Below are 72,089 nucleotides of genomic sequence, written 5' to 3' on the forward strand. Positions count from 1 at the left end.
AGCTGAAGTATTTCTTTTTGGTTTCTAAAATAACTTTTTTGTAGTGAGCCAATTGTTTTCTGTATTTTGTTAAATTATCAGTTGTTTTGTTTTTATTCCATTCTTTTTCTTTCTTAGGATCCGTTTCACTTCTTTGATACCATGGATTTTTCTGTTTTGGTTCTTTAATGCGGACCTTTTTTGGGGGGTTTATTTCGTTTGCCAAAGTCGTGGTTCTCTTTATCCAATCGGTTGTTGCAGTGTGGTTATTTGTGTAATTGACGTGTTTGGCTAAGTACCCACTACATCCAATGTAAGCTTCCTTTGCAGAGATTTGCGTCTAGATTTATTGGACCATTTACAGTTACCCGACGTATTGGGCCAGTCACGTACCAGCTCCGTCTGCCACCAATCTTGGGAATATACAACGCATTCCACATTTCCCTGCTTAAACCACTGGTACTCTCCTGGCCATCATGTAAGACCCCCAAACCTACCCAAGTTGCTACTGAGACCCATAAGGTCTATCGAGTCCATGATGTATTAGATGTCTGCAGAAGAGGCCGCTGCTGGGAATACCTTTTATCCTGGGAGGGCTATGGCCCTGAAGAAAACTCATAGGAGCCAGCAAATAATATTCTTGACAAGGGACTCCTCCTCTGGTTTCATTGTGCCCATCCGGGCAAACCCAGGCCTCCCAGAAGGGGGCATAAAGGGGCGGGGGGTACTGTTGCGTATCCCCATTGCGGCAGGCCCGTGACTGGGCCTACTCACCTCCGGTACCCGGCTCCCAGACCCGGCCCATCCTCCCTGGTGGAGGTGGCTAGCTGCTTGCTTTCCCACACCCCCGCTGCCTCCTCGGTCTCTCTCTGTCCCTCTGCTGGTCCCTGGCTACCTGCTACAACATTCATTGGGAGTCGTCTAACGGAGGCCCGCCTAAGACCAGCCAACTCCGGCACTCAAAGGTCCAACCTGCAGGGAACGTGGGCTGGTATTGGTGAAGCTCCAGTCGGCCTCCGTCTCCTAGTCTACTTCACCTCCCGACAGTGGTGACCCATGGGGCTTGCCCTACGGGTAGTGTCAATCCCACCTCAGGCCAAGGGTCCACCACCAGCGCAACAGGAATGAAAAGGAGAAAAAAGTTTGTTTCATTATTTGTTTCATTTTTTAAGTATTTTTACCCACAAATTTTGTTTTATTTAATGTTTATTTCATTTATTTTTAATAAAAACAAAATAAACAAAAAAAAAGAAAAACCAAAAAAAGAAAAAAAAAAGAAATGTGGTTTCCCATCCATTCCTGTCACCCCAAAAAATACTGGGGCCAGGATCCTCCCCAGCCCCCACTTACCCAATAAGGGGGGGTCCAGGCCAAAGCCTCAGCATTGCATAAACTTAGGCTGCAGTATGTCGCCATGATCTCGGCCTAGGCTCTATGCAAGTCCCAGGCTTGGTGGCCTGGTCCTGATATCAGGGCCTAGGCCTAGGCCAGGAGCCACTGATTTTGCTGCCCTCAAGACAAAGTAGATGGTCAGCTTACTCCATAGTGAGAAGACAGGGACAGGGTGGTGTCATTTAGTCCAGTGGTTCTCAACCTTTTTTCTATCAGTACAGACCTGAGAGATGATGCTCACATGCATGACACATTGAACACATCATCATCATGGAACTTAATATAGGCATATGCTCTGCATCCACAGGAGTTCCCCGCTTCCTAACAATCAGGCTGATTCAATAAAGTCCGCGGGAGAGCCGGACTAGCGCGTCCCTAGCACCTCCTTACTGGCGGAAGCAGCGGCTGTCAGCGGGTCTGACAGCCGACGCTTAATTTTACCGGCATTAGTTGGCGAACCCGCTGACAGCCACGGGTTCGGGAAACAGACACCAGCAAAGTTGAGGGTCCATTTTCCAACCCATGGGCTGCGGGTAGATTTTTTTTTTTTTAAATATGTTTTTTTTTGTGGGGGGGCCTCTGACTTAATATCACTATGATATTAAGTCGGAGGGTGTACAGAAAAGCAGTTTTTTCTGCTTTTCTGTACACTTGCCCGGCGTTAATTTCTGAGAGTAAAATGTGCGACTTGGCCGCACATTTTACTTTCTGTATTGCGGGTGACTAACTAATAGGCTCATCAACATGCATTTGCATGTGATGTGCGCTATTAGTTCCGGGGGGGGGGGGGGAGGGGGGGTTGACCGCACATTTTCCACTCGCTATTACCCCTTACAGTATAAGGGATAATAATAGCTCGTCAAAAACACGCGGCCAAACGGTGGCTAAACGATGTGCTCGGCCGAGGGCATCGTTCTGTATCGGCCTGTATGGGTGCAGAGCAGAACTAAGACATTTCCCCATACAACTCACCATACAAAAAAGATATTCTTATTCTGGTGTCATCTCAAAAACAGCATCGCAAGCTCCCTCTACTACCAGGTGCATTGTAAAATACTACAAAAAACCCCACTCTGTACATGTCTCTCAAACCTGCCACACCTCAGCAGCACTAACTCCAAGAAAAGAAACAGCAATAGCCCTACCCATGAAAAGGCAGCAGGTCACCACCAGTGCAATATCTATTTTTTCTAAAATTCTGCATAAAGTCAATATTGAGAAAATACAACAAATGAGGCTGATACAACCCTCCAGTAAAGTCACATACACACAGAACACAGACAGACCTGCCTTCACCAAATATAGAATAAAAGACCACAAATTACAAATGCGGAAACAAAACCTGGAATGGAAACCCCAAGACCACCTTCTGCTTGCAGTGCAAAAGACTAGAAACAAAAATATATTTCCTCCTACACTAAGCAAAGTTCAAAGAGAGAAGAAATGCACATTCCCCAAACTGACATAGTATGGCCCTTGTACCCCGTCACTCCCCTCCATGCCCCCATCACCCCTCACTTCTCCCAACTACTCAATCATCCCTTCACATGCTCATATCCCTGTCCAACATTCGACACCCCCCACCCCACATCCTCTTCCCCTCTCTCCCTCTCTCCCCTGTTCAACTCTTTCTGCCCTTCCCTACCCAGTATACCTCTGACCACCTTTTTCCTATCCCTTCCTGCTCAGCATCCCCCACTCCCGCTCCCCTATCCTCCAACCCAGCCTCCCCAGCCTCCCCACATCTCCATCTCTCCACTTCCATCTCTCTTCCCTGCCCAGCAGCTCCCAACCCCTCCTTCCTCCACCTCTCCTTACCCAGCAACCCCAATCTCCTTTCCTCCACCCCTTCCTGCCCAGCAGACTCTTGAACTCTTACCTTCCCATACCTTCCTGCCCAGTACATTTCCCCTCCTCCTGGCTCCCAGCCAGCAGAAAAGACTTCAGTCCATTCCAGAGTCTCCCTCCCTCTTTATCAGCAGCAGATGAGGGCCAGAAGCATTGGAGAGAGGAGGATGAGGAGGCAGCAAGCCATGATCCTTTCTCTCTTCACATCCAGGTCCCATGGGGTGAAGAGAGCATCAGCAGCCTCACTGCCAGGCCAGGCAGAGGAAGGGAAAGTTGGTGTCCTGCTGGGCCCATATGAACAGGAGTTGGTGATATCGCACTCTGATCTGGGTGAAGGAGGAAGGAACAACCTCCCACTGGGCCAGGAAGAGGAGAAAAAAGCAAGAGCAGCTTCCTGTCCTACCCAATAAAGGAGAAATCAGCCAACTCCTGTCCAGACTGATGAGGAAAGAGCAGCCTTCTGCTGGCTCTGCGACACACACCTCCCATGACCTCGCGACACACTAGTATGTCCCGACACACCTGTTGAGAAGCACTGGTATAGTGAATACCTACCTTATCATTAACATAAATAAATAAATATAAGCAGCCACACCCAAGTGTTAAAGCAGTGGGATACATTGTATTTTTATAGGAACCAGTGTTGTCCCACTGACCCAGAAACTCAATATATTTAGATGAAGTAAACAAAGAAAGCCATAAAATAAGCTCAGATAAATAAGTTACTTTAGACTATGAATACTAATAAATGTTTAAAGATGCTAATAGGTATACACATGTTAACGCTGTAGTCAAAAAAGCTGTACTGTGTTATTTGCTTCTTATGCCTGCATTAGATCTCCAGTTTGCTGCTTCTTTGCCTTCCTCTTGATAACGAATGTCACAACGGCTTTCTCGCTTTCCTCATATTTGGAAGAACCGCTTCCCAGATCTTGGAGAGGTTTTGGAGATCATCGCGGTGTCCTAAGCTGGTGCCTGTCGATTGCTTTTTTTAGGGTTTATTCTTTGCCGGTTATAGGTTTGATTTATTTTTATTGTGTGATTTGTGATTTTTATTGTCTGCTGTGGATCCTTTGTGACTGGGAGGGTGGTTCAGAAGAGCTTTTAAATAATTAAATGCTACACTTGAGAACTTTGAATGGGCATCAGGAGAAGCACCGGCTGGGCCAGAAGTCCCGGAGATAAGACACAAGTTCTTCTAAAGCCCAATACTCTGATGGCCCCCGAATACTAAAGGGCTCTTCCTATTTTCTGTCTATACGTCTGGCCCTTAATTTGAACTGACAAGAGCTTACGAGCAGAAAGGAGGCCTAAATGCAGCTTGCTGCTCCCGACTCCCAGTTTCACTGACCACCTCTTCTGCAATTTTTCTCCAGGGCCATCCTAACTCTGTTTCATTAACATCTCGGTTAGCCTAATGTAAACTCTGCAGACACAGTCCTGCTGGTGATGCCTCTCGGCGCTCGAGCAATATAAGCCTTCGTGCAACAGAACAGACGTATTCATGGTATCTCAAGGGAGCTTACGTTGTCAGCTGAGGGGGAAGGCAAGGACTTTATCGGAGGCTGCAGCAGATCTATGCGAACAAGATTTTGCCATGGAGCTGCTGCTTTCCAGTAAGAAGAGCAATTCTCTAAGGGGACAGGCAAATTTTCCATTTCAAGGGCACTCGCTATTCAGGCTAACGATTAGGAACGTTCTCCCTGCTGCATTACTTGAAAGAAGAAAACGAAGCCATGCAAGGGCAGGATCTTGTTTCATTCACCAGCAGAGAACATATTTCTGCACATTTATTGAGACCTCAGTCAGAAGAATTTAGCAGAAGTTGTTCTCGAATCTTTCAAGGTTATTTCCTTGAAAACTCCAGCCTTGCATCAGCCGCCACCATGCCCCCAGCATTTCATGGCCTCAAAGCAGTCAGATTTGTACATCCTCTATTTGTAACTCTTACACCAATCATTTGTTCCACACCCCCCCCCACCCCACCCCCACACACAGTTACCATAAAACTTTGAGTAATTAGCATTTCCACGGAAAGTGGATTTTCAGCAGCAGGGTGGGTCAGAACCAGCTTCTGCACCCTGGATGCCAGGCTGTGTGCAGATAAGAACAGATTTGGAGGACAATGGTCACAACCTACTCTTCACTCTCCCTAGAGCAAAGGCAGGGGGAGGGTGATAAGGAGAAAAGAAGGCCAGAGAAAGCATGACCTGGTGACACCGCAGGTAGCCAGATTGGTACCAGCAGGCTACACCTCCTCAGAAACCAACTGGGTTGGTTCTGGCAGGCTGATGGTGACCAGATACTGTCCAGTGAGGTGCAAAGGAGAAAACAAGGGGCATATAAAGAAAGCGCAACCTAGTGACACAGCAGAACCTGGAGTAGGTGGGTTGGTACCAGCAAGCTACAACTCCCTAGAAAGCACACGTGTCAGTACCGGCCTGTTGGCTTTATCTTTATCCTTTATTAAAATGTATTCCACGCTTATGCAATGCGCACCAAGCAATGTACAGGATGTAATATACAGAAAATAGACTTACGTACAGTAAATTACAAGACAAAATATCAAGGTGTAATTCCTTCAACTGACAAAGCTGTCTCAAAAGCCTCAATTTAAGGACAAATGCATGGATCCTAGTGAAAAATAGGCCTGTTTGAAGAGATACATCTTCAGTATTATTTTAAAGGGCTAGCAATGGAGAAGGCACACTCTCCTGTCTCCATAAGACATGCCTGACGAACAAAAGGTACGTCCAGTAATCCTCTCTGGGAGGATCTTAAAGAATTTGTGGGACACTAGATATATAATAACCCTAATGGGATATTTACTAACTCGGCAAACATCGCATTTCAGGTAATCAACCGCATTTAAATGTATGGACTTAGGGCCTGATGAAGCATCGAAATGCGTATTGCGTTGGGCTATCTTTTGAAGTGGTGGCAGTGCATTCTTTAATGGAATATATCAGATAAGTTCTGGTTCAACTCACAGGATTTTTATTTTATAATTATATATAAAAAAATCTTCATTAAAAAAAATTCAGTATAAAGAATATGATTTGGAGACCAGTGATTATAAAAAAAAACTGCAGCGTATTTCGGTGGTTCAGTGACTTGTCACAATGTTTTTCTGCCTACCTCTGATCATATGAAGGTCTCATATCCCATTTGCTATTTTTGGTGGTTCTTCTTTTTGTATTTACTATTTATCTCCATTTTTTGATTCATTTTGTTTGAGTGATAATGCATTGAAGCATGGAGAGTAATTTGAGCTTTATTAACTTAAAGACTGTCATGCCAATTTTATGTTGAACGTTGTGACTTATGGCAGGGCTTCCCAAACCTGTCCTGAAGACCCCACAGCCAGTCGGGTTTTCAGGATTTCCACAATGAATATGCATGAGATATATGCAAATTTATCTCATGCATATTCATTGTGGATATCCTGAAAACCCGACTGGCTGTGGGGGTCCCAGGACAGGTTTGGGAAGCCTTGACTTATGGGAAGCCAGTGTTGATGATGGCTGGCTACATCCAGCAAAACTCCATCGACATGGTTGTGTTTTACCAGTTTAGCCGATTTATCACCATTGCCCCTTCAGTGCATGCAGTCCATTAGTCAAATTTTCAAAATTTTTCAAATATGCAATTAAAAACTTACCTGTACTTATTCCAGCTGCAGCGCTTTTCTTGAGATACATCCTGCAAAGTCATGGAGAACCAGAAGGCTAGATGTTCAGGCACTAGTTTTGGTAGCTGTTTAGATTATTACAATGTTTGGTGGTAAGATATGGGGGACAAAATCAGGGGAGGGGAGGCAAACTTGGATGTTTGATTACATAGTAACATAGCAATGACGGCAGATAAAGACCAAATGGTCCATCCAGTCTGCTAGCAAGTGGCTTATGGTAGTAACTGCCGCTCCATGCGGTTACCCCCATGTGTTTTGTTAAGTATAGCAACTGCCACTTTGTGCAGGTTACCCCCATGAGCTCTGTTAAGGGTAGTAACTGCCGCTCCATGCAGGTTACCCCTATGTGCTCTATTAAGGGTAATAACTGCTGCTCCAGGCAGGAAACCCTCATGAATTCTGTTAAGGTTAGGAACTACCACGCCATGCAGGTTTTCCCCCAGGCCTTCTGTTAAGGGTAGTAATTGCCTCTCTATGCAGGATACCCCCATGCATTCTGGTTAGTAAGGTTAATAATTGCCGCTCCATGCAGGCTACCCCCATGCACTCTGTTAAGGGTAGTAACTGCCACTCCATGCAGGCTACCCCATGCTTTATGTTAAGAGCAGTAACTACTGCCCCATGTAGGTAACCCCCATGCCTTCTGTTAAGGGTAGTAACTGCCCCTCTCTGCAGGTTACCCCCATGCATTCTGTTAGGAGTAGTAGCTACCGTGCTGTGCAGGCTACTCCTCATGCAGAAATGTTACATCTAAAGTTAACATAGGTTGCCCCTTTTCTTCATTACCAACCTCAAGCCTTTAGGGATCCGCAGTGTTTGTCCCATACCCTTTTATATATGGGATCTTGTATGCTCATCTACCCAGGATGGAAAAGAACCAGTGGAAAATCAAAACAAAAACCGACTTGAATAAGGAGTGAAATCCTACAAGTGATTGAACTTCTAAGGCAGGCAGCTTAGTAGTGTGGATAGGATAACTGGGCAGACTGGATGGGCCAATGGGTCTTTTTCTGCCATCATCTACTGTGTTACTACTATCTAATCTATCCTCCATTCATCTCCATCCATTTATCTATCTGTTCATCATCCATCAATCAGCTATCGTCCATCTGTTCATTCATCCACCTGTCTCTCCAGTCATCTATATACCTTGCTTTCTCACGTTAGGAACAGAAGCCTCAGCAGTAGACCCCGGTTTTAGGAAGTTATCTGAACCCAGTCCGGCAGTTTAGCAGCATTGCTTTAACTGTTCCCGAGAAAGGAAGACACTGAACCGTTGTGTTGGCCAATGGCTGCAGGCAGCTTCTCTTCTGAAAAGGGGAACTGGCGACGTGCAGGGGCAGTTATTCTCACTTCCCTGTGTGAAAAGAGTTAGACCCTAGCACGGCAGGAAGTCGGATCGCTGGCCGGGCGAAGGAGTCTGCAATCATGGGCAACTGGTTCATCAACGAAGGGCCCTCCGTCTTCGTTATCGTGAGTACAAGTCTCTTCACCCTCAGGTCCCCGTTCGGAAATCTTTTCTTGCACCAATGCAGACAATCGGTTGTGTGTATTTCTAGCCCCAGTTATATTACTCGTGCCCACAGACTTTGCAGGGACATTTTGCTGTAATTAGAACAAACGTAGATAAGTGCTTTAAAAGCAGTCAATAAATGGGTTGGTTTTTTTTTAAAGCAAAGTGAGAATCATAATGTACAAAATACCTACAGGTCATTGGGCAAGTCCACTTTTCTTTGCAGAGCTGAGTGGTTTCTCCAGGGATCTTTTCGCTGGAAGCCTTTTATCTCCTCAGTGTCGATCACTAGCCCAGGGCACTTATATTCCCTTAATTCACCTTCCATGCAGGAATCAGTGCAAAGACAACAAAACAGCCCTGCCGATAGCCTTCCTCTTTATAGCCGAATATTCAGTCCTCTAAAGTGGTTAAATATGATTTAGCAGCATTAATTAACATTTTGCCAGCTATGTACTCTGCTCTGAAAGTTCACTCGCCATCACCCAGTTTGCCACAAGAAAGATTCAGGGAAGTTGATTTCAAACAAAATCTGCTTTTGTTACTTTACCATCGGATATGTATGTTGTACTGTGATTTAGCTCCCGCCTTTTCAGTGGTAGCTCACGGTGAATTACGTTCAGGTTCTGCAAGTATTTCCCTGTCCCCATTCTAAAATGTGTACCTGAGACAATGCAGGGTGAAATGACTTGTCCCAGGTCACTAGGAGTGGCACCAAGATTTGAACCCTGGCTGCATGGTTTTTTTGGGGGGGAGGGGGGGGGAGTGAGATTTGCCCATCAGTTGGTTTCCTCCTACTTCCTAGCCTTCCAGTTCAGTAGGAGCCTGCTCCCACTGGGGCCACAATGCAATGAGCATTCACCCGGAAATTCAAGGTCTCCTCCTTCCTCCCCCCCATGTCTAGTTTAGGCATGGCTAGGTTTGCTGCACTGTACCCTGCCTCTGGCCACTAGGTGTCACCGTAGAGTAATGGCTGAGACTCCCTCCCACCCGGAGCTGTGGGCTCTGCCTCCGCAGCCTCTCTAGTCCCGGCATGATCTGAAATACAATATCTCCTCTTCACATTGTATTTACAAATATAAATACAGTAAAAGTAGAATAACGAACAAAATATTTCAGCACTGAAAAAGTGCAAAAAAAAAAAAATACCAGAAGTAAAATTAAAACAACTTTTGCTTTATCTACTGTAATTGAATTCTTTTGCCTCCTAAAACAAATGCATTGTTCTTGAAAGTCCGTCTGCAGTGAAGACAAAGTTACCCATTGCTTTGTAACTACAGTGAGGAGGCACATGATATGCCATGTCTGATCCGTCTCCCCTCTCTTTCAGCTTGTGTGGCTGGGGATAAATGCGTTCCTTTTTGTGAACTTCTACAAGGTGTACAATGATGGAATTAATTATCACTATTCCAGGCAGATCTATGGGGTGAGTACCTAGATAGAAACATCAGAACTGCGCAGGCATTAACAATGTTTAGACATTTTGAAACCTAGTGACTCAGCAAAAGCACAGGCCCATTCCCCTGTAACTGCATCCACCCCTGTTTGCATCCTTCCCCCAGCAGAGATACCTGATGGTCCATGTTACCTGGGACAAGTGAGCCAGTCCTAGTTTTGCAATTTTGGAAATGGGGAGAGCAACCTTTAAGCTGTGCGTAAAAGTTGTAAAGTCTGCATATACTTTTAAACCCCCACACTTAATGGCGATTTTAAAGGGAAAAAGATCCAGCTGAAAATTGAATCAGAAAAAGCACCCACATGGACCTGCAGCCGCTGTTTGTGCCCCTCAGTGAAATTGCACATGTGCATCGTTTGCTGACTGTGCCACCAGGAAGACATATTTTCTCAGCGGATAAAAGTGCATGGATTGCGGCACTATGCATGCATTTTTACACATCGTTTTCCAACAGTCCATTCCCACCTGTATATTACTCTTTTACATGCAGACATACCTTTGAAAATTGATGTAGAGCTGAGTTCACTGAGAAAAGCAGGAACACGGCTCCCAGAATGCAATGAGGTAACACCAACCTGTCCTGGATGGCATGGATTCCTCTGGTAACTCTAGGCCTTGGCCTCTCTCACTACTCCCCACCCATTTAAAACAAGCAAACACATACAGTATAAAGACAGGCAGAGTTTACAAGCACACCCAGCCCTGGTCTACCTCTCCCCCCTCCATCTTTTCCCTATGTCTGTTTGCAGCATGAAGCAGAAGTCTAAGAAAGCTTGAAAGCTGTGTACTACAACATCTTTCCTGCTGGCCCTCTGAAAGGTATCACAGCCTACAAAGATTAATTTTTTTCCTAGGATCAATATCTCTACTGGAGCTGTGCAGTATTCAATCTATTTCTGACTTTTAAAACTTGTGCTAATTGACATGGGAACTCTCCAAGATCCTGTCCAGATCTAGAGACCTGACTCTGGGTTTCTAGGAGGTGCACCCAGGATCTCTGGGTCCTAAAAATTGTCTCTCTTTCCCAGTGTGGTTGCCTCTTTCCTCTGGAGTAGGCCGAGCAATGGGCGAGTACTAGGACAGTGGCCAAGGCAGAATCCAAGAAGATGCCTGCATTTCTCAGCCTCCTGCTGCTGCTGCTGCTATGCTACCTCCCGCGTCTCTGATGAACTTATTCTGTTGGCCAGAAGCAATCAGCAGTGAGGGCAGAAGAAGCAGCATCTGTGCTCATGCTGGGGAGCACTTTCTAAGATGGCAGTGCATGTACCAAGGGGATAAAGGAGGGGGAGGATGGTGAGAGGAGAGAGGAAACGTGTGAGTGAGTGTGCGTGTGGAGAGAGGGCAGAAAGAGGAGAGAGCAAGAGAGAGATTTTGTGTGTGTGTGTGCGTGTGTGTGTGCAGAGGGGGCCAGTGAGCGGATAGAGCATGAGAGTGTGTGTGTGTGTGTGTGTGTGTGTGTGTGTGTGTGTGTGTACACGTGTGAGAGAGTGAGATGGGAGATCAAGAGTGGGGAGGGCAAAGTGTGGGGAGCGAGAAAGGAGGGTAAGGATGGGAAGAAAGGAAAGAGTGAAAAGCAAGATGGGAAAGTGGAAGAGAATAGCAAGGGGAGGGGAGAACAGGAAGAGAAAGGGTTGAAAGGGGAGCAAGAGGACCAGAGATGGTAGGAGATGTAGATAAAGAGGACCCTGGACTGGGTGGGTGGGGGAGGAATCCAGGGTAATAATTTAGGAGGAAGAACAGGAAGAGGAGACAAAAAGGAAAAGAGCAGGAGAAGAAGGGAACGGAAAATGAAGAAAGAGAAAGCATTAATGCATCTGAAGGAAAGGGACAAAGAAAGAAGAGAGAGAAACAAAATAGAAAAGAAAAAGAATAGAGACAAGGGAAGAAAGTGAGAAGAGAGAGAAGCTACTATCAGAGACACCAAAGGATGGAGCCGAGAGAACATTAGCTAAGAAGAAATTAGTTACCAGTGCTGGGAGGGTTAGAATGAAGAAAGAGGCAAAGTCCACACAGACCCTCCTGCCCCCCGTGAATCTCAGGGTGAGCAGAACACAAACGCTCTCAGGTTTTCTGAAAAACCTCTGAATAAGGACCAATAATTTCCAAGGCAAACACTGATATTTTTAATGCAACCAACAATTTCCTTAGGTATTCAAGCAACTCTGTTCATTTTGCTTGCACTTGTTGAACTATAACTCTCAAGAACTCATCACAAATACTTGAAGTTACTCTTTGTTAGAACCTGCTGCTCTTCATTTCTGTATCCATAAACCACCTGTTGACCGTAGCGAGGCAGAGTGAGGTCTCCCAGCCTTTCTCCTGTGCGTTAAGTAAAGAGGAAGCAGACGCAGGGTTGCTGTGTGATGCAGGACAGGCGGGTCATGTCAATGAACAAGCTGTAGGCGATACTTTCTTACAATCCTAGAAGCGCAGTGCAGATGTATTCCACGCATTAAGAAAGGTGGAAGGAAGGTAAAATGATTACTGACATGGTTAAAAGGTGAGGTGAAAGAGGCTATTTTAGCCAAAAAAAATCCTTCAAAAATTGGAAGAAAGATCCATCTGAAGAAAATAGGAAAAAGCATAAGCATTGTCAAGTTAAGTGTAAAACATTGATAAGACAGGCAAAGAGAGAATTTGAAATGAAGTTGGTCGTAGAGGCAAAAACTCATTATAAAAACTTTTAAAAATATATCCAAAGCAAGAAATCTGTGAGGGAGTCGGTTGCACTGTTAGATGACCGAGGGATTAAAGGGGCACTTAGGGAAGATAAGGCCATTGCAGAAAGACTAAATGAATTCTTTGCTTCTGGGATTACTAATGAGGATGTTGGGGAGATTCCAGTTCTGGAGATGGTTTTCAAGAGTGATGAGTCAGATGAACTGAACCAAATCACTGTGAACCTGGAAGATGTAGTAGGCCAGATTGACAAATTAAAGAGTAGCAAATCACCTGGACCAAATGGTATGCATCCTAGGGTTCTGAAGGAATTAAAAAATGAAATTTCAGATCTATTAGTTAAAATTTGTAACCTATCATTAAAATCATCCATTGTACCTGAATGCTGGAGGGTGCCCAATCTATCACCAATATTTAAAAAGGGCTTTAGGGGCGATCCGGGAAACTATAGACCAGTAAGCCTGACTTCAGTGCCAGGAAATATAGTGGAAACTATTCTAAAGATCAAAATCATAGAGCATATAGAAAACATGATTTAATGGAACACAGTCAGTATGGATTTACCCAAGGCAAATCTTGCCTAAAAAATCTGATTCATTTTTTGAAGGGGTTAATAAATATATGGATAAAGGTGAACCGGTTGATGTAGTTTATTTGGATTTTCATTATGTGTTTGAAAAAGTCCCTCATGAGAGGCTTCTAAGAAAACTAAGAAGTCATGGGATAGGAGGCAATGACCTTTCATGGATTACAATCTAGTTAAAAGACAGTAAACAGAAAGTAGCATTAAATGGTCAATTTTCTAAGTGGAAAAAGGTAAATAGTGGAGTGCCTCAGGACCAGTACTTGGACCAGTGCTTTTCAATATATTTATAAATGATCTGGAAAGGAATACGACGAGTGAGGTTATCAAATTTTCAGATGATACAAAATTATTCAGAGTAGTTAAGTCACAAGCGGATTGTGATACATTGCAGAAAGACCTTGAGAGACTGGAAGATTGGGCATCCAAATGGCAAACAAAAGGTAATGTGGACAAGTGCAAGGTGTTGCATATAGGGAAAAATAACCCTTGCTGTAGTTACACGATGTTAGGTTCCATATTAGGAGCTACCACCCAGGAAAAAGATCTAGGCATCATAGTGGATGATACTTTGAAATTGTCGGCTCAGTGTGCTGCAGCAGTCAAAAAAGCAAACAGAATGCTGGGAATTATTAAGAAGTGAATGGTTAACAAAACAGAAAATGTCATAATGCCTTTGTATCGCTTCATAGTGAGACAGCACCTTGAATACTGTGTACATTTCTGGTCACTGCATCTCAAAAAAGATATAGTTGCAATGGAGAAGGTACAGAGAAGGGTGACCAAAATGATAAAGGGGATGGAACAGCTTCCCTATGAGGAAAGGCTGAAGAGGTTAGGGTTGTTCAGCTTGGAGAAGAGATGGTTGAGGGGGGATATGCTAGAGGTCTTTAAAATAATGAGAGGTCTTGAACGAGTAGATTTTGTCAAGATCAGGCCCATCCGCTCAGCATGCTGTGGGGCTTTGCTGGGCTTCAGGCCTCCGGCTTCGCTCCTACTACTTCCTGTCCACTTGCACAGCTCCTGCACAGCACTGCTATGGACTCCGCCCGGCCTCTAGTCAGAGTGCCAGGCCCAGTCCTGGCACTCCCAAACAGTACACAGAAAAAGGATCTTAATCAATAAGGAGTTTAATGTGGTGCTGTAGCTCACTGGCTGCAGCCTTATACTAATGCAGTGTTGTCCTTACAAGCCCCAGGGTAAACAGCATTTAAAACCACAATTCCCTTCCAGCCTTGCCCATACATCCATACAGCAATACAGGATTTACCATCCCCCAACCTCCTGGTTATTCCACCTCCATAGAGGAACAGCTGGAGCTTTCCTCTCCCCAGCTTACCTCCATCTCCTCCTCCAGAGACTCTGAGGAGCCGGGCTTTTGTGGCCAGGTCCACCACGGTGGCACGCCCTCTTCCTCAGCCTCCATAGACTCTGCTGAGTCATAGGGATCAGTCCCAATTTCCTCCACCTGTTCCTGCTCAGGCTCCAGCCAGGGGTCAGGTGTTGGTTCGGGGAACCTGGGAAGTGTAGTCTTTGCTACCTTCCTCAGCGCCCTCCGGTGGCTAAGTTTGGTACCACTAGCTTCTGCTTGGCTGTGTCTCAGCTGTTTCTGCCCCAGGCCAGGTCGTACCGCATCACAATATGAATTGATTATTTACACTTTCGGATAATAGAAGGACTAGAGGGCACTCCATGAAGTAAGCAAGTAGCACATTTAAGACTAATCGGAGAAAATTATTTTTCACTCAATGCACAATTAAGCTCTGGAATTTGTTGCCAGAGGATGTGGTTACTGGTTAGTGCAGTTAGTGTAGCTAGGTTTAAAAAAGGTTTAGATAAGTTCTTGAAGCAGAAGTCCATTAACTGCTATTAATCATGTTGACTTAGGGAATGGCCTCTGCTATTTCTGGCATCATAAGAACATGCCATACTGAGTCAGACCAAGGGTCCATCAAGCCCAAAATCCTGTTTCCAACAATGGCCAATCCAGGCCATAAGAACCTGTCAAGTACCCCAAAACTAAGTCTATTCCATGTTACTGTTGCTAGTAATTGCAGTGGCTATTATCTAAGTCAACTTAATTAATAGCAGGTTATGAACTTCTCCAGTGTAGCTGGGTTTAAAAAAGGTTTAGATAAGTTCTTGGAGGAGAAGTCCATTAACAGCTATTAATCAAGTTTACTTAGGGAATAGCCACTGCTATTAATTGCATCAGTAGCATGGGATCTTCTTAGTGTTTGGATAATTGCCAGGTTCTTGTGGCCTGGTTTGGCCTCTGTTGGAAACAGGATGCTGGGCTTGATGGACCCTTGGTCTGACCCAGCATGGCAATTTCTTATGTTTCTTATGTTTCTTAAGAACTATCCAATCCTTTTTTAAACCCAGCTAAACTAACTGCACTAACCACATCCCTTGGCAACAAATTCCAGAGTTTAATTGTGTATTAAGTGAAAAAGAACTTTCTCCGATTAGTTTTAAATGTGCCACATGCTAACTTCATGGAATGCCCCCTAGACTTTCTATTATCCCATTAGCTTGGTGTTTGGGTATTTGTCAGGTTCTTGTGGCCTGGTTTGGCCTCTGTTGGAAACAGGATGCTGGGCTTGATGGACCCTTGGTCTGACCCAGCATGGCATGTGCTTATGTTCTTATGTACTGGACTAACACACTTGAGACTTCTGCTCCCTTCCTCTTGCCCGTGCATTGCACTGCTAGAATTGAATCGTGGCTGGGACCCAAGCTCATGCAATAAACAAAGCAGCACCAATAGGTCTGCAGTCAACAGACTCTGCTCTGCAATGCAATGTGCTCAAGGCCATTTTGTAGGTAAGGCATAGTTTTCCTTAACAGCAAAGAAAAAGGGCAGTACCAAAACTATTAATGCAAGGTCAGCCTTTTTGTAAAGAAAAAGGTTCTGCTTTTCTAAAGCTGCCACAGTCCTGAATGAGTTTACCGTTTACCGGCAGGAGCGACGGGACATGCGGAACAAGGCCGGGGAGCCTGTGCAAATATTTTCCTCAACAGCTCCAGAAGATTGCACCTTAGTGCCTCAAGATTGCCTTTGTCCCATGTGGCACAGCCTATAGAAGGACGAGCGGAGATTTTTGGAAGCCCCCAAAAATTGTCTTGTAAAAATGCTTTAAAAAAAATCGGGGCCCCATTTTAGCATTCCTGGGCCCCTTGTCCAAGAGAGATGGGGCCTGCTCCAGCTCACCATTACGAATCCTATTGCCTTCTCCGTGTGAAGGACTGACACAGTTGGGAGCGACCCTATTGTTGGACCCCTGTTCTGGAACACTATTAGGGACTGCCCTTCTGTCCACCCTCGCCGCAATACACTATAGTCGGGCATATTCCTGAGTCCATTCCTTAGACTGGATTGTCTCTCTCAAGCTGAGGTTTTCCATTATTTTAGAGACTTTCCAGCATCTGGAAATTGGTAAAGCTGCCTTTATGCGAGCAGTGGAAGAGATCTGTAGAGACACTGTTGTATATGATCTTTCGAGTCTGCGTACGGTTCATATGGACCACTGGATCTTTAAAGTGCTAGAGGTGGCGCTGCTTGTGTTAAAGTGGCTCCATTAGACTAAAGAAGCCCTCATTAACTGTGTTGCAGGAGGCGCTGGCTTGGGCACGAGCACCTGCCGCTTGTCTGAACTTCAACTGCATGCTGATACTGCTGCCGGTCTGCCGCAATCTGCTGTCCTTCCTGCGGGGCTCCAGTGTGGTAAGATTTCATAGCGTGGGTGCCAGCCTGGGTCCGTGGCACAGAGCTGGACCTTCCTTATCATGTTTTTTTCCAGTGGCATGGGTGTAGGGTCAGCAGGTCCCGCATCTGTTCATCCGCCCTTCACCCTGCTAAAGTGAAAAGCACCTTGGAACCCGCACCCTGGAGTGTACGGTACAGTATGCAAACAGCACGGATAATCCTACAGGTGATTGTGTGTTTGTGATGTCATTTAACTCCAGAGCATGAGGTCACCCAGCCTTGGCCCTTTTTAAAAAAAAAAAATGTCTTTCCTGTAAGTATTCTGGGATTTCTCCTTTCCCTGGTAAGATTATGCGGGGGGGCTTAGCAGGCAGGATAGAAAAGCAGAGCTGGCTTTGCCTGCCTTTCACGGCTTGGAGTTCGTTGTTACCTCCATGTTTCCTGGTATTGCTACTGATAAACAGGACCCTAGAGAGCAGTGTTTCTAAAACCTTTTCGGTTTCCCCGCCTCTCCCCCCTCCCTCCCTCCATCACCGCCAGTGCTCCTTTTTCTTCTCCGTAATACTTTTAGAACGCTCCTCCCTCAATTGTCTCCGAAGAATTGGTAAAAGCAGCTTCCTTTAAATTGCAACCCAATGAACTGCAATTAAAGTTGCATCAAACTTGTGCCCCCCACCCCCACCCTCCATGATCCATCCCACGACCCCCATTTTGAGAAGCACTACTACAGGGCTAATGATCCCAAAGCTATCCTATTCTTAAAGAAGGTGGGAGAAATGCACCTCTCCGCGTCCGCAGATACTTCCCCAGCACTGGGACACTCCCCCTTCCTACCCACCGTACAGAGAATGCGTCACGCCTGCTGTCGTGTGAAATCACAGCAAGCTAAACTCATTCAAGCACCAGGCACTTCCAGAAGCAACACAAAGAAACACAGGCTCAGTACCTACAGAGGAGGGACACCCCCCCCCCCCCCGCCGCAGCGTTTCACTTCCTTTCTAAAACAAACAAAGCAAGATTTAATGTTGTTGGTCTTCCATCCTTTTATTTCTAAAAAATGATGACTGCCAGCCTGCCAAGCAAAAAAAAAACCCAAAGAAAGAACACTCCCAGGCCTCCCCTGGTCTTTCTCCCCCTCCCCAGATCATCTTCCTGAGGCAGAAGCAGACCCCGCTTGCTTTGGTCCCTGTGCTGGCAATCCCGAGGCTGAAACCTTTATTAAGGGCCTGAGCCTGGCTGGCATCGTCCCCACTATCGGCAACAGGTGGACAGAAGTAACCGGCGATGGCCTTCTGATTTTCAGTAACAGGGATCAGGGGTGGGGGACAGGTATGGAGAAAGGCTCGGGAGTGGAAGGGGGACTTTTAGATGGCAAACTCCCCCCCCCTTTTTTTTTTAATTTAATTTGTTGTTTTTTTATTTCATTTTAAAGAAATGAAACAAGAGAGTGAAAATAATTAAAAAAATAAAATTAAACAAAATAAGAAACAAAACAAAACAATACCATAACAGCACTGACTACTAGAGCACGAACAGCAACAACCCCTACCTATGAAAAGACAGGACTGCAGATGTTACCCCAGGCCCTACAACACCAATACCAAGAGACCAGACCCTGCATGTAGTGTGACGCTGGAGAAATAAACAGAAATAGAAATGCAAGTTCTCCTATGTGTTGCACAATACAGAGGTGCACAAAGAAAACCTGGGGGACACAGGAGAGCCAGCAGCTCTAGAGAAGAAGATATATTGCCTTCTGCAGCTAGGCCAGATGTGTAATAAAATCTGAATCAATCCTGAACATCACTGGCAATGGGAGTTGCACATTTTTATTCCTTTTTTTCTTTATTCCTTACTGCAGTACTTCAGCAATGGGTGAAGAAATTGTTGTGTCAATAAAGTATCTTTCAATTGAATTGACAGCAGCAGAGATGAAGAGCCACACCCTTAAGCAAAAGCTCTGGTCCAGCGGCCAGATCCTGTGCCTCCTCTCGCTCAGTCTCTCTACCCCTCCCCCCTTAAATTATTTTTATAGAGCTGCTGCACCATGGTGCACATAAGGTCCCCAAACAATAGGACCCTCCACATTTTAATTTTCCTATCATACCCAAATAGAAGGACGAGTTTGATTCCGAACAACCCGATTGGTTGAAACATCAGGTGTTAATCCCCTAGAGATGTTCCTCCTGCTTTCATTTGCAGCTAAATAGGAGCCCCTCTAAGAAAAAAATAATTTTAGCTTATGTTAGCAGTAACTACAACAGAACAGAGCATTTCATAGCAGCTAATGCCCCATCTAGGTTAAACGTCTTTTGCCTCCTCCAGACTTCAGCACTTGTAGGTGGGGCAACAGGGCATTAACTGGCAGTAAATATACCTCTGCTTATTGCATATTTATATATTTGTTATTTGTAAGGCAGCATCAGTAAGTCCATGCACAGCAGCTGATAGTCCAAAAAGAAGTTAAATGTAAATGTCTTTTCCTGTCTGGAAACTGGCAACAGTTATTTACACTTTCCAATAGTACTAGTACTAGGGGACACTCCATGAAGCTAACAAATCTAGAAAGTACTTTTTCACTCAGCGCACTACGAAGCTGTGGAATCTGTTGCCAGAGGATGAGGTCAAGGTGATGAGCATAGCAGGGTTTAAAAGAAGTTTGTACAAGTTCCTGGAGGAAAAGACCATAACACATTATTAGCCAGGTAGACTAAGGAAAGCTATTGATATCCCTGGGAGTGAGTAACAGGAATTAGATCTACTTTTGGGTATCTTCCGGGTACTTGTGAACCCAACTAGCCATTGTCAGAGACAGGATGCCGGGCACGATGGACCCTTGTTCTGGCCCAGCATGGTACTTATGTTCTTATGTTCTGAAAGAGACAATGACCTGTCCTTAAAAGCACAAGTAACGGAGACCTCTTCTTGAATTAACCTGCAGTGTTGCGGCCGGAACATCAGGAGACAGCTGGACAGAAACCTGACCTTCCACAAGATGGTAGCCTGGATGATCGCCCTCCACACTAGTAAGGGATTTAAAGTTTCCTCCAGTCTTGCAGCACACAGACACCGACACAGGTGCACTGGCCTTTCTCTGCTGGATTTCGAGGCCTCATCCTGCCTCATCCTGCTTTATCTGAGTGTCTGAATGCACTCAGGAGGCAGTGGCAGCTGCTGGTGCAACGAGCACTATGGCCATTGTCCTGTCCCTTCCCTTTGCCTTTCCCCCCTCCAACTACTAGATACCCTATTGCCTTCTCCCACTCTGGACCCCCTCCCCGCTATCCTCCTCCTCCGATACCTGTTTAGGTCTTTGGTTGCTTGATTTATTGTACATAAGTTGCCACTGCTAGAAAGACTGCATCCGCCGTCCAGTGTGTTAGTGCAAGACGTTCGCACAGTCCAAAAGTTTTAAAATATGAATTGCAGGCAGGAGATGAGGTGGTAAAAGTGGGGGGTACGCCCTGCACACTTTTCCTCCTTATCTCCCTTTCAGCTCCCACCCATATCTTTAGCCACCATCATTCTTTTGAGTTGCGATCACCCTGAGATGGCTGTTGATTAGTGGGGGTGGGGAATGTAAGAGGAAGGAATAATGCCTGTCATACAAGCACGACGCCCTGCCTAGTGTGCCCATCCACACCAACTATTCAGCTTGACAAGATTCAGGATTCAGATAACTTTATTGACATGACAATTATAATTAAGATAAAAGGGTAGGTTTACAAGTCCTGTCATTCCCTTAGAGATCCTCTGTGCTTGTCACATGGTTTCTGGAATTCAGATACTGTCCCTGTCTCCACCATCTCCACGGGGTGGTTGCCCCATGCATCCACCACCCTCTCTGTAAAGAAATATTTCCATAGATTACTCCTGATTCTCTCCCCTTTCCCCCTCATCCCATCGACTTTCTCTGTTCCACCCCCTCCCTGCTCATACGCACTATCTTCCTCCGCCAGTTCACCACATTTCTCTCCTCCAGGGATTCTTCCCTTTCTCCTTTCCTGACCCCAGCACTCTCCGTGTTCCCAACTCCCCCCATAAGACACAGCTTGCAAACATGTGCAGACTCACTCTACCCTCCGCTGAGTCCCAAGACCTGGAATCCCAGCGGCAGTTTCTCCCCTCGTGCTGCCTGCAGTGCGTGCTCCAGAGTTACAACCTCTCCCTTACCCGCAGGCTTTCGGAAATGGAATGGCTGGAGCAGTAAACAGAGAAGCCTGGAGCTTTTTAGTCTTTCCCCTGAGGCCTGGCCTGAAAGGGGGAATACAAATTGAATGAATAAATAACCAGTGATGCAAATTTCGAGTCTCCGGGGAACATCCGGAGAGTTCCCGGATATGGCCTCCATTCAGCCTCCTTTCTTTCACCACTCTCCATTTCTCTTCTAGGCTTCCCTCTTCCCTCAGTCATGTTCCCTCCTCTCCACTTTACCTCATCCCTCCCCCTTTGCAGATGTTGCCTGAGAGGGAAAGGCTTCAGCCCCAGGCTTTCTCTATAGCCACTGGCTACGTTCCTGCCCTCCCTTTTCATCCTGTCGCAGGGGGCAGAGGCAGGGCCGAGTGAAATCCAAGCACAGTACATCCAGTCTGTCTCTCTCTACATGCAGCTATGACTGATGGTCAATAAAATATTGCTACTTTCTGAGGTTTCTATTAAATCTTTATTTTATTTGTGTTTATAGTTTAATAATGTGTTGGTAATACTGTATTTATTCTGAAGAAACTCCTGGATAAGCTAGAGGTGAGGAAGAAAAGTGCTATTTTTGATGTCGAACAAGCCTTCCACCAATTATCAGAGTATGTGTGGACAGGCAGGATTTTCCTGACTGCGATGACATTGAAAATGGCTTGTTTTCTTTTGTCAAAAATATAGCCCGTCTACTAAACCCCATCTTACTGAAGTCAGAAACCATATCCAAGGCACTGGTGCTGTATCTGGGTAACTCCTTCATCTTTTCTGTCTCTCCTCAGCTATTCACACTGTGGCGCATTTGTTTAATGTGGAAAGGTGTGTGGATGCACGGGTAGAGGCGAATGGAACCATTCAGGCCGCGCTTTCCAACCTTGGAGATAACAAAGGCGAAAGCTACCTCAACTTTGTCCGATCCAAAGTCCCAGTAAGCACTTTCCAATCGGATCTAATCTATATTTGTTAACAGGTCCTAATCATGAAAATTGCCAGGCCAGTGCTTGGGTGAATTCTGTGCCTGGACTCTCCAAACGGGGGTCAACAAGAAACCTCAGAGATTTCCATGCACTGGGCAAGTTAAGCCATCTAAAGATGTGGGAACTTATGTGATAGAAGAGCAAATTTGGTTTTCAAGGGGCTCGTGAAACTTGCCGAGTTGACAAGGCCCAGACCTAGAGGGACATGCTGGAAAATTTAAATCTAACGAGAACATTGGAGTTGGGTCCAGGATCTGGTTTTCCAGAAAGACACATAAGTACATAGAGGGCTCGACCCCACCGCACTGATGGGAATGTCTGCTCATGGCCCTGACATATGATAGCACTAGAGAGGAGACACAAACTCATTGAGATGCAATTAATGTTTCAGTACTAAGGCACTGGGTCGAAATTGATTTTAGGATGAAATAAAGTCTAATTTTTCTGGTACTTTCTAGAAGTATGATACAGGGAACAATGGGAGTTCTAAGATCCAGAAAAATCAGACAGATAGCTTTGAAAGTGTGGGATATAGACCAGACCTACAAAGGAACATCTTGAAGTGACTACACCTACAGTTCTTTGAATACATTTTATACATTAATATAAATTTTACATGCTTGTACTTGTTGCTTCCTATTCATTTGGGCTTTCAGTACAATCAGAATCAGTCCCAACTTCAGTTATGGCACGCTACACTTCATTCACAGCTATCTGAGGATATCTTTCCCATTTTTTCCTGTCTTCTCCCATCTAATGTCTAACCCAGGGCTTTTCAAGCTTGTCCTGAGCACCCCACAGCTGGTCAGGTTTTCAGGATATCCACAGTGAATACACGTGAGATAAACTGGCATATACTGAGTCTCCATGATATGCAGATTGAGCTCATGCATATTCATTGTGGATATCCTGAAAACCTGATCGGCTGTAGGGTCCCCAGGACAGGTTTGGGAAGCTTGGGAAGCACTGTTTTGCCCAGCCACGGACAGTCCCCTGGCTGGGAGTTACAAACTACTAACGTGCCTTTGGCCTACCAGTAGATGTAACTCTTGAGCGATGGCTGAGGTTCCCTCCCTCCTGGGGTCTGTGCATCTTAACAGCACCTGAGGAGTGTCCCCAATGAATCAGACTCAAGTCTCTTGCACAGCACCATACACCCCGTCTCAGGGGTCACCCCTTTTTAATGCACTTCAAAGACAGAGGGAGTTCACCAGACCTGCAGTCATGTAGAGGACAACGGAGGAGATACTAAAGAGAAGAAGTGGGGAAGTGGGATAAAGAACACCCCAGAATGTTACTACCTCCTCCTCAGTGCCAGTGCCATGGTATTCACAGATGGTACGGTGCCAAGAACATCAAATCAAAACCCACGAGCCTGGTCCACTAAACTCTAATCCCATAGGCACTGAATGCAGGCCAATTTTCAGAGGACTTAGGTGCCTACTTTTCAGAGTTATAAGCCTAAATTTTGCCTCATTGAAACCTGACTATGGCTAAGTGTCTATTTATACCAAGTGCCTAAATTTAGATGCCTGTAAAGTGAGTGGGGCTGAAGACTGGGCCAGATGTTCAGTGCTGATTTCCAGCCCTAACTTGAGCGCCTACATTTAGAGGAGTACGGTAAATAGCAGGCCTAAAATTAGGGACCTCCTCAGTTTTAGGAGCCCAAGTAAGACAATTTTTCAGCCTAAAACTGAGGCGCCTAATTTTGGCTGAGAATTTGCTGAATATTGGATGCCTAGGTCAGGCACTTGGGCTTCCTTAGAAAAATGGCCTGCGAGTAGATTGGGCCCAAAATCTTTTGGACTAAAGCAAAGTCTTCTTTTATAAATCTGTAGCAATTCCACTTTCCACAGTGCAGTTTTGTTTACATTGCATATCCATATTCCTATCAGGGAAGAGCTCAGCGTTGTTCCATGACAGGTGAAAGACTGGCAGTAAAGCGCAAGGCTGGGATGAATCCACGCTGGAATGTGTATTTATGACTAATGCTGTTGTTGTTCTTTATGGAACAGAATCCTGAAGGTGGCTTAAATGTGGCTTTCACGTTTCTGGCGGGGCTCACCGGAGTTGTCATTACTTTGGCGCTTATATTAATAATCACGTCATCCACCGAGACCATCCGGAGGTCGTACTTTGAAGTCTTCTGGTTCACCCACCACCTGTTCATTGTCTTCTTCATTGGCCTTGTCATCCACGGAGTCGGGTAACCTTCCATTTTCTATTGCTTTTGCAGTGCCCTATCAGGTCAGCTAGAGAACAAGGCACGCAGAAGTATCAGTACTACATGTGGAGAGAGAGAGAGAGAGAGAGAGATCATCAAGTAGCAAGAGAGGCAATCAGAGACCAAGAAAATGTGGCAGAAAAATACAAAAGTAATCCCAGTTCTCTTGGGCACTGCTGACCTGATTAAAAGGGCTTCCAAGCACACCTTGAAATGTTGCCTATATGTCTTCCACCTTACCAAGTTCCAGAAGGAAGCAGATATTAAGAAGGGCATTATCAGTAAATGTCATTCCCAAACTAGCCTGGATTAAGAGAGAGATACATTCCTGTCACAGAATCTGTTGGGAGATTCTACTCTGAGAGAAACAATAATGTCCATACAGCCATTCAGTGCTGTGGGTCCCATCAGCAAGTTGGGTTTAGCAGACTGCAAGAGGCCTGGTGTATTTGTATACTCTGGGTGTCGCCATGGGCATCCAGAAAGCTGCAATAACTTTTTGGTGTAAGATTTCTGAATGCATCGGTGGAGCCTGTTGTACTCACCGTGCCGAAGCTGTAAAGCAAAGGTGTAGTCAGAATCATAGCGACAAACCTATTCATTCAGTTTTTCCCGATGAATGTTTGCTTTCCAGGATGATTGTTCGTGGTCAGACTGTCGACAGCCTGAGGGAGCACGATATAATTCTGTGTAAAGACTTCACTCTCTGGGGGCGCAACAGCACCTGCCCCAAGCCACAGTTTGCAGGAAACTCACCCATGGTATGCTTTCTCTCATTAGCGAGTTTAGCATTGATGAGCAGTTACTTACTTTTACAAGTTGAAGTCCAAACTAAGACTTGTTGCCTTTAGCTTCCTCTTTCTGTTGGTATAGCACTTGGCGTGGGTTTTTTAAATGCTTTGAAAAGTCATATTAATGTATGCGCCTCTCATGTTCTTTGACCCTCCTTCTCCCGAGTGAGTCAGGAAGCGCTCAGTGAGATGCAGCAGCACTACCACAGGACCGAGCCACACGTCAGTTCTCCTGCGATGAGGTTCGCAGCTGCAGTTATGGGTGCCTGCAGGACAACCCCCAGGCTGGTCAGGAACACCTGAGGAATTCCCAACCTGTTGATTTTATGTATGAAATGAGGCTTTGTCAGACTGCATAGAAACATAGAATATGACTGTGGAGGAGGGACATTTGGTCCATTCAGCTGCCCGGTTTAATTCCCGGTACAGTGCTACAGACCCCAACTGATCTCTGCCATTCCCCTCACATCTTCACCACTAGAGATCTTTGGGTTTCTGCTGGGCTTGAATTCTGTTACTGTTTTTGTCGCTTTCACATGAGAACTTAAGATATGCCATACTGGGTCAGACCAAGGGTCCATCAAGCCCAGCATCCTCTTTCCTACAGTGGCCAATCCAAGTCACATGTTCCTGGCAAGTACCCAAACATTAGATAAATCACAAGCTACTATTGCTTATTAATTACCATAATAGCAGTTTGTGGATTTTTCCTCTAGGAACTTATCCAAACCTTTTTTAAATCCAGTTACACTAATTGCTGTTACCACATCCTCTGGTAATGAATTCCAGAGCTTAACTATGTGCTGAGTGAAAATTTTTTTTTTTTGTTTTAAATGAGCTGTTTGCTTACTTCATGGAGTGCCCTCTGTTCCTTCTATTATCTGAGGGACCGATGCAATTATGTGCGCTGAAAGCGGGCGCTGACTTTTCAGCACCCGCTTTTTTAATGCATGCATGGCGCCCATAAGGGGAGCGCTGTGCAATATGCAAATTAGGGGGTCGCACTAGGAAGGAGGCGCTAGGGTCGCTTGCTCGACCTTAGCGCCTCCTTCCTAACGTGACCCGCCGCAGCTGCTGGTTATGAAGACCGATAAACTCGTCAGCTGTTTTCATTACTGGCAGACAGGCTGGCTATGAAAACCGATGCCGAGTTTACTGGCGTCGGTCTTCATAACTCGGTGGTCTGCCGAGTTATTATTTTTTTTTTTTTACTTTAAAAAAGAAGTACAGAAAAGCAGTTTTTTTCTGCTTTTCTGTACTTCTTTTCAATGCGCTCAGCTATTAACGCCTGCTCCAGGTAGGCGTTAATATCTGAGCGATAAATGTGTGTCTGAGACGCACATTTATCTTTTTGCATTTGGAGTGAATGAGTAATAGGCTCATTCACATGCATTTGCATGTGATCAGCGCTATCTTATTCACTCCGCGTGGGACACGCGTTAAATAGGCGCTAATCCCCCTATTGCATTAGGGGGTGGATTAGCGCCTATTTATCCCGCGTCCGACTGCAGGTTAACAGTGCGCTCAGCCGAGCGCACTGTATTGCATCGGTCCCTGAGAGAGTAAATAACTGATTTACATTAACTTGTTCAAGTCCTTTCATGATTTTGTAGACCTCTATCTTATCCCCCCTCGGTCCTCTAAGAGTAGGGGCACTTGTATACTGGTAAATAAATCTCTACCATTGGGAAGCTGTTACGAGCAGCCGCCATGACTTGCAGGATTATACAGCTTGTTGTTTTCAAAGGCCCCCAACATCTCCGAAGCATCCTGGGGCCTGCTATACAGGGAGGGAGCTTTCAGCGCGCTCACATTGGGACTCTGTAGCCACAGGCTTTGTACATGGACTTTCACCTTGCCCCACGCCCTGGGTGGAAAGCACCTGTGGACATTTGCAGTTCTTTTTTGTGTGGGAATTTTATCCAAGGGAAGACACATACATAGATTTGAAAACACAAAATCTACGCAGATTTTTTTTTCCTCTCCAGCCTGAACAGCCCCCGAGAACGTCTCTTTGAGATGTGGATAAAAGTGTGTGCGCTGTGGAAGACAGCATGGGCACCGTTAGCTGCACTGAGGGAGGGCAGTTTCAGTTGGCCCCTTCACACGGACAAATGGCTATTTACCTGCATGAATGGCTTTGAAATTTCTCCTCCCTCAACGCAGCTAAAAGTACGCAAAGGTTTTCATCAGTCGCAATGGAGCATCTAATGCACAGCTTATTGCTGGGGCTATTTTGTCAATTTTTTTTTTTTTTTTTTATAAAGCCATGGCCTGAAACTGATTCTGGGCAATCATGGGAGGATATGGAGTGGTAGGAAGAGGATGGGGGGGGGGGCTCAGTTAAAAGATGTGAAGAGAAGGAGCCTATATTAGGTTGCACGCAGGGAAGTCATAGGGTGCATCTACCCAAGTGCCCGAAGCTCAGCCGGGCAGACCAGACTGGCTGTGTGTTGGGGCTCTTCCTGCCGTCATTCCTACACTGTGCTGCTGTGTCAGTTGTCTACTGTGCCGTGCTAGCCATTTCTCACTTTTAGTGGTGCAAAATAGGGCTGGAGAATGGGGACGCAGGAGAGGAACTATTTTCAGCTGCAAACCGAAATGAGAATTCACCAGATTCTTTGCAGTTTCATAAAGCAAATGGAAAAAAGAGTAAGAAAGAGAAGTAATGGTATTATTTATAGTGAGGGTAGGAGCTCAGTGCCTGTCATATAAAACCTCTATGTAAGTGCATTAATCCCCTCCCCACCCATCTGCAGATCTTTAAAAGCAAGTTGTCCCTGCTGTAGCACTGTGCTGAATTTCAAAGACAGCCCGGCCAGGAGTAATAGTCACACTCTTAAGCCACTATGTGTGACAGTCTCTTAAGCTGCACTGCTCCCTTATAATTCCTCTGAATTCCTGGCACTGGTCATCTTGGCAACAGAGTCATAAAATTAGCTTGCACTTGCTGATTGATCCTTATGAGCAGTGATGTCACACATGGCACGCTGTGTGCATCAGTCCGACCCCCATCTTGTCACACTGCTTCAAACATGGCTGCACCTAGGGTTTCAGGGAAACTGCAGGGAAGCGGGTAAAGGATTTTTGCGAAGGACGCTTTAACAGTAAAATGTTTAGCTGATGCGGGGCAAAGCATTCCTGCGTGCAGCAGGTACCTTTGAAACACACAGCGGGCACAGCTTGCTGTAGAATTATTATACTGCAGGCCACCTCTGGCAGATCCAAGGCCCTGTGACTGATGGCCCAGCATCAGCAGCTTGCGCAGTGGTCAGTGACATCACAAGGTGCTCTTCTCCTCGCAGTCAAGCCAAAACAGCCCCGAATAGCCATATCAGAAGTGGCTGTTTCTTTTGCCTATTGGATTAATGTTTGATTCTCAGTGCTTTTCAGAGAGAGGTGATTTATCTTGGCCTCTTTGGGTGTAGCTGATCTTGCGGCATCCTCTGAGCTACAGCAGAGGGGTATAGAAATGCCAATAAAGATAAAGACATATGGGTGAGCACCCATGCTTTTAACAGCACATTGCAATAGTCTGAAAGGCAGAACTGTGTTGTTTTTTTTTTTAGAAACATGGAAATATGACAGCAGAAAAAGACTGTATGGCCCATCCATCCAAACGATCTAGCCCTTCCAATTCCCATCACTCCCTCAGAGGTCCCCTGTATTTATCCCATACTTTCTTGACTTCAAATACCATTTTTGTCTCCACCACCTTCACTGGGAGGGTGTTTTCTCTCTGTAGAGAAATATTTCCTTACATTACTCCTGAGTGTACCCCCTTTCACCCTCATCCCATGACCCCTCGTCCTAGAGCCTCCTTGCCATTGAAAGAGGCTCACCTCCTGTGCATAGAAGCCTTCGAGACATTATCCCGTGTGCACGTTTATATCTTAAAGTCTATCCCCAAATGCTTTTGACCCGAAGAATAATTGTCTGTTTTATCCAGAACAGAGGAACAAACAGCAGAGTTATGAAATATTTTATTTATTCTGAGGGGTTGGACCAACTTATTTTTTCTTTCGGCTTGTTTCCTCTTTTACTGTAATGAATGCAACGTTTCTTCTCTCCACAGACTTGGAAATGGGTAGTGGGACCTATGATTTTGTATGTTCTGGAGAGGTTTGTACGCTTTTGGCGATCCAATCAGAAGGTTGTTGTCACCAAGGTACAGTCATTCATTCATTCATTCATTCAATGCCCTGTTTCTTCAGTTTGGGTTTGCTTTTCGCTTTCATGTCCTCTTTCTTCCCATTCCTGGATGTGGAGGGTTAGATGATCACAGCTTTAGTGTGAAGCCTATGACCTTTCTCATTGGTAGGAGGTTTTGCCATTGCCTTCTACAACATCAGGTCTTTCCTTGGGGTCCCTCACCCAGGTATCCAGCTAGGCCCGACCCTACTTAGCTACCAAGATTTAAGGAGCTGAGACTGTCCCAGGGGTCAGTTTTGCTGGGGCCGCATTCCTCTGCTATGCAGTAATCATTCCCAGGCGAATTCTCATCACCTAAGAATGCTACGCCCATAGTGAGAATGAATGCAGTATTGCAGTCATTGTGTTAGCATCTTCACCTTTATTCCTCCTTAGTGATGACGATATGGGAAAGTCCTTAGGCCCATACCCAGCTGCCGTTTTACAACTAAAGGGCTGACAAGTGCTCTGCCTGAGCAGGGAGAACATCTAAGCTAAAGCTCCATGTGCCTCAATAGGTTTTAAATGCCAGAGTTTTCAATTTTCATATGTAAAGTAGTGTAGTTTGCCATGTTCGTCAACTTGGATACACAGATATAAAGGTGAACAAACAGGTTGCAGGTGATCCCTTTCTACTGGACGAATGTTGTGCATGCATGACTTTTAAGAGCTTTGCTCCCTTCACCAGGTTAATTCAGAATGAGCAGATATATGATTAACATCATTCTGAGCTCATTCTTTATTGACCTGATGAAGGGAGCAGTCACACTTGCATAAAATTAGTCCACATTGGTAGGGATCACCTAGTGTATTTGCTGACCTTTATTTCTGCATTTTTTTTGGAAGAATCTTTGAAGAATATTTCTCGAGATTTGTCTTTTAGTCCTTGGAATTTTTCTAGTGATCCATTGGTTGATGCTTTCCACACTTAGCAAGGGTTCACAAAATCAGTTTCTGGCTTGCTTGCTCTTTGACACATTGACAGGCCGATACAGTACAGTGTGCTCCAACGGCACCTAATAGCGCCCTCAACATGCAAATGCATGTTGAGGGCGCTATTAGTTATGCCCGCGCGATACAGAAAGTAAAATGTGCAGCTAAGCCACACATTTTACTTTAGGAAATTAGCACCTACCCAAAGGTAGGCGCTAGTTTCTGCTGGCACCGGGAAAGTGCACAGAAAAGCAGTTTTTACTGCTTTTCTGTGCACCCTCCAACTTAATATCATGGCGATATTAAGTCGGAGGTACCGAAGAGTAAAAAAAGTAAAAAAAAAAAGAAAAAAAAATGTTAAATGGGCTGGCGGCTGTCAGGCCGAAAACCGGATGCTCAATTTTGCCGGCGTCCAGTTTCCGAGCCTGTGGCTGTCAGTGGGCTCGAGAACCGACACCGGCAAAATTGAGCGTCGGTTGTCAAACCCGCTGACAGCCGCCGCTCCGGATCAAAAGGAGGCGCTAGGGACGCGCTAGTGTCCCTAGCGCCTCCTTTTGCCCGTTTCTACCGCACCACCTAATTTAAATACAGAATCGCGCGCACAGGCATGTGGCCTGTGCACACGCCAGGAGAGTGGGCGTTCGTCTGCTCTCCCGCGGACTTTACTGAATCGGCCTGTAAGGGCTTAAGATAGAAGCTTAGAAATACAAATATGGTACTGTCTTTGTAGAATCTGTCGATATGTACTGATTGGCAGTGCATTCCAAGGTGATGGGACTGCTGACAATGAGGCACGCCTAGGGCTATTTGCAGCTTTGGAATAGCCAGCTGCAGGGCTAAAGTCATGCATGCCAATCATCGGTGTTGCATCCCCACCCTACCCCTGAGACTTACCTTCTGGCAGCAGCTCCTGTGCTCTTCAGCCAACTAGCAGGATGGGCTCCACTGGTGACCCTGGGCCTCCTCCCGTGATTTTGACACCCCCCTTAAGGTGTGGCACTCTAGGGTACCACCTAGTTCATTTAATTTATTTTATTTATTTAAAATCTTTTCTGTACCGTTGTTTAGTCATACACCATCACAACGGTTTACAGATAGGCACATAATAGTAATGTTCAAATTGGGTAATATTTTCTATCAAAGTGCCAATAAGGTTCCGGTTACATAGTTTCAAAAATAAAAGCTACTTGATAAGTGACATGGATCTTGTCCATTTATATGAGTAATAGATTACCTATACATGTATAGTACTTTATACTATCTTTTATCTAATATTAGCAGTTAGATAGAAATAAAATAATAAAATACGCACATAGTTGAATACATGCTGTGTGTTGAAGTTCTGCCACCTGTTTTAGTCATTTTCCTATTCTCCGTTCTCATTGTAAAACGCTTGTTTGAAAAGCCAGGTTTTTAAACTTTTTTTTGAAAGGTTTTAAATTTCTCTGTAATCTGATCTCCAGGGGCATGGTGTTCCATAATATTGGTCCTGCTAAGGATAGTGCCCGCTCTCTAACTTGGGTCAGTCTTGCTGTCCTAACCAAAGGGACAGTTAGTAGGGCTTCATTGGCCGATGTAAGATTTCTCTGTGGGACATGTACATATAGGGGCAGATTTTATAAATCTGCGCACACGCGTACTTTTGTTCGCACACCAGGCGTGAACAAGAGTACGCAGGATTTTAATACATACGCGGCGCCGACACGCCCCCGACACGCCCTCCATGCAAGCCCCGGAACTTACACGCATCCCGGGGCTTGCGCGCACCGCCGAGCCTATGCAAGGGGGGGGTTTGGGGTAGGTTTTCAGGGGGTACGCACGTACCTTACGCGCGTACCCCTTTGAAAATCTACCCCATAGTGCTGTGTTCAGCCATTCAGCTTTTTCTTCATTAATTAATTTGTGTATTGTGCATTAGGGGTGTGAATCGTGTGATCGATCGTCTTAACAATCGATTTTGGCTGGGGGGGGGAGGGAAATCTTATCGTCGTGTTTTTATTTTTTTTAAAATTGTTAAAAATCGTAAATCGGGGGAGGGCGGGAAAACCGGCACACCAAAAAAACCCTAAAACCCACCCCGAACCTTTAAAACAAATCCCCCACCCTCCTGAACCCCCCCAAAATGTTTTAAATTACCTGGGGTCCAGTGGGGGGGGGGGGGTCCCGACGCGATCTCCCTCTCTCTGGCCACGACTGCGTTGAGAGAAATGGCGCCGGTGGCCCTTTGCCCATATCATGTGACAGGGCAAAGGTAGCGCCGGCGCCATTTTGGTTCCTGGTTCCCGACGTCACGCGTCCGGGAGATCGCCCCCGGACCCCCGCTGGACCCCCAGGGACTTTTGGCCAGCTTGGGGCGGCCTCCTGACCCCCACAAGACTTGCCAAAAGTCCAGCGGGGGTCCGGGAGCGACCTCCTGCACGCGGGCCGTATTGCCAATCTTCAAAATGGCGCCGGCGCTACCTTTGCCCTCACTGTGGGGTAGATTTTAAAAGAAGCGCGATCAGCCTACTTTTGCTTGCGCATCAGACTCAAGCAAAAGTACGCTGGATTTTAGTAGATACGCGCGGAGCCGCGCGTATCCACTAAAATCCTGGATCGGCGCGCGCAAGGCTATCGATTTTGTATAGCCTGCGCGCGCCGAGCCGCGCTGCCTCCCCCCGTTCCCTCCAAGGCTGCTCCGAAATCGGAGCGGCCTTGGAGGGAACTTTCCTTTGCCCTCCCCTCACCTTCCCCTCCCTTCCCCTACCTAACCCACCCGCCCGGCCCTGTCTACACCCCCCCCTTACCTTTGTCGGGGGATTTACGCCTCCCGGAGGGAGACGTAAATCCCCGCGCGCCAGCGGGCCTGCTGCGCGCCGGGCCGCGACCTGGGGGCGGGTACGGAGGGCGCGGCCACGCCCCCGGGCCGTAGCCACGCCCCGTACCCGCCCCCAAAACGCTGCCGACACGCCCCCGGAACGCCGCGACGACCGGGCCCGCCCCCCGACACGCCCCCCTCCGAGAACCCCGGGACTTACGCGAGTCCCGGGGCTCTGCGCGCGCCGGGAGGCCTATGTAAAATAGGCTTCCCGGCGCGCAGGGCCCTGCTCGCCTAAATCCGCCCGGTTTTGGGCGGATTTAGGCGAGCAGGGCTCTGAAAATCTACCCCTATGAGTATTTAGTCTCTGCCTTCACTATGAGTGAGGGCAAAGGTAGCGCCGGCGCCATTTTGAAGATTGGCAATACGGCCCGCGTGCAGGAGGTCGCTCCCGGACCCCCGCTGGACTTTTGGCAAGTCTTGTGGGGGTCAGGAGGCCGCCCCAAGCTGGCCAAAAGTCCCTGGGGGTCCAGCGGGGGTCCGGGGGCGATCTCCTGGACGCGTGACGTCGGGAACCAGGAACCAAAATGGCGCCGGCGCTACCTTTGCCCTGTCACATGATTTATTTATTTATTTATTTTTTGTTTTTATATACCGGAAGTTCCGGTATATAATGTATATGATAAGGGCAAAGGGCCACCGGCGCCATTTCTCTCAACGCAGTCGTGGCCAGAGAGAGGGAGATCGTGTCGGGACCCCCCCCCCCCACTGGACCCCAGGTAATTTAAAACATTTTGGGGGGGTTCGGGAGGGTGGGGGATTTTTTTAAAGGTTCGGGGTGGGTTTTAGGGTTTTTTTGGTGTGCCAGTTTTCCCGTGCCCTATTTAACGATACAATACAAATGCCCCTGATGATAAATCGGGGGCATTTGTATTGTATCGTGCACTCTAATGATTTTGGATGATTTTAAAATTATCTGACGATAATTTTAATTGTTCAAAAACGATTCACATCCCTATTGTGCATAGTGTTTTGTATTGTACCCTCTGTTCTATGGGTAGCCAGTGTAGTTCAGCAAGTGTTTCAGTGATGTGATCTCTTTTACTTTTACCAGTAAGTATTCTTGCGGCAGAGTTTTGTAAAATTTGGAGTGGTCTTATTGTTGAATATAGTAATCCCAGAAACAGTGTGTTGCAATGGCCCTTAGCTAACAGTGCATATATTCTGTACATCACTGTAGAGCTGTACAAATATTACTGAGCAAATGATTATTAATTCTTAAATATGTAAATTTTGCTTGCTTTGTTGGTGAAAGAGAAGAAACAAGGTGAAGGCCACCAGTATAGTTCATCTCCATTTTGTATCTCTCTTCCGATTCCTATAAACTCATTAATCACAGCACCGGCTTTTGTCACTTTACTTTCTTCTGTTATTAGGTGGTCACTCATCCTTTTAAAACGTATGAGATACAGATGAAGAAGAAGGGTTTCAAGATGGAAGTTGGGCAGTACATTTTTGTCAAATGCCCCAAAGTTTCCCACCTGGAGTGGCACCCTTTTACTCTCACCTCGGCCCCGGAAGAGGACTACTTTAGCATTCACATACGCATTGTTGGTGACTGGACAGAGGGTTTGTTTAATGCCTGTGGATGTGATAAAACAGAATTTCAGGAGGCATGGAAACTACCAAAGTAAGTGAAAAGAGCATGAGTTTGCAGAGCTGTAGCAGAACCCAGTGGCAGCTCCTGAGTAGGTGCAGTGATCCGATCACACCACCAAAAATCTCTTACAAGACCAGAGATATAACAGAGAAGGATGAACGGAGGGGATAATAGAGGGTCCGGGGCCAGGATGGGAGTTAACAATGGAGAGAGAAGGGGAGAAAAAGGTAGCAGGTTGAGGGAGAAAAGGCAGGTGGAGAAGGTAGGGCTGAGAAGGAGAAGAGGGGGAGAACAAGGATAATAGTGCTCATTGTAAATCAGCAGAAATAGTCAGGTTTGTCACCCCCTAATTTGAAACTTTCACTTATCTCTTCAATGGTCTTTAATCACGTTCATAACCTTTTTAGTCTTTCACTTATTGACCCAGCAGCTGCCATTGGAAAGGCCTAATACCATCTTTCATATAGTGAGAACGTAGATATATTTATTATATTATATTTGCAATTTTTGTAAAATTCTGGCCTGCCATAATGTAGCCCTAGATTTAATACAATGGAATCACAGTCTAGCACAGTGGTTCCCAAATCTCTGCTTGGGATCCACAGCTAGTCAGAGTTTCAGAGCATCCACAGTAAATATGGATGGGTTAAATGTATATATGAGTCTCCAATGTATGCAAATATATCTCATGCATATTCATTGTGGATATCCCCAAAATGCAACTGACTGTGGGGTCCTGAGGTCAGGTTTGAGAATCACTGATTTAGAGAGCTCACAGAAAGGGACTGATTTTAGCTTGCCTCTGCAATTTGGATGTTTATGTTTATTATGTTTATTAAAATGTATTAATCGCTTCTGCCAAGGATGTACAAAATTACATACATAAAACCAATATCACAAATATAAAACCAATATCAAAATTACAGTGACATGATGATAGAAAAGCTAAAATATGGCTAAAACAAATAGCATCAAACTTATGAAATCAAGCCCTAAGCAGACTCATAAAATAATAATCTGAAGCAAGCTTGAATAAAGTAGCCTTAAGAAGTGCTTTGAAAGATTTTACACAATTCATGCAGCGAAGCAACTCAAGCAAATAATTCCAAATTCCTAGGATAATTTTATTCTCACAGTGCAAAACTGGCATGCCAGTCATGAGAGTACAGTCCATGCATTTCAAACTCTTCTGAGAGGAAGCTAAGCAAGGCTGCACTATGCAGCTAAACCCAGTTATTCATTGCTCTTTCTGGACCCACTATAAAAATCACTGAGGTCCTTGTGATCGGTCACACAAGAGCTTGTAGTTTTAAATTTGCAACACATTCCTCTTCCTTTCAAATGAGAAATAAAACAGGACTATCAGGCAGCTTCTTTTGCTCACAGTCGCTCTCTTTGCCCCTGCTCTAGGATTGCTGTGGATGGCCCCTTTGGCACGGCCAGCGAAGATGTGTTCAGCTATGAAGTTGTGATGCTGGTTGGAGCTGGAATAGGGGTCACGCCATTTGCATCTGTCCTCAAGTCTGTCTGGTACAAATACTGCAGCAATGCAGAAACCCTGAGACTCAAAAAGGTATGGGATCGTCTGACTTTTCAGCCTGCAAATCCCTCCCACGCGAGGCCAGGGCACTGCATCTTTGGGCTTTGTCTTTCACCTCCTGTTCTGTCACAGGGCTATAAGAATGAACTGAGGAATAATCTGTATCGAGGAACCAGCATCTTAAAACACTAAGGGCCTGATTTTAAAAAGCATTTACTCACTTAAAACTGGATTTTACTCGCGTAAATGCACTTTACTCGTGTAAGTGGGTTTTTGAAAATTGCTACAATATATGCCATGAATTGTCCATAGGATTTGCTCACGTAAGTGTCCTTTACTCAAGTAAATGGCTTTTGAAAATTGCTACAATAGCAGTTACATTTACACGTGTAAATCCTTATGAAAATTACCCCCTAAGAGCATCGTTGGTTTGCACAGGTGTATTGCAGTTTCCTTGCAGAATGCACACAGATTCAGTGACCCTTCAGGTTTATGGATAGAAAAGGAGCTATATACACATTCATGAGATCACAGAACAGCCTCACTTCTCTGCTGTCAGTCAGAGAGCACTGCTTTCCCAGGAAGGATTATCACATCATAGCTCTGGGCAGTTGGGAGAAGCTTCTCCAGAATCTTTAGAAAGAATATGGTTGGGCCGGCCAGCCTGCTAGGTCAGTAGCAGTGCTGTATGCTGCCATGCGGAGGGACCCAGCTTTGATTCCTGGCTCAGGTTTTCCATTCTCTAGGCTGGCTGGAGCTGAGAACGCTGCAGAGGCAGCACTCACAGTCCCTGGGGGAGGTAGTTCCAGTCATTGCATAGCGGCAGTACCTATTTGCCACTGTGTCTTAGGGCGTGCAATCATGTACTGGGCTCCAGTGACTGCTGCGATCTGCGGCCTCTGGCCAAGAACAGTTGCTGCCACAGCTGGGACAGGTAAGAGAGAGGAAATTATGAACGAATGGAAGAAAAAGCCCTGGGCAGTTGTGAATGAAGAGTCAGTCAGAGCCAGCCCAACAGAGGCTGGGCTGTGACTGAGAAGAAGCAAACTGCTGAGCCAAAAAAAGTAATAACAATATTAACAAAATAATAATAATATACTTTGATGGAGAACCACCAAGTCTTAGGGTATCACCAGATGAAATGCAGAGTAACCCTTCTCTGCTTATGAGAACAGAGACAGCCACCACCCATTGCCGAGGGCTGCGAACGCATGTGGTTTTCAGGATTTGTGAGATTTCTCTGCATTCTACATGTCTGTGAGGTGCACAAACCCAGGAAGTGCAAGCAAGGTGGTGATTGGGGGAGGGGAGCCATGTACCTAGCACAGATAGGCTTGTGATTACCTGCAGGATGATGAGAAACATTTGTTAGTTTTTATTAGATGGGAATGTGATTTTGTTCAATAGCGATGGGAAAGGGGAATATTTTGATTGGTTGAGTCAGGGGATGTTGTGGCCGCATACTTGTGTGCATGGCTGAAGAACGTGCCTGCTCTGAATGGCAGCAGATATACACTTGATAGGGTTTTGATGTATTGAAAAGAGGGATCGTAGTTTGCCCAATGAGGACTGCGGCAAAGAGTTGCTGTGACTGGTTGCGTTAGGAAGCCCTGTAAAATTTAAGACCAATGAAGATTTGCAGTGAGGAAATGCTGTGATTGGTTTATTTATTTATTTAAAGCTTTTTTTTATACCGGTATTAGTGGTTACATCATACCGGTTTACATCCGAACTGAAGGTCCATTAAATTACTGAGCCAACAAGAATGTGTGGGTTGTGCGTATTGTGATTGGCTGGTGCTTTATTTTAGTTTGTGTTTCAATGCACTTCCAGGGTTTCGGTTACATTTAGGTAGATGCTGGGTAGGCATTAGCAGTGCTGTGAAAGTTTTTGAAGTCTTTTCCTCCTAATATTTTTATGAAAAAGATTTTGTGAAAAATAAAGAAACAATTGACTGTAGAGCACTCCATTTAGGAGAGTCGGATCACATTGTGGAATGTTAGTTATGTTTTGTGATTAACACTTGACTTCACTACCTCCTACTGAGTTTGGCCTTAGTACCTTTAGGATAGGAGTAACGTATGTTACATGAAAACTCCAGATCTATGTGTAAAATCCGAGAACGGAGTTCACCATTCTTGTACTGGAGCAATTCCATATCAGTAAGGGTAGAGATAAAAAAAAGTTGAGGTCACAGTATAATAGAAGGCCATAGGCCCCAAGGTGAGATGACATAGGACGGCCTCAGTTTTGCAAAATTCCCAAACTGTGTAAATAGATAACAAGAAGAATTAGTCCTGTATCACAGAATCATAAAAAGGGTTGGAAATTAGGGATGTGAATTGTTTTTCTGACGATTGAAAATATCGGAAGATATTTTCAAACTTGTCAGAATTCAGGGGGCCCCCGAACCCGATAGGAAAACCCCACAAAATTTTTCATGGGGTTCTCTTATCGTTTTGGGGGGGGGCGGGAAGAAAGGGCACTTAAAAATAAACCCCAAACCCACCCGACCCTTTAAATTTAATCCTTTTGCATCCAGTGCTCCTATCATGTGACAGGGGCCGGCCAATGACATGGATACCCTGTCACATGCTAAGGGCAAAGGGCCATCAGCGCCATTTTGATTAGTGGCAGCCGACGGCCCGAGCACGGGAGATCACTCCTGGGGCCCACTGGACCACCAGGTACTTTAAAAATTTGGGTAGGGGGGTCGGGAGGGTGGGGGATGAGAAAGGATTAAATTTAAAGGGTCAGGGTGGGGTTTTTTTTTTGGCATGACACAGCTGATTAAAATGGGTAAGAATCACGAGAACGAAGATTTCCCGCGGTTTTTACCCAAAATCGGTACCGGAAATGAGTCTGGTACCGATTCACATCTCTATTGGAAATGACCTGAGGAGGTAATCTAGTCCTTCCATATCTCCAACAGGTCTGGTTTCCAGAATACTTTAAGATATTCAAATTAGCCTGGTTCTTTGATCAAAAGAATAATATCCTGAAAACCAGATCTGTTCAAGGTCCTCCAGGTCTGCATTTGAGACCCTTTGTACCATAATCTTTCCTAGACATAGCTGTCTAATCAGTTAAAAATCATCAGTCACTGACAGACCACTTCCCTAGATAATCTTTTCTGGTATTTATCTTAAAGACAATGATCTAAACAGGTATACCCTAGAGGAAAGGAAATGTGAGATAGGGGAGATATGATAGAGACATTTAAATACCTCAGAAGTATCACGGCACAGAGGTGGGTCTCTTTCAATGGAAAGAAGACTTTGAAACCAGGGTGACAGAGAGGGTGATGGATGCATGGAACGGCCTCCCAGTGGAGCTGATGGAGACAAAAACAGTATCTGAATTTAAGAAGGCATGGGACAGGCACAGGGATCTCTGAGGGAGCGGTAGGGATTGTAGAGCTGAGCAGTTGTGTGTATGGGCAGACTAGGTAGCCTGTATGGTCTTTTTCTACCGTCATAGTTCTCCGCTTCTATCTATCGTCGCAATCAGAAAGCTCAGTTTCTAACTTCACTCTTCTGCTGCTGGCCCTGGCCTGTTTCAGATCTACTTTTACTGGCTGTGCCGAGATACCCATGCCTTTGAATGGTTCGCCGATCTGCTGCAATCCCTGGAGACTCAGCTTCAGGAACGCAACAACGCTGACTTCCTCAGCTACAACATCTACCTGACCGGCTGGGATGAGTCACAGGTAACAGCCCCCTTTCTCCAGTGGCAAGTGCTAATGGCCTTGGAGCTCACACGTGAGAGCTCATCTTGCACACTCACCCAGCATATTTATTTATTTACTTAATATTATAACCACTTTATCATCAATAGCTCAAAGTGATTTACAGATCAAAACAAATATGCAATAATAGAACATGGAGACAACAGAGAAAGCATTACATCCTAAATACATCTCAAACCAAGTACATAATAAAACCAAGACAGGCTAAAACAATAAAGAGAGCAACCACATAAGAACAAATCCCAGCACATTCTAACAGTTTCCAGTTAATAAGTGAGCAAGGATGTCTTTTTAGAACGATGAAAATCAAGGCGTTTTCTCATTAAGCTGTTGAAGTGAAAGTTTTTAGAAACAGCATCCAACGGACATCAAGTGCATGTCATCCTGTGATGGGAATCTTAAAAAGCGACCATTTTATTGACCTTCTGAGCTGTGGGCTGACATGAATTGACTTGTCTTTTTTGCTCTAAACAGATTTCTTTCTCTGCTTCCTCTTTCACTCCCAGGAGAATTCTCACCAACTGTAAATCACGTGGGGGGCAGAATGCAAAAGCAGCATGCACCATTAGTGCCAGGAAACATTTTAAGCTGAGAAATTGAAACAAAGATACAAATTAGTGCAGTAAACAACATCTAAAATGCAATCAACAAGTACTGGCAGTTTAAAAAAAATCAAACCAAAAACTAAATGGAATATTCCTATAGCAGACCTCAGAGAAAACACTACAAGTTAGAGTCAGATGAGAAGGCCTTTCCCTGTAATCACAGTTTTCTTTTATTTAAAGCAATTGAAAAGAAATTTGCTCCCTTTCAGTACCCTGCAGTATTTGAAAAATGTACACTGGCAGTTCATAATTACTGAAACTCTTTAAGCATTTGTCATCTCTCCTGCTCTTCCTCTGAATTCTTGGGAGCTGACATGATAGCCAGACAGTGATGAACTACATCGCACTCATTGGATCTGATTGGTTCATGCTGAGTATGAGGTCATGCACACACTAAATGAATCAATCAGATCGCACTATCTCAGGCAATTTGTGAAACTCTCCCAGACATGGCTGCTCTTAGGGATCAAGGGAATTGTAGGGGAAAAGTTTCTAGAATAATAAAAATACTGAAGGCTTGAATTCACACAGGGCAAGGCTCATGACTTTGCAATCTATAATTCTCAAACACTGTAAACTAGTCAGAGGGTAGGGTTGGGTGGTATTTAGGTATTCCAGTTATAAACTAGTAAACAACATGCAATCAGAAATCAGTTGGTTAGGGATGCAACTACGATTAAAAACAAATACAGAATAGAGAAATCTGGGGAAAAGGTGCTTGCTCTCATTCATCTCCAGAGAGGCAAAAACATACAAATTGGACTTCCCCAGCCACCGGCTTCTGTTACAATATTCACAGCCCGCTTCCTGGAATCGGGAGAGACTGGGCACACAGCCAACTGATAAGGCAAAGGAACTCCTTTTCCAATCTCTTCCTGACTTGCGATTTTTGCATGTAACAGAAGGCTTTTGCCTGCTGCCGGCCTTCCATCCAAACAGTGGAAAGCCCCAACAGATCACAAGAGGCCCTCAGGTCTTTTATGATGTCTTACAAGTTATATAAACTAATGATAGAATTCCCCCTCCCTTCTAAAACGTCTTGGCTACTGACTGCATATCCTGCCCTGGAAGATCTGTTTCAGTACCAACATGTTGTGTATACTCTATAAAAATATATAAACTGAGACGCAGACATCTGGTTTTTGGTGTGTGGAGTCTTCCTGTAAAAAGAAAGGTGAGGAAGTACAGACTCTCCTCTAGGAATGGAACTTTTGTTGTAGTTTAGGCTGATCAGAAATTGCCTTTTTGTCTGTAAGCGAATATAGAAAAACATCAACTTCTGTCTAAACATGCTTAAATCGATCTCAGGCCTTAACTGCTCTGGAATGGCAATCCACAGCACTGATGCCGCCATGGAAAAAGCTCTAACCTGGCTTTGTGTGAGTCTATACTCCCTTAAGGGGGGCACCTGCAATAAATTTCTCCCAACAGAGCACAAGGCCCGTGCAGGTATGCACTGCCTAAGTTTAGATTTTAAGGTACATGATTCTGCTCGGAGTATTAGATTGTGTAAAGTCTATGCTTCTGAAAGGATGTCAGGCTGAAAAAGTTCAATAAAGGCCGACCTCACCATAAGCTTTCGGGTGCTAGAAATGACTCCGAAGAACACTAGGATGTCCCAAAATTCAGCAGCTAGGTAACAGCAAGAGCTGCACTGCAGTATGTGTGGGTCAGAGCCCTGCAGTGTTGTGCTGGGAAAATGATGTCAGTTAAGGCCTAGAGCGAGCCCTTGCTTGTTCAGATGTTACAGAGTTCAAAGTTCATAACTTGTACACAATCCAGTTTTCTCATAGTCAGGAGTTCCTTAATGCCAGTCTTTGAGAGCCATGTCTAGTTTTCGGGACGTCCACGGGGCAGATTTAACAATAGGCAGAGTAGACAAGTGCCTGTGGGCAGTCGTCCCAGTGAGGTGGTCACTTTGCTGAAGCACGTGCCAGTGGTCGCTCTTCCACAACAGCATCATTGTAGGGGGGAACGACTGGCCAGTGTATCCTCGGGGAGGGGGGAGGGGAAGGGGTGCAGCCGGCTGTCCATCTGTCTAAGAACAGCTGGGGATATAAATCCACTGCTGGATATCCACATCAATATTCATCAGATGTATTCATAAACATCCGGCCTAAGATCAAGGCTACCCTGAAACCAGATTCTTTGCAACCCTCAAAGCCTGGAATTGGGACCCTCAAGGACTGGATTTATAAGGCTGTTAGGACTCTGCTATATGTTTTTGTCTTAGTGCAAGGCAAGATAGATTCTGACAAACTGAAATCCTTCATACTGCTATTGGTGCAGCTCTGCTCAGCTGCAGATCTGCATAATGTGCTAACAGGAAGTCACTAAAATATTTTTTTCTATTGTTCTGTGTTGATGGTCCAGTCTGGTCTCTTCCTGTCTGTTTCCACACCGCCAGGATCATCGAGGCCAAAACTGAGAAGTGCTACAACAGGCGGCTCCTACTGAGCTGACCACTCTGTTCTTTCTTGGACCATGAGAATTAGGAAAAATACCCATTAGAATTGTTCCTCAAAATCGATTAGTGGTATCAGTGTTTGTAAAGATAAGGAAAAGAAAGTGGAAACTTGGTATAATTTTATCCTCATTAAATCCCCTGATTGCTTAATCATTTTTCCTGATCTGAGCTGTATTAAACCAATGCAAAACTAAAAGCAGAGGAACAATACTCTAAATATAAACAGAAGCAGATGCCTCTTAGGGTAATGAGAGATAGGTTGTCTCAATCAAGCTACCCGCGCCACGCTAACAAAGATTTGCAGTGCGGGTAACAATTAAAACAGAGTTAGATTTATCATGTTGAGTATTAAATGAGTTATTCTTGATGAAAAAAAGTAATCAATAATGTGAAAGATGTAAATCTTTTTTCAGTGGAAAGGAAGCTGTAGGATTAGGAAGCATGATATCAAGCTCCAAGGTGATAGACTCAGGAACAAAATCAGGAAATATTGTTTTCACAGAAAGAATATAATGGAGGTCCCGAAGGCCCTCCTGGAACCGGTGGTGGAAGCTAAAACCATAACTGACTTCAAAAAGTAGCAGAGAGGATCTTTACATGCAAAAAGTGAAGGGATAGCAGAAGCATGACCCGGTGGTAAACAGGCCTTGAGGGTAGCCTAGGGGACACTAGGGTAACCTGTACAGGACACTGATTGTGGCTCTAACGGCAATGGCAAGGCTGCATTAGGCTTCCAGCTAGGCATTGGGGTAACCTGCCTGGAGTGACCATAGCTGAAACCCCAGTTCAATGGGCATGGGGAGGCAGGATGTTTTTGGACAACAGCTTTGCTAATTTTATTAGAAAACTTGGTAATAAGACACAGATTCTGGGCATGGGATGAATAAGGAGGCTGGTGGTGGGAAAAGGAATGAGGTCAGGATTGGGGCGGTGTTTGTATTGGGTTACATATAGGAATTTATATCTGCATCTATCCCAAGTGGAAGAATGCAAATGGGCAGACTGGATGGGCCATTTTGGCCTTTTTCTTCCGTCATTTATTGTTAAAAGGAATGAAACATCATACTGTGCAGTCTTGCCTGAATTTGGGACAGTGACGTACAAACCAGGATGTGAAAACCCTGCTTATGCATGGATTTTTTTATTTAGTGCTTTCCAGCTTTGACCCTGTTAAAAGTGCACTCAGCCTTATCGGAATGAGGTCATTTTCAGTGTCAGAACAATAGTCCACCTTCCCCCAAGGTCGGGCCCCAAGATAGATGGCCAGACTGAATCACTGCTCTGGGGCCCTTGGCCCTGGTTGAAAAGCACTAATGAAACGAAAGACTGAATCTTGGAAACGAAGTGCACGGATATTGCTGAGACCTTGAGAATGTGCACCTTTCCCAAATGTCAAACCTTTTGCCAGCGCCGCCCTGCATGCAACAGAACTCTGAGCCATCTGCCTCACGTTTCCACCATCGCCTAAACTAAGTCTGATGCAGGGCTTCTCAAACCTGTCCCGGGCACCCTACAGCCAGTCAGTTTTTCAGGATATCCGCAAGGAATATGCATGAGATACATTTGCATGTCATATACATATGCATATTCCTTGCGGATATCCTGAAAATCCAACTGGTAGTGGGGTCCCTGGGACAGGTTTGGGAAGCCCTGGTTTAATGGGCTCTGGACGGACGCTTCATAGCTCTGCACTCTCCAAGCCTGCTTGCTGTCCCATGGGAAAGTGCCGAGCCGTGGGCTGCAAGCTTATCCCGCAATCTAAGGTGGTTTTCTCTTCTCTCCCGAACACTGATGGGCTTTTATAACTGAATTAAAATAAAAATGTCACTATTCAGGTTCATTAGCTTCGGAAAATTGCGGGGCCAAGAAGAGGAAAATTAACAAGCTTAAAAAATGAAATATCTGTAAAATCAATTTGATCAAACAGTCTGCAGTCTTTCTACCTGATCTGCCAGCTGAGGCTCACCTGGGGCTTTCCATTGTTTGTAAAGAGAATGACAGGCGCCGTGTGAAAGGAAGGCTCCTGATTAGCCAGGCCAGCACATCCCAGTAGGCGAACTAGGCAGTCACTTAGGGTGCCAGCCATTAGGGGGCGGCAAAGAGCAGCCATATGGGGCCACGAGAAGCGCCCATCCTGCTCATGGCCAAGAGAAGCAGAGTCTCGGCGGGCCACAAGCGGCGCCTCTGTTTGTGTGTGTGTGTGTGTGTGACAGAGGGATTGTGTGTGTACGAGAGAGCAATGGTGTTAGTGAGAGAGAGGGAGGGAGCCTGGGTAAGGATGCGTGTGAGAATGAGATTAGGAAAACTAAGTGCGTGTAAGAGAGGGGGCCTGCCTTAGTGAATGAGGTTGGGGCCTGGACCTGGGAAGGGAGGGCGCAAGGCAGAAGGTTCGCCTTCCTAGGGTGAGTAATACCCTTGCACCGGCCCTGCTGGCTAGCAGGGGACAAACCTTCTGCTGATCCCACTGCATCTGTGGACCTTTTCTTTAAAAAAACAAAACCGCAGAGAAAAGGCCACAAAATGACACGGTAAGCCTTGATTAAATAACTGCTCAGGAATTCAGAGGACTTCCACGAGAAGTGCTGCTGGGAGTCAGACTGCAGACCCTCTCCCGGCGTGGCGCTAGGAGTCAGGGGAGGCTGTGATGTGCACAGGAAACGGATTCCGAAAGCAGGGCGCAGAGGGAGGGGATGTAGCGGTCAGAGCCCCAGCAGTGAGGAAGGGGAGGCTCGCGTCTGCCACCGCACTCCTGATTTCTGTATCTCTCTCCCGCCCCTTTCCATGCAGGCCACGCACTTCACAGTGCACCACGACCAAGAAAAGGATGTGATCACCGGCCTGAAGCAGAAGACCTTGTACGGCAGACCAAACTGGGAGAATGAGTTCAAAACCATCGCCAGTGCACACCAGAGGTAAGGCTAACGTCACTGCTTCTCAGCTTCTTTCTTCTTCTTCTTCACCATCAATAATTCATTTAAGAGCCTATTTAATTTTCCATTTCCTTGTCAAACATGTTATTGACACCTAGGAGCCATCATTTTTCATTTTTATTTTATTTTCCCTTGGAATTTAGCAATGTTTATTATAACCTACCAAATGGCAAACAATCCAGTGGAAAAAAATAGCTCTTCTCCCACCAAGTGGTTATATTAAACACTGACAAATTCTTGAGGAAAATAAAATAAAAACTGAAAACGAAAGTCCCTATTGACACCTAAAAGGGACATTATCTGATGACTGCACTGTTTTAACAATGTTCTTGTCCAAACTTGTTTATATTTGGTTTCAGGAAGCACTTGGAACTGTAAAGGGGAGAAGAGTCCTTCTCCTGATTATATCTCTCACCATTACAGGCTTCTGTGGCCTCGTCCCTCCAAAATGCAAATGTTTATCATCACCCTGTAACTCCCACAAGGCACAAAATCCCATGATTCAGGAGCTTGTGAGATTTAAGTCTAGTCAGAGTCGTGCATGTGAAATGCAACAAAGTGGTAAATGCATTAGTCTCATCAAAAGATGTACAATAGAATGAGAAAAAAAGCAACCAAGTTGCACATGATCCAGTTTTATAGGACAAATTATATCTAAACCAGATCCTGATAAATCCACTCAGTCAAGTCAATACCATATACCTCCCTACTCACATTCAATGTGAAGGAACCACCCTTCTAGGAAGGCATCACCCTCCTAATCAGATCAGACACCTTCAAGGATAATAATGACAACAGCAGCCTTACTATGTCACTCACCTCCACATATATTAATGGCATCTCCCTACTAACCATGGCACTCATTGCCAGTGATTTCAATGGCTTCACTCTCCTAATCACATCAATGACCATATTACTCACCTCCACAGACATCAATGGCCTCACTCTCCTAATCACATCAATGACCATATCACTCACCTCCACAGACATCAATGGCCTCACTCTCCTAATCACAGCAATGACCATATCACTCACCTCCACAGACATCAATGGCCTCACTCTCCTAATCACAGCAATGACCATATCACTCACCTCCACAGACATCAATAGCATCACCCTCCTAACTGCATCAATGACCATATCACTCACCTCCACAGACATCAATAGCATCACCCTCCTAACTACATCAGTAACCATGTCACTCACCTCTACAGACATCAATGGCCTCACTCTCCTAATCACAGCAATGACCATATGACCATATCACTCACCTCCACAGACATCAATAGCATCACCCTCCTAACTGCATCAATGACCATATCACTCACCTCCACAGACATCAATAGCATCACCCTCCTAACTACATCAATAACCATGTCACTCACCTCTACAGACATCAATGGCCTCGCTCTTCTAACCACATCAATGACCACAGACATCAATGGCATCACCCTTCTAACCAGAAAAGGAACCCCAGATATCCAAACCAAAAAAATATCTGGTATAAATTTATACTAAATTATTTGCTAAATGGTGATATCAAATTATCCATGCACATGATTCTAATGAATGCCAGTATTAGCTCATTTATAATGGAAGCACAAAATCTAAAATTCAAAATGTAGATTTAAATTTAAGTTTAAATTTTAAATAGGGGAAAAAGACTTCAAAAGCCAATTCACAGGCAACCGCCTTATGAATTGGACAAACTGGGCAAAATCATTAGTCATAAAAAAACCCCAAATCAATTGGCAGCAAACCTCTACTTTTAATCAATTTTATATTTTATGCTTGCATTAATCCATAGTTTATTTAAATTATCTTGTTTTTCAAAAAAAATTTATATTTATTAAAAGTTCATTTAGAAATAATTTTCCTGGCATTCAAACCGATGTGTTGACTTCAATCAAATTTACAGTTCACTTGGGCTATTGTTCCTTATATAGCCTGAGCTTACAAGTTCATCTTCCACATTTCATCACATCAAAATATCTTCTTGTAATTCAAATAATGCACTTAGCTTAGATTGAATTTGCGGTCCTGTTAAGATGTTGTTCTGATGCTCAGCGTTTCGCCCTCACTGGCTGCTTCAGGGACAGTGCTCACCACTCATTTATAACTCCCTAATGCACCTGATCTCCCCCAGCTCTGAAGGAGAGGAGCCTTGAATACTGGTTTCCTGCATTGCAGCACACAGTGCTGTCATTAAGGTTTGCAAAATTGTGCCTGTAGTCTAATGGAAGCCTATCTCCACAGACATCAATGGCCTCACTTTCCTAACCACATCAATGACCACGTCACTCACCTCCATAAACATCAGTGACATCACCCTCCTAACCATATCATCCCCTCCACAGATATCAGTGGCATCTCCCCTTAACTATGTCATTCACTTCTGGACATATTAGTGAAATCACCATCCTAACTGCATCGCTCACCTCCAAAGGCTTCAGTATCACTCTCTTAATCACATCATTCCTGACCATAAACATCAATGATATCACCCAACTAACCATGTCACTCAATGGCATTACCCTACTAACTACATCATTCACACCCCCAATCACATCATATGTCCATCAGTAGTAAGGAGGAGTAGCCCAGTGGTTAGAGCAGCAGGCTGCAAACCAGGGAAGCCAGAATTCAAATCCCACTGCTGCTTCTTGTGACCCTGGGCAAGTCCCTTTACTCTCCATTGCCTCAAGTACAAATGTAGGCCTAGGTTTGCTAAATGCTGTTTATCATACTTTTTTTTTTAATTCTACCTCCTGTGGAGATTACCTGCTTTGCATGCATAAAATTAAATAATGCATACGAAGTAGCTAATTACTAGTCAATATAATGCAAATAAAATAACAGCTAACTTAGAAAAAAATCAGTCGCATTATTTTATCACATTTCAAGGAGTTATATTTTCTCCAAGGCTATCAGGACTCTAACTTACATCCTGATGGCCCTGATATGAGCTTTAAAAGGCCATGAGGCTCAAACCTAACACCTCCCCAAAACTGATAAAATCTCCTTGGGAGTCTAGTGAGAGTCGTACCCACTCTCCCCCAACCCCAAAAGTGAAAACAAAATAGAATAAAACTCATAGGGCAATGCTCCACTCCCTTTCCAAACCTATCCTCTTTTCAGAACTCCCCCCCAGCACAGCCCTCCCCTGGTAACAAGACCCTCCCCTGAACCCCTCAACCCACCCATTGAAAAAAATAAGGTCTTGTTGGTCTTTGATAGACTTCCCAAACTCCTCCCACTCCTTCACTTCAAAAAAAGACCCTGGTGGTTTAAGGTAACCTCCAGAACCCCCCGACCTGATAGAAGCCTCATTGGTGGCTCAGCAGTGGCCTGGAATGCTAAGGCCGGTCAACACCATTTTCCAAAATGGTGCCAACTGGCCTTTGCCCCTAATATGTGGTTTTGGAAAGTAGCATCAACCGATCTGGAGCTAGAGAGTGCGCCAGGCTTCCGCTGGGCCACCAATGAGGTTTCTATCAGGTAGGGAGGTCTGGGGGTAGGGGTCCAGTGGTCACCCTAGACTACCAGGGCCTGATTTTGAGGAAAAGGGGGGAGGAGGGGTTGGGGAGGGCCACCCTAGACCACCAGGGCCTTATGTTTTTGGAAGGGGAGGGTTAGGGGTCCTGAAATCGGGTGGGTGAGCTTTGCTTGGGGCAGGAGGTTCTTAAAAATGGAGGAAGGGGACATCGCTATGTGACTTTTATTCTATTTTTTTTCATTTTGGGGTTGGCGCCGCTTCTAGAGGTGGCAGGGGTGAGAGGGTGGGATCTTGCTAGCCCCTCAGGGGGAGATGGTTTTGACACTTTTAGAAGGGGTAGCTTTCAGGTCACTTGGCCCTTTCTTTTGGGAGAGGGACTAGGTTTCAGGCTGCTTGGCCTTTTAAAATCATGGTGGCCTCGTGTGAACTGAGCTGCCATTGCTCATTTTTCTGGCCTCTGTTGCGTTCTTTTTTTCTTGCAGAGTTTTTCAATTAAAAATTACTTTGCTCATATTGCCACGATATTTTGCTGGGGAGGGACAAAATATTGCAGGATCTCCCTCTCACAATATTTTGCTTCTCCATCACTAAAGTTTTGCAGCTTGATAAGCCTCCCTCTTAGATTGTGAGTTATCTGGGGACAGGGAAAACCTATAGGTCCTGAATGTCATCCGCTTTGAAGTGCCTGAAAAGTGGAATAGAAATGAAAATGAAATGAAAATGACCTCCCATCTAAATATTAGAAAGACATAAAACTCTCCTTCATTAGTGGTTGAATAGGTTGGAAGGTTGAGGAATAGTTTCAGAGGAATTCCATTTGCACAGTGTTGACTAGGGATGTACATTTGTTTAAAACAAAAGTGCAAAATGTGACAAATAAGGCTAATTCACTTCATTCGGGGGGCCCCCCGAATGAAGTGAACCTTATTCGTTCATTTCATTTTAAGTAAATGCATCGGGTCTAGGTCTATGACCCCGCGACCAGACCCAGAGGCCAGTTCCCGACACCGGGGCCTTGGCCAGGTCCAGGCCCGCTGCTTTGACCCGACCCAGAAACTAGGTCCTGACGTCAACCCAAAGGTTGGGTCCTAATGCTGGGGCCTAGGCCTGGATCCAGGCCTGACATCAGGGCCTCAGCCAGGAAGCGGGTCCCGACACCTGGGCCTTGGCCCAGGGTCAGGCTCAAGCCTCGGAGCCCAGGCCTGGAAGCTCCATGCGTCTTCATCTTTCTTCTTCATGAAGCACAATGATGGCATCCACTAGGGTTGCACTGGAGTTAATTAACTCCGGCGCTTTCACCCCAGCAGACAGCACCATTTTCATGTATGGCAAATGCGTACAATCACCCTACAACAAAATGGTTCTGTCTGCTGGGTTGAATGTGCCGGAATTAATTAACTCTGGCGCAACCCAGCGGATGCCATCATTGTGTTTTGGGAAGAAGAAAGAAGAGGACATCTGAAGAGGAGCTTCTAGGCCTGGGCTCCGAAGCCTGGGCTTGATTCTGAGACGAGCCCAAGCGTCGGGACATGGCCTCCTGGCTGAGGCCCCAGGGTTGGGACCCGATCTCCGAGTTGTATCACAGCATTTAGCTTGGGTCTGGGCCAAGGCCCCGGTGTCAGGACCCAGCCTCCAGGTCAGGTCACAGCGTTTGACCTGGCTCCAACTGAGGTTCCAGTGCCTATGCAAGTCTAAGGCTTTGGCCTAGGTTAAGCTAGGCTTAACCTAGGCCAAAGCTAGGCCAAAGCTTTGGCCTAGGCTTAACCTAGGCTTAACCTAGGCTTAACCTAGGCCAAAGCCTTAGACTTGATTTTGTACTGTGCCCTTTCATGTATATAGTTATAGTTATAGTTCTATTCCATCGCATCTACCCATTGATGCTTGTTATATGTAAGGGCTCCTCCCAAAAGTTATTTATATTCTTCCTAGTTCACCAAGTTTTCTGTTATATGTAAGGGCACCGCCCAAAAGTTGTTTGTTCACTGTGAACCGATGCGATGTGCGAACGGATATCGGTATAAAAGAGATGTTAAATAAATAAAATAAAATAAATAAATAAGCTGGCAGATCCCCACCAGACCAGATATGTGGGGGCTGGGGGGATCCTGGCCCTGGCATTTTTTCAGTAGAGTGAGAAGAAAGGCTCCTTTTCATTTTTTTGGCTTTTGGCTTTTAGGGTTGGTTTTTTTTTAAATTACTTGATTTGGTTTTTTTTCACACAAATGAAACGAATCAAGCAATCCATGAACTGAAATTTGTGAGAAAAAAATCTCCCAAAAACGAACCGAAAAATGTAAACAAATTTTTTTCCCCTGCACATCACAAGTGGATGATATGGACTTGACAATGAAGTGGATGATATGGACTTGACAACGAACCGAAAAATGAAAACAAATTTTTTTCCCCTGCACATCAGAAGTCGATGATATGGACTTGACAACATTTACAAGCTCATAAAATAAGCCCCTGAGATCCATTCATGCAAAATTTAAGATATGTTTTTAGGCTCTTAATGATACCTCTGTCTGGCTCAGTAGTTAGATGCAGTGTGGGGTAGAAGGGTGTTCCTAATGAGCAATTTTGAATCTCCCCATGGTGCTCTGCAGGCCTGCGGGGAGCTGGTACCACAGGGATGCTTTACCCTACATATGCTGCAGGAGCAAACTATCTGGGGTAAAGAATGCACAGGAATTTCTAAATTACCGGTTATCCCCAGTTGCTCCTGCCCCATTGGCATAAAAAAAATTCGAAATGGCGGATGGCCAAGTCGCCAAATTGAGCATTCAGCACGTATTGCCATGTTAAGATGGCTTAGTAAACAGGCCCCCAAGTTTAGAGATAGGAGCCTTCTTTGACAGCCAGGGGATTCATTTTGTGAGAATGACTTTTAATAAATGAAGTGCAGAAAGATAAACATGTGGTCTTATCCAGGGAGAGAAGCACAGAGAGAGACCCCCTCGCTGATCCCTTATAGCAATGGACAGTAGCATCAGGCTTTAGCTGAAGAGAAGGGTCATGGCAGATCTGTGGATCCTGTTGATTCTTTGCTTTGCAAATCTACATATTAGGGATGTGAATCGTTTTTTGACGATTTAAAATATCGTCCGATATATTTTAAATCGTCAAAAATCGTTAGAGCCGCAATACAATAACAATTCCCCCGATTTATCGTCAAAAAATCGTAAATCGGGGGAAGGGGGAGGGCGAAAAAACCGGCACACTAAAAAAATCCTAAAACCCACCCCGACCCTTTAAAATAAATCCCCCACCCTCCCGAACCCCCCCAAAATGCCTTAAATTACCTGGGGTCCAGAGGAAGGGTCCCGCTGTGATCTTCCACTCTCGGACCTCCGGTGCTTGTAGAAATGGCGCCGGCGCTACCTTTGGTTTTTCCATACGGAAAATCGATTCACGGCAGGAGATCGCTCCCGGACCCCCGCTGGACCCCCAGGGACTTTTGGCCAGCTTGGGGGGGCCTCCTGACCCCCACAAGGCTTGCCAAAAGTCCAGCGGGGGTCCGGAACGACCTCCTGCAGTCGAATCGTGTTGTCTACGGCCGGCGCCATTTTGCGCAAAATGGCGGCGCAAAATGGCGCCGGCCATAGACAACACGATTCGACTGCAGGAGGTCGTTCCGGACCCCCGCTGGACTTTTGGCAAGTCTTGTGGGGGTCAGGAGGCCCCCCCAAGCTGGCCAAAAGTCCCTGGGGGTCCAGCGGGGGTCCGGGAGCGATCTCCTACGCTCCTGACCTCGGGGGACAAAAAACAAAATGGCGCCGGCGCTACCTTTGACCTGTCATATGACAAGGCAAAGGTAGCGCCGGCGCCATTTCTACAACGCACCGGAGGTCCGAGAGTAAAAGATCACACCGGGACCCTTCCTCTGGACCCCAGGTAATTTAAGGCATTTTGGGGGGGTTCGGGAGGGTGGGGGATTTATTTTAAAGGGTCGGGGTGGGTTTTAGGGTTGTTTTAGTGTGCCGGTTTTCCCGTCCTCCCCCCCACTGGACCCCAGGTAATTTAAGGCATTTTGGGGGGGGGGTTCGGGAGGGTGGGGGATTTATTTTAAAGGGTCGGGGTAGGTTTTAGGGATGTTTTAGTGTGCCGGTTTTCGATTTTCACGATTTTCACGATTTTTAAAAAACCCAAACGGCAACGATCCGATTCCCTCCCCCTCCCAGCCGAAATCGATCGTTAAGACGATCGATCACACGATTCACATCTCTACTACATATTGCCCACAGCATTATGTATCTGTCTGCATCACAGTATTAGTGTAAATGTAATTCTTGTTTTGCTTTTTATTTTAAGCTCCAGGGTAGGAGTTTTCCTGTGTGGACCAGAGAGCCTTGCCATAACCCTCAGCAAACAGAGCATCAGTAACTCCGCCGCTGACCCACGGGGGGTGCACTTCATTTTTAACAAGGAGAACTTCTAACTCCCAAGATGGAGGACATGCTCAGATCTGGGATCTGCACGCAGTTTATCAGTTAATTGTACCATGCTGGGAGATGCTTTTCAGTCTAGCTTCATTGTTCCGCTGCCTTTTTTTCATTCATCGTCTCTTGTGAATAAAGACTCGGGGGTTCTAATCTCAGCTATGCACTGTATCTATCTGCGACTTAGACAAAACTCTTTTCTTTACCTGTACGAGTGCTGGGACTAAGCATGCAGGGCTTCTGATTTGAGGGGTTTATAAAAAGGCCAGTCTTGAAAGGATGGGAGACAGAGTGAGCTGTACATTTGAAAAAGAAATAAATACAGGTGTACACACCTAACATTTGGAAGTAGGCTCCTCCATTGTTCTTTTTCAAAATTTACTGCGGCTAAGTACCTAAATTTAAGCTCCTAGTTTCATCAATTTAGGAGCCTGAAAAGTGGGTGCTACAGTATGTCTCACTCTGAATGTCAAAGTGGCCCCTAACCCCTACACTCCTCACCTCGAGTTACTATGTGGGCCTCATATAGAGGTATAAATACCTACCTAGTGGTGGTAGATAGTTTCCACCCCTTTTCTAAATTAGCATTGCACCATACACGTTTCGCATGCGAAAAATGCCTTATCGCATGCAAAAAGCCCATAACGCAGCTTGTGAAATAACCCCCTTAGGTCCTAAATAGCAGGCCCAAATTTAAGTGAATATTCAGTCAAAAATCAAACTTATGTGTCTCAGTTTCGGTGCTCAGCTTTTTATGAATATCAGCCTCAAACCGTACATTGTAGTGTTTATATTTTTTATTATGGTTCCTTAACTTGTTTTTCATTGCTTTCACATTGTGGGGACATTCGTTGGGTTACTTTTTCTGTAAATTTACCATACTCTGCTTACAGTGTTTCCTCTTGTGAGACATTTCAGGGAAAAAATATTTATTTTAAAAGAACACACAGCCCCATAATCCCAGAGCATTTGTCCCACCAGTGCCCCCCTCCTCCGAGCCCCTCTGCTGCTCCCTCTCTTGTCTTGCTTCTCTTACGAAAATGATGCAACAGTGCAGAAACCACGCAAGCTCAAATCCACTGCAAGCCACCCAGTTTAGTGCAACCCAACAGAGGCAGGAGCAGCTGACGGTGAGAACCCTAGCGGCCTGGGGAGGCTGGATGCTGAATTACTACCCTGCCCCAGGCACCAACGTGTGTCAGTCCATCTCTGGAGAAGTGGCAGAGAGGCACCGAGGATGAGCATTACAGTAATGCGTTCGAATGAAAACGTAAACAGGGGCTTTTGAGATTGTGGGGTTTGGGGGTTTAAATTGAAAGCATCGATCTTGGTGTCAGAAGGGAGTTTTATCATTTTCAAACAAGACCCAGAAGCCCTCACTGTAAGCTCTTTGGGAAAGGAAATGTGTTGATGAATTGCAAGGCACAGCGCCCTCTAGTGGCGCAGTAACATAGTACCATAAGGAGCCTGTGGATTCTGTCTCTTTTCTGAAGGACATGCTGGTGTAGCATAGGCAGCAGGGTGCCTGCAGTGACTGTAAAAACCCCCAGAGTGGTCCAGCAGGAGAGGGAGCAGTTCTCTTCCTCTGCCCAAGTGAACCACAAGAGGCATAATGTGTGGTACCCTGAGGGTGGCCACCAGCTGAAAGAAAAGGGCTAGTGAGCTAGATGTCTGTACAAATGTTTGAGACAATAGTCAAGGGGAAGAAATTCCTGAATCTGTTCCTACTCATGTGCCCAAGTCTGGGACTATTGATGGTGTGAGAGTTTCCCCAAGGCTCGATGGTAGTGCTCAGCCTTAGGATCCTGCTTAAGTATTCAGGAGAGCGGTTTGCCAGGAGGGAATCTGGGAAGCACAGTTGGAGCGGAGGAGTGTCACCCTGATTTCTTTGGTCAGTGTGCCCGGTGCCACCCAGGCATCATTCCAGAGGGGAAAAAAGGAATGGAGAACGTGCACACACAGTACCAGGAGATGTACAGAGTAAGGAGATCAGTCTACAGGCACCAAGGGCTACTCCAGAAAGTTAAGGACGTTTCAGAGCCCACTCAGAAGGAGTTTCTGAGTCAGACAGAGGGAGTGTAGCTGTAATTGTACAGCTTGAAGATAGGAAAAATGTATTTTGTGTCAAAGCCTTACACTTTAAGAAGTTGAGTTTTAAGTAAACTCTTATTTGTTGGAGCACCATCTCCAGTGTGAAGTCACTGGAGGCCCTGAAGTAAAGCTTCCCCCCCCTCCTCCCCCTGTTTAGAACAAACCTGGGACTGAGTTGAGTTGTTAGGTCTCTGCAGTGAGGACACTGGAGGGAGGCTGCAGCAGGACAGATTGTGGGAAAATATTGATCTGGGGGATTTTTATCCATACTGGCCCATGGGTATCCAATTGCACACACAAAAGAAAAAATATATATACATTTATTTATTTATTTGCTTATTCACTTATTTATTTAACAAATTTCTTTACCACTTAAATATAACAATATTACAGAATAAAAATACATGTAGAAAGTACAAACATTGTAATAATGTATAGTGCAAATGTTAAATACTTACTATATTGTTTACAAAATGTTTCAGTAAGCAATTTCATTCAACAAGATATCTACTAGTTTGAGAACGTTTCTATTTTCAGTGGAAGAGCAGGAGGCAGCATAACAATGCAGTGTTCCATAGTCACCTAGAGCTTGAACTGACGGGCTTAATCCCAGAGTCAGAAAACACTGCTGACCTCATTTATAACCAGTTTTACATGAAAAAAGACATTCAAAGTAGTCTTCTGAGGTAAAAATATCACTTAAAATAATGTATAATATATTTACATGCATTGCTGTGTGGCAACCAGAAAGCCCTGCAAAAAAGCAAAAAAGGCACTTGGAACTCATAGGACATTTAGCCTATAGTAATGCATGTTAGGTGTGGCCTTGGCACTCAGAAGGCCATGAATAAACTAAAAACAGCACTAACTGCCAGCTCTCAAACAGTAATAATCCTACTTATGAAAAGGCAACACCGCAAATATTACACCAGACCCTAAAACACCAATGCACCTCCTATTAGGGAAAACAGAACAAGCCAAGGATTCCTACACAGAAACTGAAAGCTAGCAGAATGCATAACCTCAGTCACACATACAAACCAAAGAGAGACCCTAATCAAACACAGAATAAATAGACAATAAAGTATAAACAGAAACCTGGAGACAAAAACTGAACTAGAAACCACAAGCCAGACTCTGTATGCAGTGCAACAATGGAAAAGGCAAACCACCATTCCTAAGCATCAAACAATAAAATGAAGACATAAAAGTTAATCTATACTAATCAAAAGAAAAAAAATTTGAAAACAGATGATGAATGGAATAATATGCAGTAGTTAAAAATTCATAACCATTTAAAAAAATTAACAAAACACCAATAAAATATTTCAAACCATCAGACACATCAAATTATTAAAACTAATAAAGACATAAAAATCCCCTGCTCTCTATACCTGGGAACTTTTGATTTCCAGTCACTCTATGATTGCTGTGGATTAGTGGGAAGGGGAGGTGGGGGAAAAAGGCAGGCAAACTTGTCTCCTCTGACATATACACACAAACACCCACACACCCATGCTCTCACAGACACACCTACCCACGCTCTGACATGCTCAGATGCACATACGCTCTCACACATACCCATCCACCCACTCTCAAACACATCCACCCATTTTCTCACACATACACATCTGTGATTTTTCTCTCACACACACATACACCCTTACTCTTTCACACCTCACACACACATACACCCATACTCTCTCACACCTACCCATACTCTCTTACATATACACAGGCTCTCACTCTTTTATACACACATGAACACAGGCTTTCACATTCTCACAGGCAGTCATAGTGACACTGTCAGGGCCTTTGCCCATCTTTGGGCCGTGGCGGGATGGGCTCCACCACAGCCTAACAGGCCTCTCTTCGGACCACGGTGGGATGGTTCTGCCGTGGCCCCTCTTCTTTTTGTTGGCTCCTGGCAAGTTTTTTGAGCAGGAGTGAAAGAAAGGAAACCACGTGACCAGAGCGACCGATCCTCCAATAGGCCAATCCGCCCCTTAGGCTGCAGTAGCATAATAAGGATTGGCAGAAAAAGACCAATTGGCCCATCCAGTTATTCCTATCTGGACTGCAAGGTTCTATCCCTTCTGCCAGCCTTAGAAGTGTGACCACTTGAAGGATTTCGCTCCTTTTGAAGACTGCCTCCTTTGTAGATGGGCACACAAGCTCCCATGCTTAATCCACACCCATCCCCCGGGGACATCTTAAATCCAAGCTTTGTGAGAATTTAAACAATTACCAGAACTAGAAGTTGTTGCCCAAACATCCGGCCTCTAGATCCTCCCAGCCTGGCTGGACAGTATCCAGCAATCGCCATCCTGGTTGGCAGGAATTCCATGCGGCTAAAGAGTTCCCCCCGGATGAGAGGGGGCAGTTCCCCTCTGATGAGGCGACCGGAAGGTGCGTCCCTCCTCTGATGACACAAATGGCTGCTTTATTGAATAAGGTTAGTTGTAACTTCCCATCCGGCGCACAGGAGGTACCGTCTTCCGCTGGTTAGACAGTGGCAGCATGATGCCCTGCTGCCCCCATCCCCCCGACCTGGCACCTGTCATGCCTGCCCCTTCTATTGGCCTTGCCAATTGGTTTCTGGGGCACTGTAGCCTGCTGGTATAACCCAGCTACCCCATGGGCTGCATTATATTTTGATCTTGCTTCCTTTATCCGCCATTTCTTTGCTCATTATCAACCTCTCCCCTTGCCTCTACTCTCAAGGGAGCGCAGGGTACTGGAACCTCCCAGCCGTGCTCATATCACGCCAGATCCTGTTCCTATTCCCATCCCAGGATATGATGGCAGATAAAGGCCCTTAGCCCATCCAGCCTGCTTCACGGCACTTTTCATCTATGGGCACCTAGCTGGATCCACTGTTTCCTTTTTAAGCTGCATAGGAATAATTATTATTTTAAGTATTGCATAGCATTATGGTGCTTCCCACCCAGGTTTTTCAGGCCTCCTGGAGGAGAAAGTGATGACAATATTAGAAAATAATTTTGTACTTTACAGATTGGCATTTATATACAGCCATCTGATTTATGGGTTTAGAAACACAACTTGCTGCTGGGCTGAGAAAGAAGTGGTGAAATGGAGTCAGAGCTGCACGCAGCCGAAAGCAGCAGACAAGCTGTGGGGAGTTTTCATGCTAATCACTCACCAGGCAGCGCACAGCAGGTGGATGTAGGCAGTCTGGGGCAGGCTTGCATTGCCATCAGTGGCAAGAGCTGGTACTTCAGCTCCTTTTCAGCGGGGGTTCCTAATTGTCTCTGGCTCGGCCAGTCCTGGTTTAGCTCTGCTGCACCTCTGGATCTGTTTTATTGGAGAAATCAGAACTATGGGGGATTGGGGGGGGGGGGCAGAACCAGGACTAGCTTCAGCCCATTTAGATTCCACAAAGCCAGCTGCTAACTCTCCTTTCCAGCCCTGGAAAATTCGAATGCAATGCAGAAGGAAGAAGGGTCCTGCCACCACCCCACACCCCCTCGCCTTTCTTGCAAAACCTCTTCCTCTTCATGATTTCACATTTGCTGTGTGACATTTCTCTAGCCAGTGGGGCTGCATGTGTGCGGACGTCCACGATCACCGGGCTGCACTCGTTCTGAACAACAAACCCAAGCCCAAAGGAAGTTCTCTGCTATCCTCGACCTCCTAGTGCCTGGCAAGAGGATGCCATTAACAATCCTGCGCTGATCTGCATGTGTCCTTAGTAAAAACCGTGAGCGTCAGAGACAGGGATGCATTGCTCAGCAGCACACAGGCTCTCTCTCTAAAATCTTTTCTAATGAAGCAAGAGCAGCATGGTTTAATACATTAGTCAACTGGACACTTTTATTTAGGATGCCCCCTTTTCTTTCTGGGAAGTAATAAGGCATTTAAAGATTCTGAAAGCTCAAGCTCTTCCACTCAAGTTACTTTCACCAGGCCCCACTGCTGCTTGTGCCCACGCTGGGGGGAGACTGGACAGCGAGTCCCATGTTAGCTCTCCAGTAATGAATAATGCTTATTTTCATAGGGCTATTGGAAATACACAGCCGTGTACAATGCTAAGTCCCCATCCCAAAGAGCTCCCAAGCAAAGTGGGTTACCTGAGGCAATAGGAGATAAAGTGATTTGCCCGAGGTCACAGGGACTGACAGTGAGAGAAGCAGGATTTGAACTCTCGCTTCCTTGATTCTTAGTCCATTGCTTACACAAGGCCACTCTTCCAATCACGCCAGAGTAATATGGGAGATGTGTGCTCGTGGAATCCTGAGGTAATAAAATTCAATATTAAGGGCAACTAGTGTTAGAAAATAAGGAAACTCCTTGTGTTTGGGGATTTTTTTTCTTCTCCACCTTTGGGTGCTACGTGTTAGATGATCATGGCCTTTGCCATGGTGCCCATGACCTTGGCAGAATACTGCAGTGGGGCGCTACTGCCTTCTGCAGTCCACTGCACCAGGTCTTCCCTGGGGATCCCCCAGCCAGGGACTCGCCAGATCTGACTCTGCTTGGCATCTGAAATCTAATGAGTTAAACCTCTCCCAGACCAGAATTGCTCAGAGAGGAAGGAAGCGGTAGGTGAGCAGGCAGATGAATGTGCTGCTCTAGATCCTTAGTTACAAGCCCAAGTGGATCTCCAGAGACTACCTTGAATGTGAGCAGCTATTTTGTTTCAGCAGCTGTACAGCTGTTGCCTATTCCACACTAGCGGGTGGGACAAGTTGGCATCACTAGGATAGCTGCTGCTGACACAAAATCTTAATAACAAGAAGGTAAGAACAGACTGAAAGCTGGTACAGAATAAATGGCATTTAATACATCTGTCAATAGGAAGTGGAGATGATGAGCGGTATACGCTAGTGGTGATTAACCATAAGTAGAAATGGTATAGCACTGGAGGCTCACGGATCCTTGTGGTGAGTTAATCAAAAAATGAAAACTTAAGGCACACGTTTCCACCTTTTATTCAGGGATGCTTAAAGCAAAGTTTCAGTCCCTCAGACATGGTCTGTGTTTCACCAGACGGGCCGCATCGGGGGGGGGACAGAGGCCCAGAAGACACAAAGGAAATGCCAAAAGGTTGGGGAAGCTGCCTCAGTCAGAGAGCTGCAGGCGTACGGCTGGAAGATAAAACTGAATATCTTGAAAATAGAGCCCGCAGAAACAACCTCAGGGTGGTGGGAATCCCGGAGTCCATAACTGATGCTGAGCTGCAGGGCTTTTTGGAGACCTGGCTAGTACTGAAGCTTTCCTTGGACCCCTTCCTGGGACCTGTGTTGATCGAGAGGGCTCATCTTGTAGTTTGTTTGCTTACTTCAATAAAAACTGATTTCAAACAGATCGCTCCAAGAGGACCAGGTGTGAAGTGGGACACCTCATAGTCCGCACACATCAGCAAAGGATGACAAAAGAGGAGAAAACAAGGCAGGCAGATGCTCAATAAGACTGCAGTGCTTTTAACGGGTCCTGCTGTCCTCCCCTGTTTGAAGACGACATTCCCTCTGCACAGCCAGGAAGTTTCTGGCACCCTACTGAGGCGGAGGCTGCCCTCTCGGGAAGCGAGGAGGTTAACCCTCATGAATTTCCACCTCATGATTCTGAGTGGTTACATAATGGAAGCCACAGGGGGATTTTTAGCATTAACCAAGACAAGGTGAACAAAAGGAAAAGAAACTTGATGGGCAGCCCATTCCCTCAGACCCTCTGAATTATACAGAGATGGTTTTATTCTGCTTGCACTGAAGTCATTCTATTTCCTCCTGGCAAGGCACGATTGATTTTGCCTGGCCCTGTTCTGCCTGCCTGGTGAGCCCTGCCCTGCGCCTTAGACCTTCTCCTCTTCTCAGCTTCAAGACAGCGTGAAGTCCTCTACCTAAAAGGTCAGTGACTAACCTCAGGATGGCCTTGTGGGTTAGCGGCCTGTTTCGCATGAAAGGTTGCAAATGGTGCAGACGAGCTCCGTAGCAAACATTTGCACAAAATCTTGCTACTGGGGTGGCAAATTAAAAAATGACATCCCACCGAGATGTAATTATCATTTTTGCAAAAATCAGCCAGTGAAGATATTTTAGCGCACCCGTTTTCATGAAATTCAGAATTAATGAGCTGCTTTGCACGATATTGCATCCCAGCAGTTCGTTAATTATGAATTTAAATATCATTTTGCGCTAAGCAGACTATGTGCAAAGGGTTCCTCTTGCAAAGCCCAAAATTTGCGAAAAAATTTGCAAACAGGACTTTACACACAAAAACCCATGACAAGCCTGGAACTTCGGGATTTCTGTAGGTCTTTGCAGTTTAGCACGTAGGCCTCTTTGGCTCAAGTGAGGTATGTTTATGTATCAGGAGACTGGCACTTCCTCCTCTGGGACATTCATGAATTTACAAAGAATCAATGAGCAATGTTGTTTTTTTCCTTAGTCAAGTTCAATGCCTCTTTTGATACCATAGACACAGCCAGTGTAAAACAAAAGGCTTCTGGCCATCCGCTCCATCACTAGTAATGCAGTACTGCTGCTATTCTGTCCCCCCATATCCAACCCATAGTTAAAGCAGCAGGCAGATCTCCAGGCAGCTTATTTCATGACACTCTGGGGCCGATGCAATAAAGTGCGCACAGCCTAGCACGATGGTTTACACGCGGTTGGACACGTGTTTTGGGCGCACTAGACTGGCACTTGGTGCAATAAGGAGATTAGCGCGTCCAAAACACGCGCCCAAGCAAATGCGTAGCCAATAGCACCCAAACACATGTAAATTCCATGGAGATGAGGCTATTAACTATTACTCCTGATGCAGAAAATCACTGGGCGCCCAACACACACTTTTTAACACGGAAAATTTAACTCCAGCCCCGGAGGTGGCATAAGGTCAATTCGTGAGTCAAGGGCTCGTGAGAAATTAAAAAATACGGTCCTCCCTGGTTCCTGCTACTTAGTATTGTTGTGACCCTTAAATTTCCTGCTTGCGGTATTGAAAAATAAATGTATATTGGACTGATTTAAAAAAATTCCTCTGGGTATACAATTAGACACCCATGCAGGCCGATACAGTACAGTGCGCTCCACCTGTGTTTGGACGCGTGTTTTCGACGCGCTAGCTTTAGCCCTTATTCAGTAAGGGGTAATAGCGCGTCGAAAACGCGCGTCCAACCCCCCCAAAACTAATAGCGCCCGCAACATGCAAATGCATGGCCCTATTAGTTATTCCCGCGCGATACAGAAAGTAAAATGTGCAGCCAAGCCGCACATTTTACTTTCAGAAATTAGCGCCTACCCAAAGGTAGGCGTTAATTTCTGACTTAATATCATGGCGATATTAAGTCAGAGGTCCCAAAAGTTTAAAATAATCAAAAATTAAAAAAAAAAAAAATTTTAAATCGGCCCGCGGGTGGAAAACCGGACGCTCAATTTTGCTGGCGTCCGGTTTCCAAACTCATGGCTATCAGCGGGTTTGAGAACCGACGCCGGCAAAATTGAGCATCGGCTGTCAAACCTGCTGACAGTCGCCGCTCCTGTCCAAAAAGAGGTGCTAGGGTCGCGCTAGTGATTTTTACTCTATCGGCCTGATAGTAAGGGGCGCTTAGCTATAGGGCGTCTTCAGCAACCTCAGCAAAAATCAGCCAGCAGAAGCAGGATAAAAACGGATGCTTGTATTGAGGACGCAGTGCAATTGTAGGCGCCCAATGTGTTTGAGCACTAGGGACACACAATTCTCCCCCAGCGCGTCCTTTTTCTTTACGCAGCCCCTCATTTAAATACTGCATTGGGCGTCCAGGGGAGGTGACTGCGTGCGTGTTAGGAAAACAGGCACTCAATACAAACGCCCATTTTCAACACGCATCTTATTTCATCGGCTTTTTTGTGTAAGCAGTCCAGCTTCTCCATTACTGGATCAGTCTTTGCTCATTACCTACTGGAATATCTGGGCTGGTACTGGACAAATCTTGCTCACAAGAACAGTCGGTACTTGGCTGGCTTGTTATTTATAATAACAAGACCCTCCATAATCAGTCATTAGCAGGGAGCTTGAAATAACCTGGTGTAACAGGACACCTTTCTGATTCATTACTTACCAAAGCATCCCATAGTGATATGTAATAATAACATGGAGTCCTCAGTGTAATGTAGAGGTTAGAGCAGATCATTGTATTTCTATATGCTCTAAGTTGCTTTGGACAGTAAAAGGCAAAATATACAAGCATAAGATTAGATCGCTGACAGTCTCCTCTCCATAGGGACACTGTAACCATGTGTATAATCTTGCACATTGCTGTGTATAGGAATGGCACTACTGAAATATTAAATAGTGAATGGACACTTACAATTCAGTCCCGGAAGGAACAGATGTCCATACTCCTTGAAGTTACGAAGTATGCATGACATATTTATTTAGGCATTTTTATATACTGAACATATTGTATACACTTCAAGTCGGTTTACAATAAGACAATGGACAGTCTTTAACGACAGGTCCTAAAATCAAATAAGATATCATAAAATAAACTAAAATAAAATAACCCTATGAATAGTATAACATAAAATTGTACTATAATCAATTAAAATAATAACATACATACAATTCATTCAATATCAAACTAACAAAATTGGGTTGATAAAATAAAAATCTACTAAATATCTTCTAGTTCACAGGGGAAGTCATTTGGAATCATACTGTAGTGTTGAAAGCTTGTGTACACAACCATGTTTTTAATTGCTTCTTAAAAGGCTGAATACTCTCCTCTAAGCGCAGCTCAAGTGGGAGAGAATTTCACAATTTTGGGCCAGCTATAGAGAAGGCCCTCTCTCTAACTGCATTCAGATGTGCTGATTTTATAGAAGGGACTGAAAGAAGTGCCTTGCCTAAAGACCGTAAATTACATGAGGGTGTATGAATGTGACATATTAGCTATCTGCAGCAAAGCACTGCTATACCTGGAAGATGAGAAAAATTTAACAAAACAATGTGACAATGCAGATGAAGTAAAATATTACTGAGTTTACCTCTCCTCCCCTTTGTTAAAATGCCTCTACCCCCCTCTGAATGTAAACTGCCTGACATTATGCATAATCACCACCCACACGGGTTCCTGTATATATTCATTGTTCAGTTAAAGATGCTGCTGCTGCGGGTTGGGTTTAAAGGTAGGTGCAGTGGACGTGCTCAGCACCCTGTGACAGCAAGCCAGCCTGCGGTGAGAGGGCTTCTCTTTGCCAGCCACAGTCTTTCTCTGGAAAGGCATGGCCCAACTTGATACTCTTAGGAAACTGTAGCAGCAGATTGCAGTAAAACCACAAAACCAGGAAACTATAGAGAACCAATCAAAGAAAAAAAACAAAAATATGCAGGGCTGCTCTCATGCTCTAATCCCATAGCAACACCCACTGGAAACTGGCTCCACTGGGATTGCTGCCCTATGGCCTGTGTGACTTAAGACGGGGTGCTACTGTCCGGAAGATGTGCTGATGCCTTTCAGGCCCTGGAGAGGGGTGAGGGTGACCCCCTGCCGATGCAGGAACAGTATGGAAGGAGCCAGCATTCCTTCCAACCCTCAGCTAGCAAGGGGCCCAGGCTCATTCAGAAACACCGAAAATAAAACCCGAGGATAAAGATCGGCTCCATGAATGTGATAACCAGTTATACTTCCACTGATTTGGAAAATGTTATTAAAGAAAAAAAAAAAAATTCGACATGCTTTTTTTTCTAGTGGTAACGGCTGTGAGCGACTGTTATGTACAGGTCATTCCTGCCATCCTTTCAATATTCCAAACACTTGGGTCATTATATTTTTTTTATTTGCTTTATTTCTAAATTTCACAATTTTGCTGCAGCACACGGACAAAGCACCACATGTGAGAAGAGTAAAATGTCACTGCACATAGAGAGACAAGTCAGAATTAGAAAACAGATCTGTTGTCCTGGGAGGGCTCAACTTTCCATTACTAGACATAAAGCATTCCTAAATTAGGGACCAGTATACCCACAGAGCTACACTTCGAAAGGGGATTGCATGAAATTTAGCTGTGAATTACAAATATTGTATCAGGAGGCTTTTATTGTAGTTAATGTGGGTTAAGATGAGGGACGATATATTGGATTGCTGTTCTGAAGGTTTTGTGCTTTATGAGTTGTTATTGCTGAATTGTTTTGTTTGTTTATATGATTTCACTGTATGATGTTGTTTTATGAAATCTGTAACCTGCCCAAAGTGGGAAATAAATGATACAGAAACAGAAAAGATGTTGGCACAAAAGGACCATTTTCTCCCCCAGTCTGTCCATTTATGCTGTCACAGGTCTTAGAAAACTGTGGCCTTCTGCCATTAACATCCCTTTGTGACTGTCCCACACATGACTTAACTCTGCCCTGTTATGGTTCCTATGACTTCTGCTGGCTGCTTGTTCTAGATGTAAATCATGCTCTTCAGTGAAAAAATATTTTCCCACATTCCTTAAGCTTCCTATCACGACTCCTTGCCCTTGAACTTTTCATTGCATGGAAAATACTACCTCTTGGTACTTTATTGAAGCCTGCCGGATACTGGAATGCTGGTAGAGCTCTCTCAGTGTCTCTGTATATGGCTTATTGTGCAGGCCTTGTGCCATTCTGGTGGCCCACCTTTGAATTGCCTCTACCCTGACAATGTCCTTTCGTAGATGTGATCTCCAGAACTGAACACAGCACTCAGGGCAGGGTCTTACTAGAGAGCTGTGGAAAGATAATATTACTATTAATATTATGAAGTCAGATTGCCTGTGGTGTGTATCTATTCCATACTGCTAAGCCTCTACGCTTCTGGCCAGTTTTACAGCAGCTATGTGCCAGTTATCACCTGATGAAAGAGAATCTGATATCAAAAGTAAAGGTGATGCTGGAAAGAGCCATCCTGTGAGTACAACCAAGACCTATGGGTCCAATTTGCTAGCTTCCTGCAGCCTCACCAACATGCAACGCTAATAGTTTATGTATGTACAATGGCACTGGGGAGAAGTATATCTTCTGCAATATATCCTCACCAAGACTTCAGATTAAAACAGTATAGCGGGAAGATGAAAGCGTTTGGCTTCTTGGTCTAGTCTTGCAGTAAAATGCTTTATCTCTCTGTCATCAAAGCCCTCAGTACAAACTCTGGAAATGCCTAACATCCTTCCCATCTCAGAGCTGTCCATGCAGGTCTCCAGTGGGTCTCGTAGATGAAAGATATTTGAAAGACTAACAATGCATTAGCTGATTATATGCGACCAATGAGACAGCAGAACTTGATAGTAGATGGATGTATGCAGGCTCATTATTAAAAATCAGATTTCAAAATTGCTTAACTGTTTTGTTCTTAGACCAAACCAGAAAAGGAGAATAATTCAGAAAAGGTTCATCTCAAATACAAAAGGATTATCTCATATACAAGGTCCAGGCCTAGCGCCTTTTGGGTTAAATGTGCATATTTTAACAATTCTGTATGCTTGGTTACTACTCAACATAATCATAATGTGGATGGATACAGTGCCTTTCATTCAAGCAGAATCCTAGTAGGCTTTACAATTTTAAACTTAAAAAACATGTACACAGTCATCTCTGGGGTCAAAATTTTTACCACCAATATCCACATCCGCTCTGCATCATAAGCAAGCAGGGAGAACAGGATGACCAATTACTGCTCTATTATATTTGATTAAACTGAGGCCATAAAGTGACGTTCTCAAGGACACGCAGAATCAGTGGTAGGGCTGGGATTTGAACTCAGGAGCTCTTCCCCTGCTCCAATCACCAGATTAACTTCTTTGATTTACATTCTCCCTTTCACTCGAGGCAGTACAAGTCATTCCTTAGCCCTCTTTTAATAAGGGGAAGAGAAGGCTTCTTACGCACCTTCACGTCCCATTTGAACAGGCACAGCAGATCGCTGGGGGGAGGAAACACACCTGGCAGGGCAAGAGAAACTGAGCACCAACTATAGCAGCTAACATGTAGGCTTTCTGCATGGAAATCCTTGGGCGCAGCACACTTCAGAGGCCTGAGGTACACAGGCTCCTACGCACTGCATGCTTTAAAGGTTCGAGAATTGCATGCAAGCTCCAAAAGACATGTGGTATATTCAAACTACACACAGCACACGTCAGAGATATAAAGCTTGCAAACTATATTTGAGGTAAACATGATGTATGTATGCACACTGCACACTTCAGAGCACATTTTAAAGGCATGTAATATACAGGCTGCATGAATGAACTGGAAATATCATGGGACTTGGGCAAAGGCCAGTGCTTCCATTATGCAAGAGCCCAGAACCCCAAAATTTTGGGGGCTGCAAAATCCTCCCAGGAAAAGGCCCAGAGGGGTGCTGTGCTAGAGCCTATACTGCCAAACCAGGGAGCACTGTGCTGCAGCCACTGTTGCCGGTAGGCGGGAGCATTGAAGTTGGCTCCCCCCCCCCCCCGTTGATAAGTTGGGGGAGGGGGGTGCAGGTCTAGGGCACCAAAAACCAGTAGATCTTCTACTGGTGAGTGAATCATATAAGCCACTTCCTCTTCAGATGTACCAGATGTTTCCTTACTTAGCTACTGAGGGTGAAACCCACAGTTATTTCATTCATTTGATTTAGCAATTCTACATTTACCCAAAGAACTGCTGGCTACATTTCCTCCTTTTCCATCAGGATATGATAGCTGCTACATTGCCCTATGTTTCTTCTGCTACTGTTTGTACCTTTATGGCCCTTCAAGAATATCTCAAGCAAAACCGATCACAGACAAAGACGACTGGATTTTTCCATTCTATACTGTAAGAACATAAGAACATGCCATACTGGGTCAGACCAAGGGTCCATCAAGCCCAGCATCCTGTTTCCAACAGTGGCCAATCCAGGCCATAAGAACCTGGCAAGTACCCAAAAACTAAGTCTATTCCATGTTACCGTTGCTAGTAATAGCAGTGGCTATTTTCTAAGTCAACTTAATTAATAGCAGGTAATGGACTTCTCTTCCAAGAACTTATCCAATCCTTTTTTAAACACAGCTATACTAACTGCACTAACCACGTCCTCTGGCAACAAATTCCAGAGTTTAATTGTGCGTTGAGTAAAAAAGAACTTTCTCCGATTAGTTTTAAATGTGCCACATGCTAACTTCATGGAGTGCCCCCTAGTCTTTCTATTATCTGAAAGAGTAAATAACCGATTCACATCTACCCGTTCTAGACCTCTCATGATTTTAAACACCTCAGATGAGATTTGTACAATGTTCTCTCCACCTAGCTTGATGTTACCCAGGTAGAGAGTCCATCAAGCTAGGTTGAGAGAACATTGCCCAAATCTCATCTTGGAGTGAGTTTCCTCACTCCGAGGGTCATCAAATGTTCACAAGAGACCACTGTTCTGTTCGTACATCTAACATTGAATGTCAAAGGGGCCTACATTGATACCTAACCCTCACCTCAAGTTACTAGGTGGGCCTACCATAGGGATACAAATACCTATCTAGGGAGAAGACATTATGGCTAGTCTGTCTCTCTCTTTCTCTCTCAGCTTTAATTCATCTAAATAGGCCTTGTGGTAAGGGCCTATCACATGTGTTAACAGGGCTTTTCACATGCAAAAAAGCCTTAGCGCATTTTGATAAATGACCCCCTAAGTCATTCAAAAATATACATTTTCTAAAGGCTTAAAAAAATAGCAAAACTGTTTCAGATTGGAACTATTCTAGTCTTCATGCTTAAATTATGCTTCAAAAACAAAACCAAACCCCACCTGGCATCAGTATCTTAAATTTGTGATTTTGCTGAGATGAACATTTTAAATATTTTAATTTTTTTTGCTTTAGTATTTGTCTCTACCCACTTTGCTAAATTTTATTTTCCAGAAGAGGGATGCTTAAAATTCAGTAATTTCATCTTTCATCCAACTTTTCAAAAGTTGCGCTACCAGTACAAAAGTTGAGGTATATATTATCACATTTCATTTTTTTTTTAAACTGGTAGATTCCTTTCTCACAAACACACACAGAAGCACCATTCCTTTCTCACATACACACACACACACAGAAGCACCATTCCTTTCTCACATACACACACACACAACACACACAGAAGCACCATTCCTTTCTCACATACACACACACACACACACAGAAGCACCATTCCTTTCTCACATACACACACACACAACATACACAGAAGCACCATTCCTTTCTCACATACACACACACACACACACAGAAGCACCATTCCTTTCTCACATACACACACACACAACACACACAGAAGCACCATTCCTTTCTCACATACACACACACACAACACACACAGAAGCACCATTCCTTTCTCACATACACACATACACACACACACAACACACACAGAAGCACCATTCCTTTCTCACATACACACACACACAACACACACAGAAGCACCATTCCTTTCTCACATACACACACACAAAACACACACAGAAGCACCATTCCTTTCTCACATACACACACACAAAACACACACAGAAGCACCGTTCCTCTTTCACACACAGAAGCACCCTTCCGATCTAAGGCCCCCAGCTGAACAGCTGGTCTCCGGCGGCGGTTAGCAGCACTGGTGTTCACTTCTTCAGCCCCCGCCGGCCTCGATTTGAATTTTTTCGGCCCCCCCGGCTTGGTCTCCAGCGGGGCCGAAGATCGGGGGGCCGAAGAAATTAAAATCGAGGCTGGCGGAGGCCGCCCAGCCAGCCTCAAGCGGGGGCTGGCTGGGCAGCGCCCATCTTCTTTTCTATGGACGCCGCCACCGCCGGCCTCGATTTTAATTTATTCGGCCCCCACCGGCTTGGTCTCCCGTGGGGGCTGGCTGATCTTCTTTTCTTCGGCCTCCGCCGGCCTCGATTTTTATTTCTTCGGACCCCGCTGGCTTGGTCTCAGGCGGGGGCTGGCTGGGAGGCGCTGAGGCTGGGCTGAGGAAGAGCCACGCGGTCGAGACCATGTGACCAGCTAGACCGGCCCACCGGGGGAAGCCAATCCGCCCCTGAGTGTAACAAAGGAAAAAGAGAAACATCACCAATCCTTATAAAACAAATCAAGAAATATAAAATCAGTAGCAGTAAAACCATACTAACAAAAAGAACAGATTATTTCCAAACAGCAGATGAATGGAATATCCAATAATTAAAAACTCATATCAAAAATTTTTAGATACCAATAAAATATTTCAAAACAGCAGACACAAAGACCCAGTAATGAAAAATACTGATAGAAACATTTTTTTGCCCTGCATACCTTGGAACATTTGATATCCAGGTGCCCTGAGATTGTTTTGAAATAGCAGGAGGAGGGATGGTTTGCTTGCAACTTTCTTGTTGCACCTGTCGGTCGCAGACGGCTGCGCCCTCTATTGCTCACCTTTTTCCTGCCTGACTCTGTTCCTTTTGGGAAGATGGCTGCCTCCGCTTCTCCACACCGACCCCTCCGGCGTCCCCAGTCTGGCATGGGCGATTGTGTTCGCCATCTTTCTCCCGGAGTCACCTAGGGCATGCGTGAAGCCCCGCCCTTTATGTGCGTCATGGCGGGAACTTCGGGGGCATCCCCACCGCATGACATCACGAGCTCTGGTATTTAAACTCTGTTCATGATTCCTAATATGAGTTAGCAAGGAATCCTCCATGCTGATCTCTCCACGTTACCAGACACTGCCGCTCTGTGTACTCCCGCTCCAGGACGACTTAGGTACCCACTCCTCGGGGGCCTTGCCTCTCTCCTCTCACCCTCCGGGGTTACCTGCTACCAACAAGGACGCCTAAGGTACCCGCTCCTCGGGGGCCTTGCCTCGCTCCTATCTACCCTCTGGGGTTGCCTACCACCTTCAAGGACGCCTAAGGTACCTGCTCCTCGGGGGCCTTGCCTCGCTCCTATCTACCCTCTGGGGTTGCCTACCACCTTCAAGGATGCCTAAGGTACCCGCTCCTCGGGGGCCTTGCCTCGCTCCTATCTACCCTCTGGGGTTGCCTACCACCTTCAAGGACACCTAAGGTACCCGCTCCTTGGGGGCCTTATTTCGTCCCGGACCTCTGCTCCTCGGGGGTTCTCTCCTACTACAATTGCCAGTATCAGAGTGAGTACTGCTGCTCCAGTTCTGTCTCTGCATTGTCTCATCTCTCTTTACTTAGATCCTCGGCCTACCCCACACAGTGGACCACTACCAG

At 45.3% G+C, this 72,089-nt stretch overlaps 1 protein-coding gene across 1 annotated transcript; it reads left to right on the forward strand.

Annotated features, from left to right (window-relative positions):
* The first annotated feature begins 8,253 nt into the window (after positions 1–8,253).
* LOC115092330 (cytochrome b-245 heavy chain) lies at positions 8,254–54,191 on the forward strand. Its single transcript, XM_029603118.1, has 13 exons — positions 8,254–8,383; positions 9,754–9,849; positions 16,758–16,868; positions 19,792–19,876; positions 21,824–21,969; positions 24,034–24,224; positions 24,877–25,003; positions 29,109–29,201; positions 34,391–34,644; positions 36,025–36,187; positions 39,717–39,863; positions 45,762–45,886; positions 53,712–54,191. Exons 1-13 carry the CDS (start codon positions 8,339–8,341, stop codon positions 53,836–53,838), a joined length of 1,710 nt encoding a protein of 569 aa, XP_029458978.1. The 5' UTR covers positions 8,254–8,338; the 3' UTR covers positions 53,839–54,191.
* The last annotated feature ends 17,898 nt before the right edge of the window (positions 54,192–72,089 follow it).

Source organism: Rhinatrema bivittatum, chromosome 5 (assembly GCF_901001135.1).
Source record: "Rhinatrema bivittatum chromosome 5, aRhiBiv1.1, whole genome shotgun sequence".
NCBI classification, from domain to species: domain Eukaryota; kingdom Metazoa; phylum Chordata; class Amphibia; order Gymnophiona; family Rhinatrematidae; genus Rhinatrema; species Rhinatrema bivittatum.

Bases quoted from the DNA above. Each gene is read 5' to 3' on its own strand.
- LOC115092330 (XM_029603118.1), top strand. From the start codon at position 8,339: ATGGGCAACTGGTTCATCAACGAAGGGCCCTCCGTCTTCGTTATC. The intron at 8,384-9,753 runs GTGAGTACAAGT...CCTCTCTTTCAG, and splicing joins GGCCCTCCGTCTTCGTTATC to CTTGTGTGGCTGGGGATAAA. The intron at 19,877-21,823 runs GTAAGGGATTTA...GTCTCTCCTCAG, and splicing joins GATGATCGCCCTCCACACTA to CTATTCACACTGTGGCGCAT.